Source organism: Myotis brandtii, unplaced genomic scaffold, assembly GCF_000412655.1.
Source record: "Myotis brandtii unplaced genomic scaffold, ASM41265v1 scaffold304, whole genome shotgun sequence".
NCBI classification, from domain to species: domain Eukaryota; kingdom Metazoa; phylum Chordata; class Mammalia; order Chiroptera; family Vespertilionidae; genus Myotis; species Myotis brandtii.
Window position 1 is genome coordinate 2985616 of NW_005361607.1, and position 62071 is coordinate 3047686.

Consider the following 62071-nt stretch of genomic DNA (forward strand, 5'->3'; position numbering starts at 1 on the left):
GCAATAATTAATAAATAACAATACGAGAATAAACTCTGTTTTGCATACTCACAACTGTAAACTTACTTTTGCCCACCCCATATATTTTCATCGCCAGCTTTTTTCTTTTTTTTTTTTTTAGCACTGTGTCAGGCACTGTACAGTGTTTTACCCATGTAAACTCAATGCTCGGAACAGGCCTGGTGGAGGAATAATTATTGTCTCCATGTTACACATGAGGAAACTGAGGCATGGAGAGGTTAGGTCAGGTCGGATGTCCAAGGTTACCCAACTTGAAAATGGCAGTGACACATTCTCCTCAGGCAGCCTCATTCCAGGCCACACTCAGACCTACTCTATATTGACAGCTGGGGGGCTGGGAGCCACAAGCACCTAGAAGCTGATGGGATGGGATGGGAAGCTGAAGGAGACACTCCAGGGCCACCAAGTGACCAGTCCCCCTTGGCTGTTCCCCTGTGCATGGGACAAACAGCCCCAATTTTCAAGCAAATAGTCCTTCTGGGTTCTCTCAAAGGCCCCTTCCTGCCCCTGTCATTTCATCCTCACTGCACTACCTGTGATCAGACCCTTATTACCAGGCACTGGCATTCCTCTGACAGCCTCCTCATCAGCCTGTCTCTCTGACCCCACAGTCGTCCCCACCAATCCAACCGCTAAGTTGTCCTACAGTGATCTTCTCGAGGCTCGGCCACTTCCTCTGCTGGCTCCTCTTTGGATAAAGTCCAACTTCAGAGCAAGTCATCTTAGAAACCCCGGCATTTTTATGCCAGCACATTCTCTCACAACGCCTCTCTTTGCTCCTCACTCTCCTACCTTCTGATTCGACCACACTAGAACCCCTTTCCCACCTCCATGCCTTTGCCTAAGCCGAGCCTACAGCCCAAAATGTGCTCTACTTTTCTGCCAGTTGAAATCCAAACAAAGCACTCACTTCTAAATATCACCCCTCAGTATTGAACACCTCTGTCTCTCCTACTGGGGTGAGAGCCCTGGGGGGTGAGGACAGTGTTGGCTGTGAGTGCCTGGCAAACAGTAAGAGGACTGTGGGTGTTTGTTGACTTGTACAGAACTGATGGGAGTCAGATGACATAAGGAACTTTTTTTTCTTCCTTTAGACCCAAGGCAAATATGAATTTGCGCTGACAGAATATGAATCTTACTCAGATTTTGAGCGTAATGTCACAAAGGCGGAAAGAAGCCAGTCTAGTTTCAGCATTGGTTTTACAATCCCTGGAATATTTGAACTTGGCATGAACATGGCAAATGATAATGGCCAACGTTTTGTCAGCCGAACCAAAAGATTCTCTCATACTGTAAGTACCCTCTTGGAGCTCTTCAGTTTCTCTCTATTCATTTGAATTTTCATGCCCACTGATGTGTCCATATTCCACATTACTTACTAATCCTAGCAACCAATTGTAATTCTATTATCTTGAAAATCTCTTCACACACACACACACACACACACACACACACACAAAATAGCATGGTCATATGTTGACTTACTTTTTAGAAGACCAGGCAGCAGTAGCCTTCTCAAATTATTTACCCTTATTTTCTAATAAGCTTTCCCCCTTGGTTTTCATTCATTGAAGATTGTAGCTTTGCCAACCAGATCAGCTCTGGAGGCTTTCCAACCCAGCAATCTAACTTCCATCTCAAACTTTCAGCTGACATTCTTCTCCAGAAAGTCACCCAAGACCTCCCCTTGGACTTCTTGGGGCATTGGGTGGAGCTGACCTCACAGCATGCACCTGTTTCTTCTGTATTCATCCTGCTCCTTATCCGTTCCCTTCCCAGGTTCTAATATCCCCACCTGGTCTTTATTTAATTCATGACACCTTCCCTTCTGAATCTACAGCCCACCTGGTGACCTCTTCTTTCATCTCCCTTCTTTACAAGGACAAGCCCTGAGCCTTCCTCCCACACAACTTTTTCTGTAAAGGGCCAGAGAGCAAATATTTTAGGCTTTGTGGGGCCCTACAGGCTCTGTTTCCACTACTCAACTCTGCCACTGTAGTGACAGCAGCTTTGGACATAAACACAGGGGCTTAGCTGTACTCCAATAACACTTCATTTCCAAAGCCAGGCCTCAGTTTGGTGTGCGGGCTGTGGCTGGTTGTCTCTGGCCACACACAGTGGCTAGTCTTCCTACAGCCCGGCTATTACTCTTTTCAGCAGAAGATCATGAAGAAGTTGCTTTCACGGGTCAGCAAACCCTGTGTCCCATCAGAGTTGCCGCTGTGCCCCTGCTGCCCCTGCTGCCTCTGCTGCCTCTGCTGTCCCTGCTGAGTCTGTTTCTGGTTGCCTCCCCTTCTCATTCCTCATTTGCTACTTTAAGGACCTGAGAGAAGAGCGAGCTATTCCACGCTGAAAAGGACATCGGAATATTTATGAGACTTGAGAGCTTGTCGGAGAGGCCGTCTCCCCTCAAGTGTCCTAAAGGAATCATAAGAGTGATGACCCCGGGCCGAGAACACCGGGTGGTATTTGTAAAGTTCATCTTCTCGTTCCAGATACCTAACTTTAAAGGTCTGGTTTTCCCATGTTGGTATTTCATTTAGAGAAGCAGATTTCTGCACGCACGCTCTGACCTTGAGGTGGCCCGCTATAAGCTGAAATCCCGAAGCCTCATGCTCCATTATGAATTCCTCCAGCGAGTCAGGCAGCTGCCCCTGGAGTATGCCTACGGCGAGTACAGAGACCTCTTCCGCGATTTCGGGACCCACTACATCACGGAGGCCGTGCTGGGGGGCATCTATGAATACACACTTGTTATGAACCAGGAGGCCATGGAGAAAGCAGGTACCCAGCCCAGGGGAGCATGACTTTCCTGACGGGCCACGTGTGAGCTATGTGTGTTGATGGGGAGAAGTGTCCATGAGTTGCTGGAAGAGGAGTTAGAAGAGTGCTCCTTGTTCTCCTCCTCCCTCCCTGGCTATCCTTTCACAGTTTCATTTGCAGATTCCTCATCCTTTTTTTTAACTTGTTAATGTTTGTCCTTCAGCCAGCCCTCTGTCTGGGCAGTCCTCTTTTCTACAACTATTCTCTCCAGACAATAGCATTGAATCTCAGGGCTTTAAATGCCTCCCACATGCAGATAACCCCCAGTTTGTATATCCATCCTGCACCTCTTCTCTGCAACCAAGAGCTTATGTCAAAATGCCTCCTTGATATCGCCATTCGAATGCCTAACGACCATCACGCCCCCAAAGAGAACACTTGCTTTTCTTTCCCAAATATGTTTCTTCCAGAATCATGGACATCTCATCCAACCCGTGGCTCCAACTGAAAACCTAGGAGTCAACCTTGGTTATTTTCCTTTCCTTTCCACCTATTAGCAAGTCCCTTTAGCTCCAGCCCCAATCACCTTTTCTCTCTATCTTTACCGTTTCCATCTTATGCTCACCCCAGCATCAGTCCTTCTCAAATGGTGAATGTGAATTATTTAAGAATCTTGTAAGAGGTACGTTCTGATTCAGTAAGTTTCAGGTGAGACCCAGGATTCTGCATTTCTAGCAAGCGTGGACGTGATGTCCATGCTGCTGATCCACAAACCACGCTTTAAATATCAAGGTGGGAGATCTTCACCACAGTCTCCAAACTAATATCCTACGCCCCTTCCTCCTCTGCGATTCGCTCTCCATACAGACAATACAGGTCTTTCCAAGTGTAATCTGCAAGTCTAAGGTGTGATTCCTGCTTCCCAATTGGTATTGTTTCAAACAGCGTGGAACTTGCCAGGTTAAGAGACCTGCCCCAGGTCACACAGTTTACAGTGTCAGAGCTGGGCTTTGGCTATCTGTCCAGTGTACTCGCTAGAAGCCACAGGGTACCAAATATAAATGTATGTCATGGTGGCCTTAGTCTTACCAAGATCAAGGGTTCCACACCAGTAATTTATAAAGTGCTTTTCATACTTCCTCAAACAGGCTCTGTGATCAAATAACTTGAGGAAACATAATTGATCCTACTTTAGGAGTTTCCCAAGCACACTGCCATGCCATGACTTCTCCACCTCATCTGATGCCACACCGGTCACACTTACTGGACCACAGAAGCCCTTTTGCTTATAAAACCTACCAGTACAAGAATTATAAGTGATAGTATTAAGAGATTAATGTTTCAAGGAACATGTGTGGGGCAATACTGATTACCAGACAACCCAAGTAGTCAAAATTTCTATTCTTTCACTGGCCTCAAAGTGCTACAGAAAGGTGCTACAAGGCACCCTGAGGTTTCAGCAAGCCAGGGGAGGAGGATGCCTTTTGGAGAATTAGAGCGGGGCAAGTGGGAAATGATCCAAAAATGAAGAAGAAATGAGGAAGGGGCCCCTTTGCCAGGTACTAGACCAGGCACTTCATATACATTGCCTCAATCAATTTATAAGCTCACTCTACTGCATCGAAGATTAGAGATGGGTGGTTTGGGGAGGGGAAGGGAGACATTGCAACAGCCTATATTCCCTGGACCAGTCCCTAGAAACTTCATAAGGAACCACGTTTTTGGAAAAGGACTCTGAGCACTTCCCCTCGTGGGTGGGTGGCAAATACCCTCAGAGACCATGGAGAGTCTGGGGGGGGGAAGGTGGTCCTGGTTTCTTATGCGGTCTTGGTCCCAGTGCAGGAGCTGCTTGTATTTTCTGTCATCAGTCTGGCTTCCCATTTGTCTGAACCCAAGTCCCTGCATGGCCATGACACCCAGCAAGGGCTGGGCCTCTGGGATCAACCACAGGGAGGGGACAGGCTGGATTACCTTTCAGTCATGAGTCTCTTTTCTTGCTTCTTTCAGATTATTCTCTTAAGGATATTCACGCCTGTGCCCAAGCAGGTTTTAGAATCGGTGCTGCCTTTGAAGCAGTCTACCTCAAGCTCGGTGTGTCCATGGCCCTGTGCATGGGTGTGCTGAAGGAAATCAAAGGTGAGTGGCAGGGGCACATGGCATCTTTCCCTTCTAGGACTCCAGGACTTGGTCTTTCTTTACGTTAAATACTGGATATTCCAAGGTATTTCAATTAAAATAGTGAGTCAGCCCTGGTCAGGCGGTTTAGCTGATTGGAGCATTCTCCACACACTAAAGGTTACAGATTTGATTCCTGGTCAGGGCACATACCTAGGTTATGGGTTTGAGCCCAATTGATATCTCTCTTTCTCTCTCTCTCTCTCTCTCTCTCTCTCTCTCTCTCTCTCTCTCTCTTTCCTCTTTAAATTAGTAAAACATATCCTTAGGTAAAGATTAAAAATAAAAAAAAAACATTCATTCAATAAAAATGTACCTACTCCTACTATGTGCTGGGCATACAAAAATGAATAAAATTGTATTTCTATCACACAAAGTAGACAAACAAGAACAAATGATAAGACAGTGACAGGCACCTAACCCAGTCAAGAGCATCAGGCAGGCTTCCCTAAGGGAGGGGTCATTTGATTTGTCGCTGGAGGAGTAAAGAATCAAGGTTGTGTTTTAGGCAGGAAAAAGATCTAACAATGGAAAATTAGTCAGGGGTCTGGGTGGGAGTTGGTCTGGCTAGAGATAGGATGCTAGAGCTGGAGGAGGCAGGTGAGGAGGCTAGTCCTTCCCTGAGACAAAGGGCTTTACAGAGATTAGAAGAGCAGGTGAAGCCACAAACCATACAGCAGAGCCCATGTGGCAGGAGAGACCAGATCGGAGTGTGGCTGGGTTGCAAGGTGCATAATGAAGCCAGGGTGTAAAGCCAGGCATCTTAGGAGCAGGAATCTTGAAGGCCTTATGGGGAAGCTTGGAATCAATACAGCCAGTGGAGTAGGAAAGAAAATCTGGTCAGCAGGGGCTGCAGTCCCCAACCCTCTGCACCTCCAGCAGCTCTCCTTTGTCTGCTCTGCTTACTAAGCTTATGCAAAGCAAGTTCCACAGCCAAAACAAAACAAGTATCAATTGCTGGTCTCCTGCACTGTGACTGATGTGTGGTTGACATTGTTGTTTGTTCATTTTGGTGCTGCTGGGTCGGAAGGTGCGTCCTACATGCGGAGGCACACATAAAACGCAGGCGCTCTTTAAAGATGACTTGTCAGCAGATGGAACATTGCTCAGCACCCCAGAAATCCTTGCCAACCATGGCTTCTCTCTTCCTTCTGGAGATAACACCATCCTGACTCCTCCTTTCTTAATAGTTCTACCTCCCATATGACCCACTGACAAGTATGGCTCAGTGTGGCTTGTTTTTGAACTATATATGAATGGAACATCATCTTTTCAGTTCTCTGGGTAGATTTTTTGTTTTTGTTTTTTTTATTCAACAGCATGATTTTGTGTATAACTATAGTTAGGTCATTTTCATCGCTGCATAGTATTTTGCTGTATGAATACAAGTTTGTCCATTCTGTTGAATTTGGGTCATTTGCTACGTCATGCACTTAGAATAAATGCTCCTATAAGTGTTCTTACACAGTCATCTGGTCCCTGTCTCTCCAGGGGCTACACCTAGGAGTGGAATTGTTGGGTTGTTGAGGATGTACTTTTTTTTAATCTGTCTTCTAAAATGGTTGTCCCAGTTTACCCTCCTACCAGCAGTATGCGAACCTGCCTTCATACAATGCATGGTGTTGCAGGCTCAGAGCTGAGTAGTCACTTAACACCAGTTCTTTTGGCCTCGAGCACATAGATAAATTAGAATGAAACGACTCACTGATATGATAGAGGGCTTTATGGGAAACTCTGTGGAAAATCAAATCACTTTATAGTAGACACTCTTTTGTAGGTATGTATCCCATGCAGAGCCCAGCCTTTACAAATTCTCCCAGCTTTAGTCATCCCACACAAAGAAGTGCTAGAGCTTAGAGCTTGGGCAGAGTTCATGTATACATGAATTCCTTCACACCCAGTGCCTAAAAATTCTCATCTGCAAAGTAAAGATTATATGTTTCTATGTCACAGTGAAGATTGAATGAATACATGTACAACATTTAGAAATTGACTGACACATAAATGATCAATAATCTATCTATCTACCAATCTACTTACCTATCTATAATCTATCAATCTACCCATATGAATGTATATATGTATGTATGTATGTATGTATTTATCAGCTATCTACTAATTATTTACATACTAGAGGCCCGGTGCACGAATTCATGCATGGGTGGGGTCCGGCCAGCCCACTCCTATGGGGGCCGATGTGGGGGGTGGGAAGGGTCATAGATGGTTGGCTGTCAAGCCCCGCCCCCAATTGGGGTGGGGGTGGGCCAATCTGGGGTGGGGCCAGGCGGGGGAGGGGCCACGGGCAGTTGGCTGGCTGTCCCCACCCCCGATTGGTCATTCTGTCATTCTGGTTGCTTGGCTTTTATATATATAGATCTATGATTTATTTATCTATCCATATCTATCTATCTATCTGATATCTACCTTCTATTGACTCACTTAGTGACTGGCATTTATGGATTCTCAAAATAAATGTCCCCTTGTTCTGCCTCCAACTTGCATCCTATATGATTGGGTGAACTGCATTTTTTCCATTGCAATGTGACTTCCTTCTGGCAGGGATGTGTCTATCCACTTCTCCTAGGAAAACTCAGTGAATATCATGGTACCTAGGTTATTAGTTGGGTTGCAGTAAATGCTAAGGTGCAAAAGTAGATTCCCTGACATCCTAGGTCTCTGTGTCCATATCAGACAGAAACAATAGAAAAAGCATGGTAGAGGACTTGGTGGTCCGTGTGCGAGGAGGAGCAAGTGAGTACGTCACCGCCCTGGCCTACAAGGACCTGCCGACAGCAGACCTGATGCAGGAGTGGGGAGATGCAGTGCAGTACAACCCTGACATCATCAAAATTAAGGTATTGCTGGGCAGCTGCTCTACCCATCCTCCCCTCTGCTCTGAGCCAGGGTATGGGATACAGAACTCAATAAGGCCTACCCTAATCTTGAGGTGCGTACATGAGAATGGAAAATATATCTGGAGTGAACCAATTACAGTGTAACTGCTCAGCACCAGCTGAGTGACCCCCAACTCCCTCTCACTGGGGCCCCCATGTTGCTAAAGAAAATTAACCACCAGCTTCTAACTAAAGCCTTCTTACATTAATATTGTTTCCATTCCATCAGAGAATTACTCATTCAATTATTTGCTCATTTAAATATTCATTCAGGCAACCAACAACTAGTTGCTTTGTTTCAGTAATGTGATAGGAACAAAGGCGCTGGAGGAAAATAGAGGGAGGTGCAAGGGTGAAAAATACAGTCTATGCTGCACAGTAAGACACACTCAGGCATAACAACCTCATGACAGGATAACACATCATGGGAATCATTAACGTCTTTGGGCACCTACTATTCCCATGACACTCGGCCAAGGGCTGTCACGGTATCATTACATTTAATCCCCACAAGTCTGCAAGTTAAAATGCTTATCTTTATTTTGTGGCTGATAAAAAAAAGTCAAGGTCACAGAGGTCGCACCCAATTGTGGCTGCTTGGGAGTCTCTATTGGGTCCAGACCTGAGACCTGCACCTTTCCCTTCCTCTCCAGACTTTCCTGTGGGTTTAGAGAATAAAAACTAATGATCCCAACCACCTGTCATTCAAACAAGAGCAGTTTTGCAAACTTAAACTAAAAGGACATTTGCCATAACAAGACTGTCACACACATCAGCAGTGGTAGGTGCTTGCCTGTGGGGCCTTCAGGATGGTGTCCATGTCATACTGTACACCGTCCTCCTCTTGCCATCATGTGTACAGTCATTGATGGTCCAGTGTCAGCCCCTGGAGGTTTGCTGTTGCAGTGAAGGAGTGAAAAGTGAGGAGCTGGAGCTCCAACATGAGACTCTGCAGTTCCGAGCCCTGGCAATTTCCTACAGGCTCTTTATTTGTATGTCAAACACATCATTTCTGCAGAACAAGAAGGCTGCCGTTCACATCCTCTAGTCAGTGGTGACACTTAGGCAAGCATCGAGAAGGATAAAGTTGCAGGCAGCTCCAGAGAAATCTGGGGTTGGCTAATGGCCTGGTGACATTGGGTGGCATCACATACGGGCATGGGAGAGAGAATAGGGAAAAATAGATTCCTAGTATTTACATTTTACTTATCTCTTACCTGAATTTTTTATTTGAAAATGGAAATTAATGAATTGCCCTGATTACCTACCTAAGTAGGTTGGATGTTCCACCCTGCACATTGGGAATGTCAAGTGCCAAGTACATGATGTGATATGGGATGTGGTGTGTGGGGGGAGGGGAGCATGCTAAGCATCTCAACCAGGCCTGCAGGTGTGAAGCACTTTACTGAAGCTCAGAGGCTTCTCTGCACATATGGGATGCCATTCACATGCTCTATTCAGTGGAGGGTTCTGGAGCCTATGTGGGCTGATGGAGGGAAAAATGTGAGAGAATCAGAGATGTTTTCAGGAGCAGGGGAGGCAGGTTTGTTGGAGGTGTTCCTAACCTGAGTTGGAAACATACATTCTGGGCAACCCACTCCCTCATGCAGTTTCTGGCAAGAGAAAACTGCAGATGGCTTCCCAAGGTCTCTGAGGAGTTCTTCTCTGCAGATTCACTGACCAGGTAGCTGGAGCAGTGACTGCTTTCAGGACAGCAGGGCCCTCTACGTAAGCAATTCCTAGACACAGGTGGTGGCCAAGGCTTATACATAGACCTGTGTTGAAGATGACGATCATGATACATAGGAGCAAGGTGGGCAGGGCAGAAAACCACAGAGGAACCCGTACACATTGTCTGCTGGCAAACCTGAGATACAGAGGCTCTCTGTTCAAAGGAGAGTTACAAAGCGATAGACAAATGAAGAGCATTCTGAACACAGCAGATTGACATGACATTCAAGATGCAGGAGGCAAGGGTATGTCTGAAATATAAAAAAACAGAAATAAATTTGGAAAGTATTTGCTTTGTGATTATAACAAACATCAAGAAAACAAGGAATTGATGAACTAAAAAATAGAAGCTGAGATGTTTAGACACTAAGCAGATGAAAAGGAAGTAGCTGAATACAGGGAACCAGGAGCACAGTAGCAGAATTAAAACCCACATTGGAAACTATAAAGAACAGAATTGACACTGCAGGAAATTGAGTCGATGATGTGGAAGGGGCTATAAAAATGTTCTTAGAATATAGGAGCGAAAGACAACGAGATTAAAACAATGACATGTAAGAAATATGACAGAGAGAGAGCACAGAGTGGAAATCGAAATCTCATGGACTTCTTCCTGAGAAAGAGACAAGAGTAAATGTGAAGATGCGTTCATCAAACACATAATGAGGGGAATTTCCCTGAGCTGACAGTGCCTCATTGAAAAGTAGGCAAAAGTACCGGGGGGGGAAAAAACTATAGTGAAACACATCCTGGTGATGTTTTTTTGTTTTGTTTTATTTGTTTTGTGTTTTTAATTACTTTTAGAACAAATATAGCCTATAACTATAAAAGTCACACTGGTCTTAGAATTCTTTGTAACACTAAATACTAGAAGATAATGGAGTGACAACCACGGTCCGGAAGGAAAAAGCTTGTGGCCCATTGAAATGATCCTTAATGGATAAGAAATCCCAAAGATATGTTGAGATGTTAAAGGAAGTATGTACAGATTTTGCCGGATTTAGCAAGTGAAAATTCAGGATGTCAAATTAAATTTGAATTTCAGACAGATAAGGAATACTCTTTGAGTCTTAGCATCTCCTCAGTATTTCATGGAATATATTTATACTAAAAAGTTATTTGATGTTTCTCTAAAATTCCATTTTACCTGGGAATTCTTATTTAACGGGCAACCCTAGTCACCATGCCTATGATCCATGTACATTTCTCTAGTGGTCAGGGTAGCTAGGTTGTGGTCTGAGACCCACGCTGAAAGAAGACACTGTATGGAGCTTGGGCATTGCCCAAGGTAGAAAGAAAAAGTATAGCAGCAAATGGTGCTCACAAAGATGTCAGGACAACCTAGGTTACACTGCAGTAAAAACAACCCCCAAATCTCAGTGACATGTTCCAAAGTGTACTGGCCAGGGGCTTTCCTCAATGGCACTCAGGGAGCCAGGCGATGGAGGTTTTATCTTGGCATCTGCTCCCAAGATCACGACAGCAGTGGTGAGGGAACAGGAAAAGTCAGCTTACTTTGCTCCCAAGGTGTCACCAGGGAAGGGACACTCCCTCTGCACACCTTTCACTGCTCGAAACAAGTCACGTTGCAAACCTGTCCTTAAGGATGGCAGAGATTGCAGCCCTGCCGCCTGCTCAGAAAGCAAAGAAGCTGACATATTTGCTCAACAGTGATAACCAGCACACCTTTCTAAAGCAGCTTCGTCAAAGATGCTCGCAAAGCACATCACTCTGACCAAGGGAAGGTTTACAATACAGATAGCGCGGTAGCATTGCCGGGTAAGATAATGTTGGACTTAGACTGCTGGATAGCACCCTTAGCAATAAATTCTGAATTTCAAATGAGGAAACCATGAATATCTTTAAATGGCAGGTTACACACCAACCAAATAATTTTGCCACAAAGGAAATTCTAAATGTGTCTGCAATTTATAAGACACATCTCAAAGAAATAGGCAACACTTAGAACTCAGATGATGAATAAAGATGCAAAATTTTCAACTTCTCTAGGAACTAAAAGTTAAAGTAACAAAGCAATATTTTTAACCTATCAAATTGATAGTTATTAAAATCTATAACACTTAATGTCCATTGAGAGTGATGAAATTGGCACTTTTATAAAATGAGATGGGACTGTAAATAGGTACAACCCTTTAGGAAAATAATTTAATTGTATATATCCAAACTTTTAAAATGCTTATAGCTTTTGATTCAATAACCCTAAATGCAGAATCAGCTAAATTAATAATTTTAAAAGTTGGTAATGATGCATATATAAAAACATGCCTTGATCTATGTTGTTTGTAATAGCAAAGGAGAAAAGAAAAAAGGAAACAACCTAAATATTTAATAACAGGGCAAGTGTTGTATATATTCTAGTTCAAGCATGTCAAACTCTAGGCCCGTGGGCCACATGCCTCATTTATTTGGCCTGTGTTAGCCTTTGAGTTTGACATGCTTGTTCTAGTTCATCCATACCACAGGATTCTATGCAGCCATAAAAAAATATTCTTTTATGCTCATAATATGATGTGAAGTGAAAAAAGTGGAACATAAAACTACACTTTCCTTAAGCCACCTATTTGAGGTAAATATTTTTCCACCTACCTATCCAAAAATATACACTTGTAAGAAACAGACCACAATGGTAATAGTTCAAATCTTTTCCCACTACTGTGTGGCTCTGGTTAATCTATCTAACTTTTCTGTGACTTAGCCTTTTCATCTGTAAAATTCCATATAATAAAGAGGTAATATGCAAATTTACCCTCACTCTGTCACGCCATCACAAGATGGCTGCACCCACAGTGGAGGCGGGGTTCCCGTAACAAGCCCTAATGAGCAATCAGCAGGGACCTGAGGCTGCGTGGTGCCGGGCCAGGGTGGGGGACCTGAGGCTGTGCCCCCTGCCCAGTGGGGCTTGACAGGGGACCTCAGGCCGCACCCCCTGCCCGATAGGGTTTGAAGGTGGACCTCAGGCCATGCCCCCCACTCAGCAGGGCTTGACGGGGGACCTGAGGCAGGGCTTGATGGGAGTGGGGCCGGCCGGATCTGGGTCTCGTGTGATATCAAGGTGCACGTGGGTGGACGGGAACTTGACTCTGGGTCCTGCAGTGTGCCCCAGACTCTGACAGGAGGAACATTTTCATATACATTTTACTAATTTTCTTTCATCTTTGACACTTCTATTATAGAGAAAGGGCAAATAGCAATATTAAAATATTTCCTCTAATTAATTCCCTTTTAATGTGCACAAATTTCACCCACCGGGCCACTAGTAGGAATATAGAAGACCACCTACCTGACTCATAAGATTGTTGTAAAGATTCAGATAGATTATGTTTGTCGAGTATTTAGTTCAGCGCCTAATAAATGCTGGCTATGGCAATAATTATTATCATTGAAAATGTCAATCACCAGGGTCCATTGTAGAGAAGTGCATGGCACTGAACAGATAGCACCCATCATCTCTTTGCAGCAATATGATAAATTAAAATTTTTATAAGGGCAGGGATGCTATGGACCCAATAATCAAGGTGAGAAATTAGGACTGTGTATTTTGGGGAAGAGATGGGAAGAAAAAAAGGGAGGAAAGCAGGGAGAGAGGCAGGAAAGAAGAAGAGCAAAGAGGACCAGCAAACCAAAGAACAGGCAGCTGTGTCATATAAACTTGATTTAAAGAGGGAGCTGTGAAGATCTGAGAGTTTCTGCTCAGAACTCCACCAAAGTCTGCAAAATGTGGAGACCACTGGGATAAGGTTAGAAATGGAAATAGTCAATAATAATAATAATAGTCACTTTTATTAATAGTCCTCATGAACTAGTAGGAAAAACAAAGGCTTTGGGTTAGAACCCTGGCAGCTCTTTTATGAGTTATTTGACTTTGTTCAGTTACTCAACCTCCCCTGAAAACAGGACTAATAACTGCTGCCTTATGAGAATGAAGTGGGATCATATTTGTAAACCACCAGCACAGCTTCTAGCACAAAGTATACCTGGAAGATTTATTCCAGTTCTGCCCCTGACTTTCTCCCTCTCCTGGAGCAAATCTCAGTGCTGGGTTCTCCCTGAAAGGGAAAGCTGCCAGTTGGAGCCCATGGTTGGTGTACAGCAAACCCTCCCCCATGCACGGGCCAGCAGGCTGGAAGGTTCTGCAAACAGCCTCTGGATCAATTCATTGACCACAAAACGGTGAGACAATGGGACCACCAAGGGGCCTTGCTCTGCCCACTGGGGCGAAGGTCAGCATCAGACGCATTAAGAAATGGAAGCAATTTTCTTCTCACTGGAGGCTTCTATTAGGCATGATTGCCTGCATTTAGACAGACCCTAAACTCTCTAGGGCTGGATTAGGGCAGGATCACAACCAAAATCTGGAGAGGAACCTGGCCCTGGAGCTGAAACTAGAGCTAAGAGACTGAATAGTTTTAACTACCTTTTGGGATGTGGCCTCTGGCTTTTCCTGACCTACAAACACCACCACTTCCATCTGTGGCTTCCAAGTCTCAGACACTGCTGAGCTCTCTGGGCGACCAGCATCCCTCTTTGTGCTTCTACAGTTCTGCTATGCACACCCTCTCCTCCATGCCTGCTGCTACTGGCCTGATGGTGAGGTCTTCAATCCCCCTGGAATTGATCCACTTTATCAGCGGTTTTCACTAAGCTCAGGGCTGGATCCTAGAGGCAGAACTGAGGAGTTTGTAGCCCTGATCTTCAATTTATAATCTAACTAGAAGAGAGACAGAGATTTCAAAACATAAAAAATCTAATGACAAGTGAGCAAAAAGAATTTGTATTGAATGAGTAGTAGAGTATTCTGAGCATTTCATGGTGGGAAGGTGTTCTGTGAGCTCTGGAGCTTGGGAAAGGCTTCCCAATAGTGGCTCTGGCATGGTGTGAATGCTTCTGATAGATTTTGATGAGGGAGTGATGTTAGAACCAGGTTCCCGTAATACTTTCAAAGAGCTGCTTGAAAATCACCTCCTCTCCCCACCAAAGACAGATGAACCACCTGCTCCTCTCTATCCATTAATTTTCCCCTGTTACCTGTGCTGTAAGTATCCGTTAGTATGCTTGTCTCTACCTTTGGATTCTGAATTTCTTGTGAGTGGGTATTTTATCTTTTCCTTACTTGTGCTGACTTCCTGGCACTTATTCAGTAAGTATTGGTTGGCCTGAACTTGAATGAGCTTATTTGTGGATAGTAGGTGGAGTGGGACAGAGAGACGATGGGGCATCCAACTACACGCTGGGGTATTTATCCAATGCCATAGGGATCTACTTTGGGTCTCTGTGCACTGACCCCTTGCCCATTCCTGGGGAGCCCTGCTTTATGCTTCTATTTGATGAATGTTTTCCTCTGACATAAAAGGCTTTGCTCGCTTCCCAGGCATCGCCGCTGTATGAGCTGGTGACCTCCACAGACTTCGCCTACTCCAGCACAGTGAAGCAGAACATGAAGCAGGCCCTGGAGGAGTTCCAGAAAGAAGTCAGCTCCTGCCTCTGTGCCCCCTGCAAAGGGAATGGGGTCCCTGTCCTGAAAGGTACCATTTCCGGGGCAGCTGGTGTCCCTGGTGGGAGCCGTCATGTGGAGAGCTGGTTCTGGGGCCAGAACATGTTATCAAAACCTCATACCCTCTAGAGTAGTTCAAGGAGAGTTTCTAGGTCAATCCCTAGCCTCTTCCTCGAGCCCCAGGGTCTGTCATGAAGCTCTTTTCATTATCTCAATGGGAAAAAGGGGGCCCCCTAAACATTGGAGGCCCTTAAACCTGAGCTTCTTCAACCTAACTCGACATTAGGACTATGGGCATGCCTCGGAGACAGTGCAGCCCCGGTTACAAAGTGGGTATCTCAATAAAGTGAGTCTTAATCTTTTTGCTGGTGGGGAGTCTTGCCTTCCCTCTGTAAAAAAAAATGCAACACCTGTGAAGGGCAATAAAACAAGGTATGCCTGCACTTGAGACCTTCAGAACTACTGATGCTTGGGCCCAACCTGGATCTTGATATGAGTATCTCTGGAGAAGGGCCCTTCATCAGGATGGTGATACCCTCCCCACCAGCCTGGGTGTGACCCACAATTGCTGAAGTCCCCACCTCTTCTGGATGCACCTAGGAGACCCCTGCCCTCAGGTGCAGCTGATGGCAAAGCTCACGCCATTCCTCTGAGGCAGCAAATCCCAGCCCAGGCGGCAGGTGAGAATCGCCCAGAGAGCTTTTCACAAACACAAAGCTGTTGGTCCTGCCCAAAGTAATTAAAGTGAATCCTTGGGATTGGCCTTTAAAAAAGCCTCCCAGATGATTCCACTGCAGAGTCAGTGCTGAGAAGCTGTTCTGTAGCTGAATTCAGTGGTAGACAGGATCGAGGATTTCAATGAGCTGATAGACTAGTGGGTGTTACATTGAACTGCACCAAGTGCTAGTAGAAGTGTCTGTTAGTCTAGCTCCAAGGAGTCAGAATGTAGGCAACTAGGACATGCTGCTCTGGCTGTCAGGATATCTGGGTTCCAGCCACAGGGACACAGTAGGTGACAGTCGCATTAAACTGAAGACAGGAGCAGGCTGAGGCTGTGTGGTCTGTAACAGAAGTGGGGATGGACCCAGGGAATCTCTTCTGGCCAAAAAAAGAAGCCCTGGGATGAGCAGAGGAAACGTTTTGTTCATCTCCTGACCAAGACATGGTGAGAAGATTGGAGGACTGGGGAGGGGTAGCAAGGATGGGCCACTAGGACTTGATTCCTAACTTTGAGGATCACACTGGGGTCCTTGCAGTGGGCAAAACAAACTTGGAAGAGGCTGGAGCCTGGCTTCTTATGCTTCTCTTGTGATGGGCTAGCAAAACTCTGAGGAAGCATCCAGTCCAGCCTGCTGCCAAAACAGGGCACCTAGAGCAGCTGGTTCCAGTAGATTCCAGGCCAGGGAGCCCATTGGAGTTGGCAGAACAAGCCAAGTGGATGGAGCAAGCTCAGCAGAGGGGACCCAGAGAAGACCTGTTCTCATGGAGAAAGATCCCAGCTACCCAGCAGAGATTGAGGAGTGTGTGTCTACCTTGTTGGACAAGATGGATATGAGCACAGCAGACATAAGTGAGAGCCTAAGGCTGGGAAGTTCTACCATTAGGACAAGGACACTGAGTGAGGGCCAGTTCAGCAGGAAGAAAGTCAGCCACCAGCTCAAGGTTTTGATCTAGGGTTGCTGAAATCCCCATTGCCTTGTGTGAAATTTGGACCTGGGAACTGGGACCCACCTGAGGTTCTACGCTGGAGGTGAGGGAGAACATGAAGACAGGGCTGGAATGCTCGCAGGGCCTGCTTTATGAAGGACAGTCCTGTGAAGAGATTCAGTGTGACCCAGATGAGAAGACTCCAGGGTGACATGTTACAGATAACACAAGGAATAACTTACAGGGTATTAGACCTGGCCCAAAATAGGATAAGACATCAAAGTGAGTTCCCCATCACTAGAGGTGTAGAAGCAGAGGTTAGATAATTAACTTGGGGTGAAAATGACCAGTGGCCTCGCTGACCACAAATGTGGCTTTTGACTCTGAGCAACAAGACTAGGTCAAATATCTACTAACTAGAGGCCCGGTGCACAAAATTCATGCACGGGGAGGCGGGGGGGGGGGTCCCTCAGCCTGGCCTGCAATGACACAAGTGTTCCAGACTGGCCAGAGGCCCTCTGCAGCCAGGCATGGAACACTTGCCTCATTGCTGTGGTGACGAAGCAAGCATTCTGCCAGGCCACTCACACCCCCCACCCTGGGACTGGGGGACTCTGGCGGGGCTGAGAGGACTGGGTGCCACCATCTTGTGGCTATGGGTACCAACATCTTTGTGATGGAGTGATGGTTAATTTGCATATTACCCTTTTATTAGATAGGATGAGTAGTATTCCTCAGGAACCCCATATAATTCAACTCCATATGATGGCAATAAATACGTTCTTTATGAGCAAAGGATCCTCAAGAAAGGAGTAGGTATTCTTGGCACTGAACCTTCTTATTTCAGATGATTCAACTAAATGTCTCTAACTGGATGGGAAAGCAGTGATGTAGAGAACTGAACTCCAAGGTTCTTTCATCACGTGGTTATAGTTCACGTTCTCTCTGCATTGTCTTTTCAGAATCGCACTGTGACTGCATCTGTCCCAGTGGATTCGAAGGCCAAGGCTGTGAGATCACCTCACGGAAAAGTAAGGAGCCTTTGAGAGTTGGTGGGGAAAGGGAACACTAGAGGAAATCCAGAGAGTAATTTGAAAGAGAAGAGCAAGGTGGGAGTTTCTGGTAGGGAGCTGGATGCTATGAAACTTGAGATCCATCCTGGCTATAGATTATAGATTTCATTACTGTCACAACTGAGAGTGCTTCATGTTATAGGACTGCTAATGGCATTTGCAAGTCTTCTCTTTAGATCATTCTGGAATGCTTACCTTTTTTTTTTAATTTAGTCAACTCCTATTCAGTCCTCAAATTCCAGTGCAGATGCCCCTTTGTTCTGTAAAAAGTGCCCTAACTCCCTTCTCTCCCCAAGTAGAATTAGTTAATTCTTCCTTTGGATTCCTGTAGGACTTCGAACATATATTTACTATAGCTCTTAGCACATTGTACTTAGGGTTCTGTGTGTCTATTTCCCCTGTATATTTGAGTAAGGATGACATGTTTAATTTATCTGTGTCCCCATGTCCCAAGACAGTTGGGGCTCAGTGGTATGTGTTGAAGGAACAAATGAAAGTCTAAACTATCACTAAGATCCCTTCCAGCTCTCAAATTCTTTGGCTGGTTTATTATCTAAGAGTTCTCAACCCCTTACTCCTCCTTCCCTTTATTTTCCTTGCTGCAGCTTTTTGGTGATACCACTATAAAAGGAAATGGCACATTAAGTAGAAACAATAAACATAAATAAACATTTATTAGGCACTTTACTGTGTAGCAGGCACCTTGCTGAGTGCTTGGACTCAGCTGGGTTCAAATTCCATCTCTATCATTTAATAACTGTAGCCTTGACCACCTTACTTCACCTCTTTGTACTTCAGTCTCCCCATCTGTAAAATGGAGATGATGATATTAACTTTCCAATAGAGTTAGTTGTCTCGAGTTTCTCATCAGACATATAAAGCACTTCTAATGATGCTGAATACATTGTAAGAGACAAATGAATATTGGCTAGTTTGTTTTAGAGCTAAGTAAATAGTGCTACCTGCATTAAATCCTTTTGATTTTTACATGTATTTTACATATTTTGTAGCTTACATAAATTAAATTTGTATTTTACACATAATAAATTTTTTTAATCCTCACAACAACCTCATAAAGTAGATACTACCAATATCCCCATTTTAAAGGTGAAGAAACAGATTTAATAGGCCATGAACTAATGGGCACACAGTTAGTATGTGTAGGAACCCAGATTCAGGTCCCTTGGGTCTGACTACAGTCTTTGACCTTGACTCCTGCCTGCACTATTCCTGTCCCCAGCAACACGTTCAGGATTGTCTTCACTCCCTCTCTTCCCACACCTCAACCAGGCCCCACCCAGGGACCTGCCAGGGAGTGTGCAATCAGACAGCCCCAGTATTTCTGCTGGTTGGCAGAGACCTTGGAAAACTGCTCCCCCAGTCTTCTCATTTTACAAATGGGAGGCCCAGAGATAGGAAGTAGTGTATTCAGAATTATACTGTGAGTGAGAGGCTCAGCCAGACACATGGTGTATCTTGGTGGATATAATTGATCATTTGCCAATCTCATCAATCAAAAAATCCCCAGAGCCAACACAAATGTCAGTGTTATTACCTCAGTTAACACACACAAGGCTCACAGTAGATGACATAGCTCCTATTTTACACATTGAGAAATAAAGTATTCAGCGTCCTATAGTTGAAAAGCATTCATTCAACAAATATTCACTAAGAGCCTCCTATATGCCAGCTCAAATGCTGGGATTCGGTGGTGAGAGAGCAAATAAATCAGATATAGTTCCTGTCATCATGGAGATTCCTCTTTAGAAAGAAAGGCCAACATTATTTAAATTGTCCCAGAGATATATTTAAAGTTTTAATTGTAACAAAATGCTACGAGAGCTTCAAATATGAAAAATTGATAGGGAGTTAGGGTCAGGAAAGGTTTCCCTGTAGGAATTAACACTTAAACTGATATCTGAAGGGGAATAAGATTGTCAGTGGTTCTCAACCTTCCTAATGCCGCGACCCTTTAATACAGTTCCTCATGTTGTGACCCAACCATAAAATTATTTTCATTGCTACTTCATAACTGTAATTTTGCTACTGTTATGAATCATAATGTAAATATCTGATATGCAGGATGTATTTTCATTGTTCGCGACCCATAGGTTGAGAACCACTGGACTAGATGAATAGAGGAAGGAAGAGTGTTCTTGGCAAGGGGAACAGCATGGGCAAAGGTCCTGTGTAGAAGGAAGCATGATGAGAACAATGGCCTGAAAGGACAGTTGACTGGAGGGGGAATACCAGAAATTCAGTCTCCCAAAGCCTTTTGGGTTATACATCCCACCCCACCCATAGGGCACTACAGTGTAACAAGGGCTAATTCATGTTCCTTGACCTTCTTTCTTATAGATGTCCCCACTGATGGACAGTGGAATTGCTGGTCAAACTGGTCTCCATGTTCTGGAGGGCATAAAACAAGACAAAGGCAGTGCAACAATCCACCTCCTCAAAATGGGGGCAGCCCCTGCTTGGGCCCTGCTTCAGAAACACTTAACTGTTAAGGAAGGGAAAGCTCCCCGCTGATAACACTGCTGTGGGCTGCACACAGCGAAAGTTCTGAGCACGAGGAACTCAGGCAGCCCACCCCACACTAACTGCTCCTCCTCACACTAGCTCCCACGGGGGCCAGCCCAGGGCTGAAGGATGATGCCATGCAGGATGCTTAAAATAAAGATCTGTAAAATGCACATGACTGGAACACACAGTGAGTTAAATAATTGTAGGTTCCTGAGGGGCTTAAGCACCTTGGTATTCCTCACTTCACTCACTTCTACAGGTTTCTTTCACTCACATTTACTGTGTTGGCAGTTAGTCACTTTGAAATCCTACTGTCTGGCAGTGACAGGCACAGAGTGGGTGTCCAATAACAAATCAATGAATAGATATTAAGTTGCTCCTCTCTTGAGTATACTGTCTCCTTCAGTGACAGTGGCAGTTCATATTTATTGAATGATTACTTTGTACCAACCACAGTGCTTAATTCATCAGCGTGTTAATTCATCCCACCCTCATGACAACCTAAAAGGTGGATGCTATAGATGAGCCCTATTAACAGGTGGGGGGACTGAGTCTTAGAAGAGTTAAGTGACTTGTCCAGGGCTACACAGTTAGCAAGTGGCAGAGTTGGGCTGCAAACCTGGGCACTTGGGTTCCAAGTAATTATGGTGCTCCCTTCCTCTCAGTAAATTCATGCATTTGATTAATGAATATTTTATGAAAACATGGGAGACAGTGCTGTGTGTGTGTGTGCACGTGCGCTATTTACAAATCTCCCAGGCATCCTAGAGGCATGGATTCTGGTTCCTCAGTGACCTTGGATGCTGAACACAGGAAGGGTGTGGTTGTGGATGTTGGAAGCACGAGTTCTGGAGCAGAGCTGAATTGTTGTGACATAAGTGGGTACTCAGAGAAGATCCTGAGTTAGAGCTAAGAGCCATGGAAACAGATTGCTGCATGAGAGACAGTTAAAAAAAAAAAGAATGGAAAAAATTAGAGGAGAGATTGTGTTGGCTGGAAGAAGAAACATGTCAAGGAGAAGTCCAAGTTGATGGTGTGGGGCAGTGTGCCACTAAACCTTCCCCACCTCTGTACATTCCACTTTGCTCACTCAAGCTTCTGTGCAAACCCCATTTGGGGGAAGGAGGTATTTGAAGAGAATAAGAATCAGTTGATCTTCAGGTTACTAAAAACCAAAATATTTTTACTATTTAGATTGAGGCAAGTGCTCATGTAATCTTTATTGCCCTCATTTGTTCTATGATATTAAAATATCCCATAATATTTTCTTTGCTCCTAGGAACTTTCTGACTGATTCTAGAACTTTACGTGAATTTTGAGATCAAATTGGTAGGAAAAAATAAGTTAGTAGGTGAATTGGTTCATCCTATTCCTTTTCAACCAGGTTTTGTTGGTTGGTTGGTTGGGTTGGTTTTTGCCACATCATCTGCTTTGAGCTTGCCATTGGGGCTCAGTGCTGGGGCCTAAGGACCTTCACATGTCCATGACACCAGCCAGCTCTGGAACTGAACAACCCCCAGAGGGAACCGATACTTTACTGCTCAGGGGTTGTTCCAGCAAATGAGGCGGTGGTCTGCCTTCCTGCATCCCCGTGCCCTCTGCAATTGAGCTGATGGCTCTGGGCCTTTTTTAGCTTAATATTATTTCTTTGCTGTCTGCTGTTATTTCAACAGGCTAATCCAATAAGGTTTTATCTCTTTCATTAGACCGAGGCCGTATAATTTTCTTGAGTTATAATCTATCTTCTTTTAAGATTCCCCAGGGAGAGGGGAGAGCAGTTCTGTGTTTGGTTGATGGGAGGCTCCCAGGAAGCCCACATCAGCACGTCGAAGCAGGTGCTGCCAAATTAAATCCTGCATCTCAATCACAGCCACCGCTTCTAATGGGAGATCTGAGTTGATTATGGAGATGACAGCCCAGGTTCGCATTGATTGCATTTAGCAGAAATTGTTTATCCTATTAAATATGGTCTTGAAGGAGAGACAATTGGATTGCGGAGCACCGGCGAATACCCGGGTGACGCCCAGGCGCTGCTAAACTGTGTAATGATTATATTCTTATTTGTGGGCTGAACTTCCCCTCGTGGCTCTTTCTGCAAACAAATGCATTTAGGAGGAGGCTCGAACATAATGTAAGAATTAAACAAAATAAATACAAACTGGGCTTGTGGAAAATCTTGGCAACAACTGTAGTTTGCACCAGTGTAACCGTGTCAGAGCTGCAAGTCCCCGTGGGGCACAGTGTAGGCAGTGGGTTGGCAGCAGGCCTGGGAGCTGAGCACAGCACAAGATACCTGGGCATAGGAGAGCTTTGCATCTGAAAGCATGAATTTCTTCAATGCTGTGAGCTCTGCCGTGTGCTCCATGGGGGTGAACAGGGAGGTGCTCTGAATCTATGCTTCCTTCCTGTGTGACCTTGGGCTAATCACATAACTGCCGTGGGAATAATAATTATTATAATTATTACGATAATAATAGCTGCCAATTATAGGGTGCTTTTCAGTTTATGGAGTCTTTTAGCCTACATTATCTCATTTAATCTTTCTCTGAATTTGATGGGGTAGATATCAATGCAATTATCAGGTGACAGGTAGAGAAAGTTTCAAAAGGAACCTGATCCTTACAATGAATGCACTAACGATGGAAATCAAGGTGGGGTAGTGGTGGGATGTGCGGGGAGGCTTGGAGAAAGAGCACCCGCCAGCAGAGAATCCAGAGGAAAATGCTATCTTTGTTGTGAAGGGGACTCTGGCCTCTCCCAGGGACTTATAAAAAATACAGGGTGAGTGTGCACCTGGAGCAGAAACCCCTTAGGGCCCCAGCCAGGTCTCCCTGGGATTTCCAGGATTAGCACCTTGGTGGGGAAATGTTTTATTTTGCAGATTGAAAATGTCTGCATGACAGCGTGAATACCTGTCAGTGTTTCCAGGCTTTGCAGACATTGTACTGTAATTTACTCATTTATCATCTCTCACTCCTCCTCAAATATAATGTCTTTGGAGGCAGGCATAGTGTCTGCCTGCTGCACTCATGTGTCCCCAGCACCCAGTACAATGCCTGGGACACTCAGGCAACAATGAGTAACTGCTGCATGAATGAATGAACTAATGGAAAAAGGGGTGAGTGGAGTCAAGGGCAGGTCCTTCCCAGGACAGTGAGAAACTTTAGTGCATTGGTGGCACGTGGTGGTGGCATCATGAAGTTTGGGGTATAGGTGCCTGATACAGGGGCAACCCACACAGCAGTGGCCAGGGGAGGTGCCTTCAGCCAGCGTCACAGGCAGCATTGCAAACAGAGTCAAGTAGGAGAGGCTGAAAGCTGATGTCAGGTAGGGGATGATCACACTTGTTCAGGGTGTCGGTGACCCCCACTGGGGACCACCAGGAAGCTTCCGGGAAACTTTACAGAGGAGAGCAGAAACATTGGCAATCATGGCACTGGAGTGACCCGGGAAGCACACTTACAGTCTGGTGCAGAAACCAAGGCTTAACAGGGTTAAGAGGCCTGCCCTGAGTGTGGCAAAGGCAGGAAATGAACAAAGACTCACTTAAGAAGACTGTTTTCCAATATTCTGCCTCTCATCGCAGTAAACCCAGAACACCCACCTAAAACCTAGCAGCTACACTTGGGAATGGAGCACTTGGATCTATGAGATTCCCTGTTTACTGAATGTGAAGTCAAAGTTGTCTTTCTCCCCGAGTTGTCTTTAAAATATATATATATATTGATTTCAGAGAGGAAGGGAAAGGGAGAGATAGAAACATCAATGATGAGAGAGAATCACTAATTGGCTGCCTCCTGTATGCTCCAAACTGGGGATGGAGCCTGCAACCTAGGCATGTGCCCTGACCGGGAATTGAACCATTCCCTCCTGGTTCATAGGTGGACACTCAACCACAGCCACGCCGGCCAGGTCCTGAGTTGTCGTTCTTTTTTAAAAAAATATATATTTTATTGATTCTTTACAGAGAGGAGGGGAGAGGGATAGAGAGTTAGAAACATCGATGAGAGAGAAACATCAATCAGCTGGCTCTTGCACTCCCCCCACTGGGGATGTGCCCACAACCAAGGTACATGCCCTTGATCGGAATCGAACCCAGGACCCTTGAGTCCGCAGGCCAATGCTCTATCCACTGAGCCAACCCAGCTAGGGCCTGAGTTGTCGTTCTTAAATGTTGGCCAGATTCCAACACTGAGGCACTTGGGAACTCAGAGGTGGGTTTACTGAGATGCCCAGGGCAGCGTAATTTCTCAGGCAGAACTGGACACATGGGGGCTGAGTAGAGAGAGAAGCACTTAGACATGTGTGCCCGGTAACAGACTCCGACTCCTGCATTTGCAACATGGCCTAGGATTCACTAGCGTTGTGCTCTTATGCAAATTAGGTAGCCATCTGTGCCTCTGTTTCCTCCCCCATAAGACAGGGATGGTGATGGTAGCAACCTCTGTGGTTCTATGAACTGCTGCCCTCAGGAGGGCCCCTGGAAAAAGCCAGCCTCCACAGTTAGCTGTGTCATTGACATCACTGTTTCTAGGGATTCGTAACACATCAACAAGAACTCCGGTTGGTTTGTCTTTTGAAAGTCATTGAAAACTTGCTTTAAAGACAGGGTTTCAGTGTGAACCACTACAATGCATGAGAACAAGAAAGACATAAAGTAGCTTAGCACTTAGGAGAGGTATTTATAAAAGACATAGAGAGCTTTTCTATCCCAAGCTCTGGGTTGTTAAAGGAAAATGGAACAGCATAATCACTGATATTTGCAGAGGGCATTACCAGTTATAGAGAATGTTCACATACCTAATCCAGCTTAATCCTCTCTGTGCTGAGCTGGCACGGCCTTGGGTGAACCTGAACTCAGGCCTCTGTTCCCCATACTCAGCCCCACGTTGGGTGCCATATGTGCCGCGCCAGTATAGTCGGGTTCAGTGAGCCTGAGAGGGGGGCAGTGAAGGATTGAGAAAAGACAGACAAGAGAAAAAAAGCTGGGTCTGGGTGGGTTACTGCCCTCCCTGATGGAGAGCTACCGATAGCACCACGGACTACAAGCAGAGTCTATTTTATAGCCAGTTTCCACGAGGCAAAGTAAGGGCATGGTCAAGATGTTTACAACATTCTCATGGGTTTCAAATCTACTCAATTATATGCACCTGGTCAAGCTTTGTTTACTCGCTGCATCTCAGGCAGCCTATATCACTCAGTCACGTGGGGCTACAGGTTCAGACCATAGGTCAAGCTTACAACCATAGCCTTTGGCTATAATTGTGCTGGGAGGGCTTTGCCTTCCAAGCTGGGACTTGCATGTGGCTTTGCCATGAGAGGACCATGTCCTTTCATTAGTCCGAGGCTTGAACCTGTCCAAACACTGTAGCCCAGTGGTTCTGAACCTTGGCTGCATATTAGAATCACCTGGGAATCTTCTTAAAATCCTGATTTCTGGGCCTCATCCTCCGGTTCCGGAGGATGAGGCCCAGAAATCAGGATTTTAAAAAGATTCCCAGGTGATTCTAATGTGCAGCCAAGGTTGAGAACCACTGCTGTAGCCGCTCTCCACACTCTCTGTGCCTGCAAGAAGAAGGATGTGTTATTTGCCTCTGACAGGTGATGAGAAGTAACCTCAGAGACACTAAGCAACCTGATCAAGACCACACAGCTTGAAAGAGGCAGGACTGCTGGAGTCCGAGGGCTACCACCACACAGCTGCCTGTCTTCCCACTACAGCAGAAGTGTATCCAGCTTCACTGTGCAGCAGGGGCCTGCCCACCAGCCCACTTGTCTGGTATGGCACTCGGTATTGGAGAAGCAGAGTCATTGGGAGGGCTTTGGGGCAGACAGACAAAGGCACAAGACCCAACGCCACTACTTCCTAGCTGAGCAACCTTGACAAGTCATTCATCTTCTTTGTGCCTCAGTGTCCTCATCAGAAAACATGACCGATACTCTCAATGGCACAAGTGTAAAGATTGAAAGACATAACATATGCTATCACCCCAAAGGGCCTGGCACATGGTGGGTACTCAGCTGCTTTCCTGTCCTAGGGTGCTGGGCAACCAGCCCTGCCTGATATCTGCCTTTTATTCTTTACCATCCCTACCTTCATAAGATTGCATTTTACAGAAAGAAAAGAAATGGGGACTGTATTTGCAGTGGGGAATTCTTGGAGCGTTGTCAAAGGCAGTCAAGTGGCTGGTCTGACATTCACCTCTGTGCAGGAGGCTGCTCCGGAGCTTGGGTGCTCCCATTATCAGTGGCTGTGTCCACCGGTTATCTCGCGTCTACACCTTGCAACCCCAGGTGTTCCTTCATCCATCATTGACCATTGTCTGGTATCCAGGCCTCCGTCCCCCACCACCTCTGCCACACGGGCCTCCTTGTTAATAAGCCAGTTTGTTCATATCCTGAAAACTATCTGATTCCGGCACCTTTTATCCCAAACACCATCCATCCATCAACTGCTTGCTCCACAGGCTTGGTTAGGAAAATGGGAATAGGGGAGGGAGACAAATAATAGATAAAACTTCTTAGCTGCTATCTCTAAAGAAATAGAATGGATAAATAGACCCGTCAGACATGTATCATGCCACTGGACAGCAAAGTCCATTTGTTAAAAATAGGTTAGGATGGTAGGATTTATCTCACATTTTAAGCTGTTAATATAGAAGGGAAACATATTTTCCTTTATCTTTCCCAGGGGTTGGGGGAAAACCCCAAGGCCATGAATGCAGAATTTTTAACTCGATTTGATGGACTCTCCTTGACTAAGGTGGAAAAGGCAGGCTCTTTCTTAAATGTGTGTAACCTGTAGGGATGGCATGGGCTCTCCTCTATGTACCCAGAAGGTTGCAGGACCCTGGGGTCCTGGGGAAAAATCTTCCGTGGGGTTCTCTCCCACAGATTTCTGCACACTACATGCAAAGCCTGTTTCGGAGCCTCTCCCTCTAGCACAACCATTTTCAACCGGTGTGCCCCAAGATTTTTTAAAACAGCACTACCTGACTATTTAGTCAGGGGCACTGATCTCTTTTCCAATTGTCAAAAAATGACAACAGTCAACAAAATAGCCATCCAGTGTGAATCAATCAAAATTATACCTTTTTTTAAATCAAATCAGTGAAAAGCATAATATATTGTTCGGTGTGGCGCAGAATTTTAGTTATTAGTTTATGTGTGCCATGAGATGAAAAAGGTTGATAATCACTGCTCTAGCACAGAAGGACCAGAGAGAGAACAGAATTTTACTGGGAAGCTCCAAATACTATGTATGCTAGATGCTGGGGCTCCAGAAGTAAATTTGGGTCCCCATCCACCCTGCAAGAAGCCATGGAGTGGGGGAGGATAAGAGAAGACAAGTAGGCTACAGTGATGGAGTATGTAAAATACTGTGATATAGAGCCATATGAGGGGCAGCACCTGATGCAGTGTGGGAGAATGGCAGGGGTCGGGGTTGGCATTCTGGGCGCATGGACACCTAAACTACACCCTGAAGACCCTCGGTGAAAAGACAAAAGGTAGGAGCTGGCAGGTGAGGATGCTGTCTGGGTAGCGTGTGCAAAGCCCAACCTATTAGGGAACTAAATTGGAAGTAGTTCATTCATTCAACAATATTTATTGAGCCCCTATTAAGGCCAAATACTATTGTAGCTACTGGAAATCTAGCCATGAAAAAACAAATTGCATATTAGTGGGGGAGATATACCAAGGTGGGGGAGGATAAACCCTTGGTATGTTTCCTCAGGTAGTAATAAGTACCATATAAGACATAAATGCAGGTAAAGTCTTTGGAGGGGTAATATTTGAGCAGAGACTTGACTGAAAAGAGGGAGTAAGTCTTGGGTGAGCTCATTTAGGGATGAGCTCATTTAGGGGATGAGTTTTCAGGCAGAGGGGACAGCAAGTGCAAAGGTCCTGAGGCATGAGAGAGCTGGGCATGTGGGAGGAACAGCAGAAAGACTTGAGCAGCTGGAGCAGCATGACTGAAAGAAGAGTAAATGGAAGAAAACAAAGAGAGAGAGCCAAGGGCTGGTCATTACGGGGCTTTGTGGATCATTCTAGGGACGATAGATTTTTAGTGCATTTGACTCACAGAGTCTGAAATGGGAGGTACAGATGGAGCAGTACATTGTGTCAGATCAGAGACAACCTTGTGAATCCAGTTCAGAATGCTCGGGCCTTATAACAATGGCTGTGGGGTGTTGAACCTCCAGGACACTTGGGGGGAATAGGGAAATGACTGACAAGTGTGTATCTATGGAAATCTCCTAGGACCAAGCACCAGCTACCCTCAGGAAAGACCCAGTGACCAAACTCAAGGTCCCAATGCAGCCTGAGAATGTCCAGGGCCCATGCCCAGTTGCTGAGCAGTAACTGTCCCCAACCTTCATGATTTCCCACCTCTGTGACTGCACAAGCTATTTCCTCATCTTCCTTTGCTTGTCTAACTCCTGCTTATTTCCTCGTCCTCTCTGGCCATCTACTCCTTCTCCAGGCTGTCTTTCCTGTACCCATAGTCCCTGGGTTTCCTGCTGGTACCCCTCCTGCCATTGTTCACAGGCCTCCCCCAGACCAAGCGTACTTCCAGAGCGGGACCATGTCTGATTCATTTCTGTACCTCCAGCACCCAGCACCCAGCACGGGGCCTGGCCAAGAGCTCACTCATTCCTGAGCAAAGGGGTAGCAGCCTCCCTCGATGGTCCTCATGGAGAACAAGGGCCCATTGCTCATCCTCATCACAGCCCTTTCCTCGCGCTGTTCCTGATGGCTTCATGCTGCCATCTCTCATTCCTGCAGTGTAGTTTTTGAAACCTACCCTTTCTCTCTGTCCATTTTCTTCACCCTAAAGGCATAGAGTTCAGAAGAGATTCATTGAGTGCTGATTGCTTTAGATCTTCCTCTATCTCAAACGGGGGAAAAGGAAAAAGCATCTCCTGATTGCTTTTCATTCTGCCATTAATTTACTTTTCAAAAGACACCTTGTCAAGCTGAAGATTAGATCTTTAAACCATGTTTTTACATCCGCTGCCTATAAAACCTAGACTGTAGATCTCCTGAAAGGACCCGAGGGAGAATCCATTGGACGAGCTTTCTGTCTTTCTCTCAGAGAGAGCCAGGCATTCTTGAAGAGGGGAAGGCGCAGGACCGGTGAGGGGCTGCAGCTGTTGAAAGTGCCACTGCTGCTGTGTTGTCATTTCTCAATCTGCTAGGAGGTGCAGCACCTTCAGAGGAGGGGCACAGGCACTGGCCTGGGTTCTCTGGCTCAGATGACAGGTAGATGGCATTGCTCAGCTCGTGGTCTTGGCTCACAGTTGATCCAGGCAATTGCTTAATCCCAACAGTCTCAGCTCCACCCACCTAGATGACCACACTTACCTCCTAAGGGGCTCCCTTGCCTCTGGTTTCTTCTCTCTCCCCTGTACCCCACACACCATCCTATACCCTCCACTGGTAGACAGCACAGAACATAGGTAGAGGAGCATATGCTTGATGTAACCTTACAAGCTCCTTGACAAGACGAGATAAAATAGAACAGACAAACCTTACCGTGGCTGCCCTTTTGTTTGGTCACATACCCCATTTCCCATGTAATGCCTCCTGGACTCTCCAAGGCCCTCAACCTTGGCAGCACTGGAACCACCTGGGGAGCTTTTAAAGCTACTGATGTCTGGCTCCCACCTCCAAAGGCTCGGATTTAATTAGTCTGGGGTGCAGCCTCCAGACAGCAGTGTTTTAACTCCTCAGGTGATTCTAATGTGCAACCAAGACTGAGTACCACAACTTTGGGATCAAGCTTAAATGTCCTCTGTAAATTGCTCTCTTGGCCTGGCCAGTCTGGCCTCCCATTCTAGCATGTAACCACCCCTCCCCAGGAAATAACAAATGGAAATTAGTTATTAGTGTAGACTTACTTAAAAAGTAAATTAACAGCAGGAATAGAAACAATAAAGGAGTATTCTTTTTTCTTATTTCAGATAGAACATCTAAAGAGTTCAGGAATAAACTTTTAAACTATAACTTTTAATTAATAATAGTAACAATAATAAGATTAAGAGTGATGCCAATAAAATTGTATGTGACAGGCACTGTTTTACGTATTTTATATAACTTATTTCTTTACATTCACCATCATCCTCTCTATAAAATTCACACAAAGAGACCAGTCTCTCCCCGACCTGGCCTCCCTTGGCACTTATTTTATATCCACATATTTGGGCATTAGCTAGACAATTAATTTCCTGTGTCCCTAAAACCCATTTAAATTGTATCATGTCTATATAAGTCTTATTATCACCCTATAAAGATTGAAGATTCTGGAAGGATAGAAGGACTCTGGAAACATGTTTCTTCTACCAACTGGGAATACAAATTCTACCTTTCAGGAGCTCACAATCTATAGGAGAAACTTATAGGTAAACAGAAAAGTCAGTGCAACACAACACGTCCCGACTGGAGTGCTGTGGGATACTGAGGCTGGCTGGTATGATTGGCTGCCACGCAGGTGTGGCAGGGAAGGTGGACCGATCATTATTGGTTGGCCCCTCCAATCTATGCTCCACTCTGGGTGCCTGACTAATATGGACCCCATTTTTGAACTGTTTCCTGAACTCAGTCCCTCACTTCATCCACAGGTACTTGTTAGGTCCCTCCCATGGAAGGCACAGCCCTGGCCTCTGGGGATACAGTGCGGAACCAAACAAAGCTAATCCCTGCCCTTAAGATGGGCAGATGGGTCCTAGTCACTGGAGACATGGGCACCAATATATAATCACTAATTGTAAAAAACCCAATGAAGGAAGAGAATAGTGTGACAAAATAATTGGGAGAAACATGATGTTGTGGTAAGAACTTAAGCAAACAAGACATTAATTGAAGGAATACAAGAAAATGTTGAGTCAAAATGAAGGAAAATAGAAGGAACTCAAGTCAATCTTTATTTTTTTTCCTCATTATTTCACTGTGTCTGCTTATCCTACCAGCTAATCATTCTATGAATGAACAAATATTACCAAAGAGCCAAGATAATTCTCATCATACTTTATTTTATTGGCCTTGATTGGTTCAAGAGCCTGTGTCTGCTTTGTACCCCTAACCTTGGGTTGAGATTTCTCCTTTTCTTTGGATGATAAAGTGCTGTCAGCAGGTCCAAGACTAGCTAACACTTAACACCTAGTTGTTGGATGACTGAATTTTGCTGGTTGTAGATGGCCCAGCCTGGTCCCAGACCTGGGAGCCAGCAGGGAAAAGTCCATGTTGATTGGTATTTACTCTCAGCTGCAAGAAGTCATTATCCAGTGGTCAGTGCAGGTGGTGACATCTGTTGCATGTGTCCCATCCTGTGCCCAGAGGCCCTCAGCAAGCTTGGGTCTGCACGTTCCGCCCTGGACACGAGCGGCCTCCATTCTTGGGGGGAGGATTATTGCACTCTCTCCTCCTTTCCTGAGTGCCTGCCGAGCAAGCAGACCAAGTGCTCCAGCAGCTCCAGCGACCCTCGGCCTTGGCTCCTGCACAGAACATTTCCCAGGGGAGAAGGAGGTTAGCATACAAGCAGCAGCTCAGACCCTATGGAGGGAGGATCACCGCTGCCCTAGAGTAGTCTGCGATCTCTCCTTGGGGAAATGCCTTGGTGGAGCCAACCAAGACCTATGCTCGCTGCCTCGCACTTAATTTCAAACTCTGGATGGAGAGAAGGCCCCTGGGAGCCCCTCTCATGAAATTGGAGTCCGTGGTTCCATGGAATATGGATAGCAGAGTAAGGCGGGGAGGCATGCCCTTCTGGAAGAAAGACAGCCATGGAGGGTGTGAGGAGCAGGGAGCAGAGCCCAGCTGGGGATTCACAGACACTGGTGTGGAGAGCATTGCTGGGCATTTGAATGAGGGCTTACAAATCAAAACCCCTCAGGCTCTGACAATGGGCCAGGGTGGGTGACAGGCTCTCTGCACAGAGCATCAGAACACAGGCTCTGACCAGGTGCCTCTGGAAATCCAGGAAAAAGTCCATGTTGATGGGCATTTACTCTCAGCTGCTAGAAGTCACTATCCAGTGGTCAATGCAGGTGGTGACATCCTGCAACCCCCCTAGCCTGGGGCTGCTGTCACCTCCTGGCTCTGTGCCTGTGGGCAAGCTCATCCCCCTTCTCAGCCTGAGTTTTCACCTCTGTCAAATGAGAAGGGTGGACTAATCTGGTGCAGTTTTTCCATCATTACTTTTTTCATTATTTATTTTTTTATTCCTAAAATGAAATCTTTTATGGGCCCTAACATGGAAGTCAGATGAGAGTGGAGCTGTTCTATTTGAAGCTGGGGTGTCTATTAGGTTTTCCCTGCTTCCCTGGGGCAGCCCCTAAGTCCCCAGTTCCCTCAGATCCCAGTGTGACTCTCATTGGATTAGATTATCTACAAGTTCCTTCTAGGTCTGTAATTATACTCCCTGGTGGGGCAGCCACAGCAGGGTTCTTCGTCTATATTTCTCCACCTCTGTGACTTGGTCCCCACAGGCAAAGGTTTGCTGGGAAAGTCTCAAGGGACCTGCTTCAATGAGTCTCCATGGAGGCTGACTCCCCAGCCTTAGATTTTTTAATGCTGATTGATCTCTGTCAGGTTGAAAGTTCAGTCTGATAGCCCCAAAGCCACCTGATGCCCCCACCCTGCTTGGTACAAAGTCAATGGAGCACCACGGGCTTCCTGCAGTTGACTGACTGTAATCGTGTGAGAGGAATGGTGCTGTGAGGAGAAGTACCCAGGCCTCCATGCCCTGCCATCACCCCATCATTGGCATCATGACACCCAACTCCAATGCACATTGTATGTACAGATGACTCAGCATGGACCAGTTCTAAGCCCAGCACTGGACCATGGAAAAGCATGTCTAGGTAGTTCCCACTCCCTGTTCTCTCTGTCTCTATGTTGTGTGGACAGGGATCCAATTAAGTCACTGGTTCTGAGGTCCTTTGACGTGCTATAATTATACTTACCCAGGCTTGGGCTCACATTTGTCTCTTTAAGCCAAGTCAGGCTGATAACTGAACTGGGACATACATACTTTCCTTCCCCGCCCCCACCTCCCCTGCCCCCCCAATGGTAGTCAGTGCAATGATCTCAGAATCTCTGCCCTCATTCTCTAGATTTCCTGGTTCTTGGGATGTAAATCAGTAGAATGCAGCAGTTAAGAGCTTGGATCCTAGCATCTGACTGCTTGGGTGTAAAGCCTGGCTCTGATACTGCTCATGAGTAGTTATCTCATCTTCCTCCTGCCCCAGTGTCCTCATTTTTAAAATGGGGCTATTAATAGTATTTCTCTCATAACATCCTTGGGGGAGAGTGCCTGGCACAGAATAAGGGTGAATTATTCTTCCTACTCATTGACCTTGGTCCCTCTGGGAAAGCTACCTGGCCAATGAGGGCTGAAATCCCATCCACACTCTGCTTGAAAAGTCAAGAAATCCTTGGGCTCTGTAGCTCTAAACCACTGAGCTTACAGCAGCCCTAGGAAATGAATGCATTCCTCCAAAATTGAACCCTATTGACCATACACACTTTGGTGAAAACCAGTTCTCATCCAAGAGAGGGTCTTGATGGCAGAGAGCAAGGATAAGAACCATTAACTGTGGGGTCAGCCATAAAACTCAGCATGAGCGTTCTTAGGGTAGGGGGCAAGAGGGCACAGGACAGAGAGGCTGGGGACCCCAAAGCCCTCCCACACTGGCCTCTCTGAGCTGGGCCGGGTTTGGACCTGAGTGAGGATGCACAAGCCTTACCTTGTTGCTCAATTTGCTCACAGGCAAGGCCCTTGCGACCCATAGGACACTGGCATTTGCAGCTGGTGCCCTCAAGGATGGGCACCCCGTTGTTGAAGCAGGGCCCGCAGCGGCAGGCATTGAATTCCATCAGGTACTGATCCAGGGCCCGCTTCAGGTTCTGGCGTTTGGCCTCCAGGGTTTCCAGGTTCACGTGCCGCAGCAGCTCATGAATAGGCTGTGTCTGGGCACAGAGGAACAGAGGCTCTCCCTGGGATCATCCAAGTTCCCAGAACCCAAGTGCTGGCCATCAAACTCCTGGAAGGCCTGCTCCATGGCAGGCACAGAGCCAGGCTCCACACCATCTCCCTGCACTGCATCCTTGCAGCCACTCTGTGGAACCCATAGATCACCGGTTCTCAACCTGTGGGTCGCGACCCCTTTGGCGGTCGAACGACCCTTTCACAGGGGTTGCCTAAGACCATCTTGAATGTCAGATATTTACATTATGATTCATAACAGTAGCAACATTACAGTTATGAAGTAGCAACGAAAATAATTTTATGGTTGGGTCACAACATGAGGAACCGTATTTAAAGGGCCAGAAGGTTGAGAACCACTGCCATAGATGCAGAAGTGGAGGCTCAGGAGTGAGTGACCAGCTCAGGATCACGCAATTACGTGCAAGAGTCACTCTGAACATAGACCTACCTAACTCTGAAATATCTGGTCCCCTGATCTTCGAGGAAGAGGGGAACTCAAAAGCCATTTCACCCTAGCCAGTTTGGCTCAGTGGATAGAATGTTGGCCTGCAGACTGAAGGGTCCAAGGTTCAGTTCTGGTCAAGGGCACATGCTCAGGTTGCGAGCTCAATCCCCAGTGGGGGATGTGCAGGAGGCAGCTGATCAATGATTCTCTCTCATCATTGGTGTTTCTCTCTCTCCCTCTCCCTTTCTCTCTGAAATCAATAAAAATATATATGTATATTTTAAAAAGCCATTTGTGCCAACTTATCTGCCCCCTCCAGCACTTTTAGGAGTCAGGAAGAGTGGAAAGGATTTGTGTGAGAGTGTGTGTGTGTGTGTGTGTGTGTGTGTGTGTGTGTGTTGATTGTTAACCTTCAATGTAGGAGTTAACCAAGTCCTTGATAGGTAGTTATTCTGTCATTGCTGATTACATGTTTGGGAAAAGGTGGGCATCATTTCCATTTGAGGCAACCCATTCCAGGCATGACTGGCATCCAGGGTTCCTCAGCCTCTGCCTACACTACTGATTTTCCAACTGGATAATTCTTCATGGCAATTCCTGTGCATTATAGGATGGTTAGCAGCATCTCTGGCCTTTACCCACTAGATGCCAACAGCATCTCCTGGTTGTGAAAACCAAAACTGTCTCCTGACATTGCCAAATGTCCCCAGGGACAAAGTCACTCCTCCTGGCTGGGCAGTACTGTGGCAGATGTGGAGAGCTGGAAGCTGGAGGAGGAAACCCAGCTGTGTGATCTCAGCCACATTACCCGTGGAGTCTCCCTTCCTCCTCTGTAAAGTTAGAACAAGAGTCCTTCCCTCCAGGTTTACTGTGAGGATGAAAGCTGATGGATGGGCATGGCCTGTCACATAGTAAAAGCTAAATAAACGCTGCTCACCTAATAGCTTTGTGGCTAGAACTCCTAATTGCTCCTTTCTCAGCCTGAGCCTCATTACCTACAAAATGGAAATAATAACCCATTTCCTAGAATCCTTATGAAAATCTAAAGAAGTAATGGATGTGAGATACCATTGCAAAAGGGAAGAACAATCCTATCTAATAAAGAGGGAATATGCTAATTGACTATCACACCCTCAAAGATGGCGGCGCCCACAGCCACAAGATGGCGGTGACCAGTCCCCTCAGTCCCCCAGCCAACCAGGGCTGGCCCAAGGCGCAAGCAAGCCTCAGCTGTCAGCTGCCCAGCCACCCAGTGCCAACTGAGGCTCAGGTAACCAGGGCCGGCCAAGGCTTGCGCTGCTGGCAGTGGCAGCAGCAGAGGTGTGATGGGACATCACCTTCCCCTGATCACTGGGTTGCCTCCCACCCCTGAGGGCTCCCGGACTGTGAGAGGGGGCAGGCCAGGCTGAGGGACCCCCCCTCCAGTGCATGAATTTTCATGCACTGGGCCTCTAGTATAAAATAAAGCACTAATTTTATTAGTTAGTTGTGACGATAGTAAAAAAAAAAAAAAAAAAAGCCTATCTTTTTCAATTTTTGTGTACATATGGTTACCTTCAGCATGCTTCATAAAGCTCTATATTTTATCACACAATCATAAAAGGAAAGCTCTTTTCCAGATCTCTCATTTTACAGGACAGTCACCTGAGGCCCTGAGAGGGGAATCGCTTGCTAAGATCACCGGGAAATTCCATGAGAGGACTGAGCCATGCTGGAGCAATCTCCCTTCTCTGGAACCAAAGTCAATGGAGGGAATGGCCATAGCCTTGAATGGGTTCCTGGAAATGTGTACAGAGAGACCTGTGGCAACAGACCTTGGCCTGTGCTCAGGGGCTGTGGCTGAGGTCATCAGGCTGGTCATGGCAGGACTGGCTGGGCCTCCAGCCAAGGGAAGGACACCACTTACTGGAAGTCCCAGGACCATGGCCCATTGTGAGGAAGTCAGTGCTGCCTGGGCCGCCCTAGGGCCTGGTTAAGGTGACTTAATTCCAGGGAAAGCCCAGGACCACCAGGCAACTTCCCTTTGACCTTCCAGCGAACTTTAGCACTCAGTCCCAGGTCTCTCACCTCTCCCTCCCAGAGCCTTCAGGGAGAGGAAAGGGAGCACTCCTTAATGCCGGGGGTACTTACAGGAGGGAAGAGGGGTGGAGAAAAAGAATCTCAGAATGCTGTTTCCATTTTACAGTTGAGAAAATAGATTCAGAGAAGGCAAGTGGTGTGATATGGCAACACAAAATAGCCTAACACATAACTCATAATAATACAAGGTGTCTCCCAAAAATCTATACACACTTTAACAGCTGATAACTCAATTTTGAAAATGTAATGTATTTTAATAAACACTGCCTTTCTAATTATTCAAAAGTGTGTATATACATTTTGAGGGGACATCCTATATATAACATACAGCATCACCATTTCACACAGCATGATTCCGACATTTACTCACTCTAAATATCTGCCATAAATAAGTACTGATGAGCTCTGGGATGCACAAGTGAGTAACTGTTTCCATGCTGATCATCAGGTTCCAAATAACCCCCTCACTGGGCCCCTTGCCCACAGTGTCTCTCTCCTTCCATTCATCCCTCACACTTCTGTAAGCATTCTCTATTTTTAAAGCACAGCTCAAGCTATGTCACTTCCTTGATCTGTAACCCACCAATAGGCTTAATGCATCGAATCCAAACTAGTTAGGTGGTAATATAGGTTGTGGTTGTGGGTGTTAGACTCAGTCAGACATGGCTCCAGTTGGGCTCAGTCATTTACCAGACATGAGCCTTGGCCAGCGCACTTAACCTCCATGAACCTGTTTCCTCAACTGACATCTCCTAAGCGCTCACTTTTCTCTCCCCAACCTTGGGACAGAATGTGTCATTATCCCCATGTTATAGAGCAGGAAAATAGGGCTCAGAAAACAGTTGTTTGTCAAAGGTTATACATCAAAAAGTTGCTGAGCCATGAGCCAAAATCTACTTTCTCACCCCAAACCCAGGCTGTCTTTCCCAGAAGATAGCATTCAGTCTTCTCCAAATCATTTGGTCCTCCCCTTGGATGTTTTGCTCAAGGCAAATGCAAAATTCACCTCTTGCCCATGAAAGTTTGTATATTACTCCTGCTATCAATTTTACAGTTTTTCCCCAAATCACTAATAGCTTAATGATAGCAATTTTCAGACCCTATGTGAATTACAGGTGTATGAAAATGGTCTCCGACTTATTGAAGAAGAAATAAAATCAGGGTTCATTCCTCTCACCTCTTTCTTCATAGAGAGCAGGGTTGTAATAGACTTTTAGATTTAACTGTTGGTATATATATTTTAAGAAGAGGGATGTATCCATTACCTGAAGTTTTAATTATGTGTAGAAAATTGGCCAGGGTCAGGAGAAAGTGTACAGGAAAACAATCATATTTTATTTTAAATCCCCCAATATAACTCTTTTTTAATGGATTACCCTTGCAAGGAAATAGAATTAGTTTGACAACTGGTAAAAGCATGACCTATTTTAAGTTTGAGTACAATTTTACTCCCTTTGCAAGGTTAGGAATTAGGGCAGAGTTTCTCCATATTGGCACTATTGCCATTGAGGGCTAGATATTTCTTTGTGATGCGGGCTGTCCTTTGTTGTTGTGGGATGTTTAGCAGCATCCCTGACCTCTCTCTCTAGATGCCAGTAGTACCCTCCTGGTTGTGACAGTGAAACATGTCTTCAGACACTACCAAATTTCCCCCATGGGAGCAAAATTGTCCCCAGTAATTGATAATCATGACTTTAAGGAAGGAAATAGGATAGAGGGAAAATGAGAACCAGATGTGAAATCCAAAGGTCTGAGATCAAGGTACCACTACATATGAGCTCTGAGACTTTAAACAAATCACTTAAGTCCTTGGAGCCTCAGTTTCCTAATCTTTTCAATGGGGAGAATCAAGGCCTTGCCCGGGGTTCATTGTGGTGAAGGGATGAGATCATTTAGAGCAAACTACAGTTACAGCTCAGGACAACTCACCCCACATATGGCCTTTGAGCTATGAATGGGATTTATATTTTTAGAAGGTTGTAAAAAAAACAAGAAGAAATAAAACTTGTATGACAGAAACTAGATGTGGCCCACAAAACTTAAGATATTTACTATCTGCTCCTTTATGGAAAAGTGTGCCTACCCCAATTTAGCAGATGTGTTTTTAAGTCTTATATGTATAAATGCAAATTTTTTAATGTCACCCAATCCTGAAGAAATTCTGGGATGACTGGTGTAAAACTGGGCACTAACCAGATATAACGCATCTGGCCCCGCTCTCCTGTGGCCTGGGTCTAGTCACACACTCCCTAGAGTCAGGCGTGGGGAGGCCACCGGTTCAGTGTACCGTTAACATTTAATCTTACTCTTTGATGGGCTCATCATAAGAAATATGAAATGATCTGGTCTGTTTCACTTTCATTCCTCACGGACGTAGAGTTTCTTCAACTGCGAAAAGACTTACCTCAAAATCAATAACAGCAGGATTATACTTTAACGACCGCCCCCAGGAACGGTACGAAATGAAGCTCGTGTTGTGTGCCAAGCCAGTACCCCAGCCAGTATTGCCACCTCGCACCTGAGCAATGATGTCTTGCACAAGCCTGTTATCTTCGTCAGTATCTATCAAGAGGATAACGGCGTTAGCTCATTTCCCAAAAAGCCAAAGGATGGGTTCACAAGAGCCACTAATGATATTTGGGACAAAGTTTATGTGCTGTCCTTAGAGCTGTTGTCCATTCTGTTTTGCTCGGTTAACTAACAGGACAAAGCAGAAGAGAAGGACCAAGACTTAGCAATAGAGCCTTCCTCTGAGGTAGAGCTGGCAATGGGAGGACAGCCCAGCCCAACACAGAGGAGGGAGAGGGTGGGAAATGGATGATCATTCATTCATTTATTCATTCACCTGTCAAATGCTTACTCAGTGCCTGCTATATGCCAAGTATGTTCAATTAAACAGTGAAGGTCTCTGTGGGGCTGAGTAGGGGTGCAGGGAAAGACATGGTCAGGATGGGGAGGGACTGAACAAGAAGAAATTGAGTTTTCTAGAAAAGTGAATGAATCTTTGTAGGGAAATGGAGAGAGGATGGAAGGGCATCAGAAAGAAGAGCAGTTTGACCTAAGGCTCTGAGGCATGAGTAGCCTAATGCCAGGGGAGTAACTTGAACCTGTCTCATGTCTACCTCCTCCACTGCACTGTAAATTGTTTCATCATCCCTGCATTGTCTGTTGTCTCCCACCTGAAAAAAAATGCTCAATGCATGTTTGATAGATGAATGAATGAATACATGAACACTCATATTGACTTTTTCAGGAAATGCCACAAATATTCCTGTACAATCTTCCCTTAATCATTATTCTTTGAGCTTGGACTTAGTAACCAAATGCTCCTCTCTCAGGGACTTCTTTTTCCCCTTTGGACTGTATCTCTATGGGCATTTATTTCAACAGTTGTTTTCCAGGTTCTGTCTATACATTTCTTTCATCCTGGGTCTCACTTAGTTCTTGATCTAGTGCCTGAAATTTAGGAGCATGTGCCATACAAAGTCAAGTATTTCTAAGGTAATCTCAACCTATGGTGGATTCAAAAATAGAGCCAGTCCAGTCATTGACTTGGGGTATTTAGAAGTTATGCAGTTTGATCATTGACTGGAATGAAACCACTTGGGGGTTGGGGGACATGTGCCTTGATTGTGTGTCCAAAGAAAAGTCTGGCTTTGCTTCTTGGGAGACTCTTTACTAAATACTTACCAGCGTGGCCACCTCCCATTTTTCTACAATCTTCCCCTGATAAACCTCCTCCAATCTCTAAGCTCTCCGAAAAGGTATAAGATAAGCCCAAAGACCCTCCAAAGCACTTCTTGATGTCTTCATAGGTAACACCTGCAGCAGGGAGACAGAAACGAAGAGCACTGTGATGCTGAATGACTGCTACTATGGTACAACCTCTCACAGTCGTAAAAGCTGCCATTGGTTTTGGAGTCTAAGTAATCTGGGTTGAAATCCAATTCCATTATCCAGTTTCCATGTCCTCTTCCATGTGGTTTCAGCCCAAATAATTCTTGAAATGAGAAAGAATATGTATTGCACAGACTAGTTGCTCAAAAATGCTAGTTCCCTTTCCTTTGCACATTCTCCCCTGCGCCTCCATGGGGCAGTGATTCTCATCATTTCCATATACCTCTGTGCCCAGCACAGTGCCTGGCCCATTTTCACTCTGTAATTTTGCACATGTTGCCCCTTTCTCTCTCCCTTTCAACATCTTTCCAAAGCCCCAATTCAAACATCATTTACTCCAGGAAGCATTTTTGGATCAGAATACTTGTACCTTTCTTCAGATCTACCAGTGTGCTTTGTTTGCACCTGGACGATCATAGTTGTCATGATTCTTTTTGCCCAGGTTCTCTTTGCACCTCAGAGAGGCCAGAGTGCTGTTAGAAGACAGCGATGTCTCCAAGGGGAGTGTGCCTGCCTTCTGACCCCAGGAGAACTGTGAGTCCCATATTAGCAATCTCTGTATTTGTCTACATCTCTGTTATTTGTCCCGCTAAGGAACCTGCACTTTGCAGATGCGGAACATATTTCTCAATACAGTAAGGTCATGTTGCCCTGATCTCACACCCTGTAAATGGACAGAGCTGGGTTGCCATCCTTTGGTTGGCCTGGCAAGATGGGGCTAGAAAAGCAGATCAGAGCAAGACATGGACCGTTGCTGCAGAGCTCAACTCTTTCTGCAGCAAAATCTTCTTATGGTTGTGAATTGGAGTTTGTAGTTTTGGAATGTCATTACTTTTAATTAATTGCAACTGTATAATAATTATTACCAGTTATTATGTTATCCTGACAACCACAAAGGAAAAATCATTTAGGGCTATGATTCAATTGAGCTGAGGATTAGATTGAATATTTTCTTTAAGGGAGTGTTCAGCAACCAGTTTTACCTGCCAGCATCCCCATTACACTGCAAACTCTATGAATTCAAGAAATTTTATCTTATTCACCACTCTCTCTTGTCAGCATAGCAGTGCAATGTCTGCCATGGAGGAGGAGTTCAGAAACTATTTTCAGAATAATGATTGAGGAATAAAAAAAAATGAGTGAGTAAATGAATGCTATGAATCAATCCTTTGGTAAGGGCTTCTGATGGAAAGCATCTTGGAAGTCAGAAATCCTGAATTCAAATCTGTCACTCAGATTAATGGATCTTTAAATATATATATATATATTAGTATATTCCAGGCTCTGCTTCTAACAAGGTGTCCCCCCAAAAAATGTATACATACTTTAACTGCTGATAGCTCAATTTTGAAAATGAAATGTATTTTAATAAACACTGTCTTTATAATTATTCAGAGTGTGTATATACATTTTAGGGCGGCACCCTATATATTGAAGCAGAGCATAGGACAGGGGGCACCAGGAGGTGGAGATGAGCAATGCTGGTCCAAGGGAACAAGGTTGCAGCTATGTGGACTGAGAAAGCACAGAGACCCAATGCACAGCCTGAGGACCACAGTAATAATATTGTATTCAATACTGGAAATTTGCAAAGGAATAGTCTTCAGGTGCTTCCTCATACACACAGTAAAGGTGAATGTGTGAGAAAATATGTAAATTAGCTTGACTATAGTAATCATTTCCCTTTTATATCAAACTAGAGGCCCAGTGCACAAAATGCATGTATGGGTGCAGTCCCTAGGCCTGGCCAGTGATCAAAGTGCAAGTGTCTGGTTTGGAAGGGCATGTCCCAGCCTACCTCTGGGCCCTGGGAAGCATCTGGGCCCCCAACCCTCAGCACCTGGGAGCTGGGCGGCAGCCCCCCCGCAACCACTGCCATTGGTCACTGTCTGTGGGGTGATCGGTGGGGCAATTGGGCCCCGCTCACATGTGCCTTGGCCTGACACTGCCTGCTCACCTGCTCCACCATCCCACCACAGTCCTGCTCTCGTTGGGGCCTGTCAGGGCTGGCAGCACCTCCACTTCCGCCTGCTGCCAGCGCCGCATCACCGACACCCACCATGTTCCACACTGCCCCCTGGTGGTCAGTGCACATCATAGCCAGCGGTCGAACTCTGGGTCAAGGGGACAATTTGCATACTAGGCTTTTATTATATAGTATATGTATATCAAATCATCATGTTTTATACCTTAAATATATACAAATTTTATTTTTTTTTAAATCCAAAACAAAATCCCTGTCACTGACATCCTGTATGAGCTTAGAAAGGGCCCATGATCTCACTAGGCCTCAGTTCCCCATTTATGGAGAGAGTCCAGTGGACTGGCCCCTTTCACCGCAGCCCTCTGTGACTGGGCACAGCAGTTTCTGAATAACCCCAAGCCCTGCTTGCCTGGGAGAAGCGATGCTCTAAGCACCAGTACTCAAAACCAGGCAAAGGGCTTCTTCTACCAGCTCTGTTCAAGCACCTTTCGTGTTTAATGCATTACTAATTGGGGAAGATTTAGCATATTTAATTGTTTTGATTAAAAAAATGCTTCAACAGTAGTAAACAAAAGTGGATGAAAGGAATTCACAGGCAGAAGCCAGATTAATTACTTAGGTGAGTGGTGGAGTGCTGCCGAGTTAAAGTGACGGGACTGGCTGATTAGTGGGGGCTGGAGGACGCGTGTGGAGTGCTTATGCTCAGGAGGGTCTGCAACAGCCTGCCACGTGCGGCTGGGAGAAGAGAATTCCAGCAGCTTGATTTGAAAAGCATGACTTGACTGCTAAGAATTACTTTCTGAGGACCCTGAAGCCGGGTACCACTGAGGAAGGGCAGGTATGTGAGTTCATCATACAATGTGAGAGCTGGTGCCCTCGGGCTCCCAGCCCACACTTCTCATTTTTAGTTGTGATGCCCTACGTTCATGAGGGTTAATTATTTTGTGTAAGGTGGTACAGCTGAAAAATGCTGGGGCTGACATTCAAACTTAAGTCTGTCTTGTTCAGAAGCCTGTGGTATGTTCACTAATTCCAGTGATTGCATCAGACTGAAGAATTCTGCTGTCAGCCAGAACAATTCAGTAAGCACCTACTATGTACCAACCCAAGCACATTGTGTGTTGGGAAATGTAGACACGGTGGGAACAAAACTAATAGGAATATGATGCGAATCTGAATAAATAAGGGCCTTGAGCAGCCAGCAGGTGAGGACAATCTATTAAATGAAGACTAATTTCTATCATTTGTGTCAGTGTAGTACCAGGGCTAGAAGAGGAATCTTCCAGGAGCCCTGGGGAGGCCAACCCAGAGCTGTCTACAGTGCGCCCATGGTAAGCTGGGGTGGGGGCAGAGGAGCTCAAATGTGGTTCCAAAATCCAAGACACAGAACCAGAGGGAAGGAAGCTGAGAGCAGGGGAGGCAGCGGGGAAAGGAGCAGAGAAAGGCGTAGAGGAACTGTACAGCACTTGCCCAGATGGGTTTGTGACATGGGTGGATTATGTTTATAGAACCAGGCAGTGCTGTCATGGCTCTGCCCCTGTCTCATCAGGCTGGACACCTGAGATGTCAGCTTTGGACTAGATCACACTGGCGCTGGTTTTGGCTTTTGAAGGCAGTGAACTCTGGAGTTGATGGTTCCCAAGCCTGGCTACACAATGAAATCATCTGAGTGCTAATTAAAAATACAGATTCCTTGGCCCCACCTCTATCAATGGTGATTCTGTATTTCTGAGTCATCAGCGATCTGTATTTTAAAGATGATTTGGCATATTTAAAGATGATTCCTATGCAGTGCATCTTGGACCAGATTTTGAGTCCCACAGTCCTACAGAGAAGCTTTGATGGCCTGCTGGCCTCTGCCCTGCCTCAGCCAAAGCCTTCGTCAATGCCTTGGATATGGGCTCAACAGCCAGGCTTAGTGTATCACACCCAGAAGAAAAAACTAGGAAAAGCCAAAGATAACTCAGATAAAGAATCAGGATCCCCAAAACCCTCAGAAGAATGGGTTGATAGGCAGACCAAACATAGCCAAATGAGATTCAGGTGGGAAAACTAGCATCCTACCCTAGGGACAAAATACAAGTACAGAAGCTCAGTAAGGAATGGGCACAGCTTAGCAGGAGAACAAGAGAAAAGGCCATAGCTTTAGATGACTTCCAATTCAGTAGGGTAATGAAGCAAGGTGAAAATTATAATTAATGAAGTAAAGGAGGAGATAATCTCACTCTTTATGTAGGTTAGAGAAACTCAGAGCTTGGTGAACAGTTCTGGGAGCCACACTTTTAAAAGGAAATTAGAAAAAGGACACTTGTTGGACATTATTCAGCCTTAAAAAAAGAAGGAAATGCTGCCATGTGTAACAACACATGGCTAAACTTTGAGGACATTACATTAAGCGAAATAAGTCAGTCACAGGACAAATACTGCACGATTCCACTTAGAAGAGCTATGTAAAATATTCAAACTCATGGAATCAGAGAGTAGAATGGTCGTTGCCACAGGGGTTGCGGGGAGGTAGAATGAGGGGTTGCTAATCAATAGGCATAAAGTTTAAATTATGAAAGATTAGTAAACACTAGAGATGTGTGCAACGTTGTCCCTGTAATTAACAATAATGTAGTGGGAGTTTAAGTTTTTGTTAATAAATAGAAGTGGAGAATGATTGGAGAAGAATGAGCATAAGGATGATGAGAGTGAAGAAATTCAAAGTCATTTCCTTTTGGTAATGTTTGAGGGGATGGGAGGTGTTAACCTGAACAAGGGAAGGAAAGACCTCCCTTTAAGAGAGATCCATAGACCTGACCCAACTCTCCAGAGAGCTGTCTTGAAGACAATGAATTAGGCTTGTTTGTGTGGTCACAAGGGGAAGAAGGACCAAATTGCAGAAGTTGTGGAGAGATGGGTTTAGCCTCAACACAAGGTAAATTGTCATGATGGTCAGAGGCCAAGGAGACATGGTTTGAAGAATTGACCAGTGGTTTTTTAAGGTCTCCTCTAACGCCATGATTCTGCAACTTAAAGAACACCCCAGAACACCTGAAGAACATTTGAGACCACTTTGCTAAGAACTTAATGATTTCTTTCTGTGTGTCAGGCATCTGGAAAATAGAGGACTAAGGGGAGTGCTTGTTCTCAGTGAGCTCACAGCCAAGTGTGGAGCAGGAGACAAGTAAACAGGCATTTTATTGCTCTGTGTGATGAGGACTTTGAAAGGAAGCAGCAGAGTCAGGACGCCTTCCTTAGTGAAGGATACCAGAGGCAAGTCTGAAAGGATGGGTAGGGATTGGCCAGACAAATTGAGGTAGGAAAACCGTGAGAAGGCCTTGTGTCCCCAGCAGCAAGATTCTGCTCAGAGAGGCCAGTATGACCTAAACTCAAAAGTGAAAAGGAGATGCAGATCAGTCAAGGGAGTACTAGGAGGCCCTGGGTCACTTCCCACTCCCATTGGGTCCCACGAGGAGCTGTTGTTGTGCTGGCCTGGAAGGCAGGAGCCCAGAGGACTATTGCTGGCCACTGCGTCTACTGCTTATTTCCCACCTGATCTGGGCTGGGTTGTAGGTGTGGGGGTAGTCCTCATGCCTGCGTAGAGATGCTGCATTTGTGGGGCTCAGAGGCAGAACCAGGCAGCCTGACTTCTGAAGTAGAACACAGCAAGTTTCTGTGGTTCCTCAAATTGAAAGCATCAGGTTGGAAAACAGCAGGTGTAATGCATTATTTATTGCTTTGCAACAAACAAATGCTATTCTGGATGCTGTGATTTATCTGCTATGTTGCTTTGCTACATTGGTTGAGCCCAAAGACAGCCTCAGAATGGAAAAGAAGAATCATATGGTTTATTTCATGTCATAACACTGGGAAAGATGACTGTTTAGTCTGTGTTTGGATGGGCTGGGAAGTGTGAGCTAATTTACCTGCTCCCTCTGTGCTTCTGTTTATGCATGAAAAGGCACACTTCTTCCCAACCAACTAGAAGTAATAGGACAAGCACCTCTGTGCCTTTGCATGTACTGTTCCCTCTGACTACAGAGTTCCCATACCTCTCTCATTGAGTTGCTTCACTTAGCTCTAGAAAACCTTCCCTCACTCCTGAGGGCCCTATCTGTGCCCCCACAATATCCCTGTGTGTCCCCCATGGTATCTGAAGCTTCCCTCCAGCATAGTAGTCAGCATATCCTAGTCATTGTCAGTTTCTAGATCTGTTCCTCCAATTATACTGCAAATTTATAAAGTCATCTCTTGGGCTTACACGACTCAGCACAGAGCCTGGCATGTGACAAGCCTGCAGATGTGCTCAGGGATGGGCTCAGTCCCACCTGTCCCAACAACACCTCTCAGATGTTTGGGAGTCAGGGGTCTTCTTTTGGCTGACAATACAAATCACATCTTTGTAACATCTCATGCTTGATTAAGAGTTGGTATTTTATAAGAGTTGGTATTTCATTTGCATTGTCTCATTGGAGGCTCGCAACAATCTTATAGAGCTGGGAGGATTTACCCACTTTACAGGCTTATGTAAAAGGCAGTGGTTATGGGAGTTAAGAGTGGGAAATCTGGAGCCAGAGTTGGACTTGGGGTAAGTGACTAAAAGTCTTTAGGTCTCATTTTTTTCCATTTGTAAAATAAGAGTGATAACAGTTTCTACACATGAGGTTCTAAGAACAGTGTCTGGCACAGTGAAGTGTCAACAAATGTTAGCTATATTGTTAGATAACCTACCCAAGATTCCATGACTAAAAGTCTGAGAATTGGGGTTTGATGTCAGGTAGGCTGCACCCAAACTCGGTGCACTTTCCATTTCATCACATTAGTGTACTCTGCAGAGGAATACTCACCACATGGCATGAATAGTCATAGCCTTACCAAGCCCCTCATCCATGACCACCTCATTCTACAAAGCAGCTCAGACATAGGGATCATGCTCCCAGTGGACAGTGTTTAGACTGCAATCTCAGGTTTCCCTCCTGCCTGACCAGGGGCCATCTTCATGGACTCTGGCCCTCCTACATGCTTTTGGTCATGACAAGAGGCAATATAGCTGGGGGCCAGGCTCTCAGTTGGAGATGGCCTGAGCTGGAATTCGCCATGCTCACTTACTATCTGGGCAAAATGTTTAACTTCTGTGCCACAGTTTTCTCATCTGTAAGATGGGCATTTTAATAGTATCTACCTAATAGGGTTTTTGTGGGAGTTAAAAGAGTTAAGCTTCCCTGACCAGTGTTGCTACATGGTTAGAGTATCAGCCTCTGGACCAAAGGGTCATGGGTTCAATTCCCAGTCAAGGTCACATACCTGGGTTGCAGGTTCAATCCCCAGCCCTGGTCGGGGAGTGTGCAGGAGGCAACCAATCATGTGTCTCTCTCACATCAATGTTTCTCTCTCTTTCTCTCTCTCTCTCTTCCTCTTCCCTTCCCCGACTCTCCCTTCCACTCTCCCTAAAAATCAATGGAAAAAATATCCTCAGGTGAAGATTGACAAGAAATTATTAAATAAATAAAAGACTTAAGCCATGCTGGGGATAGTTCCTGGCTCAAAACTATTAATATGGTGAATTCTTACTATTATTTCTGTTGCTAGAAATGCTACAGCATGCATAGATTAGGCCCTTCATTCCTGACCCTGAATCTGGAAAATTAGAGAACAAGGGAGGCTGAGGAGTTTGTAAAAACTAATTTTCTTAACGTTTCTGCAGTATAAATTCTTAAGCCATGAGTGAGTGAAGATGGTTCAGGGAACACCCACATTTGATAAGTCTCATGTGCTAGGTAAAGCTTTTCTATGTGTTATTGGATTTAATAGGTACATGTCACTCCACAAACAGAGACACATTTTAGAGATGAGTAAATAGAGACTTAGATAGTTTAAGTGACTTGCCCAAATAATTATACAAGAAAATAGTAGAACTTGGATTGAACCAAAGTCTGTGTCCAAAGCCCATTTTCTCCATAACACATTGTATCACCTATGGGAGAGAGAGCTAATAGTAGCGCTGGAAGTAATTCTGATGTCATCTCACCTTCTCTCCTTTAAGGCTGAAGCTTTTTTCAGTGATCGAGGTGGGAATTCAAAATCAAGACAAAAGCAGAGGTATGGTACTGAGCGTCTCTCCATTCCATGTGTATGCAAATGACTTAAGGGGAGTGGGGACAGAGCCAAGACACCAGGAGCCTGTCAGTCAATCAATACCATCCATCACTGTGAAGCCTGGTTGTCATGGTAACTGGGGATAAAGCCTGGAGCCTGTTAGAATCTAGTGCCTGTCTGTTCAGGGTGGATGGTTGGTTAGCACAGCAAAAAGCCTTTCTGGGCCAGCTCAGACTGCTTAGCCATAAATATGAGACCCTTCACCATCAGTGCTCACCCCACTCTCCAGTCTAGATCAGACTCTTTAAGAATCCAGCCCTGACTTTGCAGGAAAGCTCCAGAGAATGCTCAGCATATAAGGGCTTGATTCTGAACCATCCCTGCTAGAAAGACACTGAGCCTTTACTGTGGGCAGCCTCAGCCTCTGGACAAAAACTCTGGGGACATACCATTCACAAGATGCGTGATGGAAACAGGCAGTTGCAATGGTGTGATACATAGAGCTGAATCCCAGTTCACTGTCTCCCAACTGGGGAGGCAGAAAGACTGCCTGGAAGAGTCCTATCTACGTAGAAACCAAGGATGCTCACTTGAGTGCTGGCCATCCTCCACAGGGGCAAGGACCCTCCTCTTCTTAATGTTCACCTTTGCACAGCTCTAGCAGCTGGCCATTCTGCAACTTGTCATCCTCTCTGTGGCTCTTTAGAGGCCATCACTGACTCCATTTCCAGGCTACTGATACCGTCCCTCTTCCTGCCATAACCTGGCCACAGGACTGCTCTCACTTATGCATTAGCCTCAGGTACCAGCCCTTCACAAGAGAGTCTGACCCTGGGCTGAACCTGGATACTTGTCTCCTGCTCCTTAACCTCACCCACTTGCTGCCTCAGCCACTTTATCATGAAACTCTGCTTAGAAAGCCCCAGCCCCCTTCTCTATCAGACAAGCTCGTGCTCCTACTGATTTTAGATCAGGTTTGGATGTCTTTGGAGTCTAGAAAATGGGAAAGGAAGCAAGGTGGTAAATCCCTCCTTTGTGCCTTTACTGTATTTACTTCTATTCAAGCATTTACCCCATTGTATTATTCTTAGCTCCTGATTCACTGCACTTTTCTCCAGGGCAGGGATCTGTATGATTTATCCCTAGGTCCCCAGAAAGCATAGGTTCTTAGTGGATATTTACTGGATGAGTGGATGGGTGCATGGGCCAAGAGGTGGGTGGATGGAAATTAGATTCTGAGAAGGGTTTTCCTCCTACTTTGGGTAACAAGGAAATCTTCCTGAAAGGGAATTGTAAGCCAGCAACAACAATTATATATGTATATAAATGTGGTAGAAAGTATGAGAAATTTGAAGGATTTAAATTATACATCTGCCCCACCCTGATTACTCTCTACACACAGCTTAATCATCTGGGCTGCTTTTGTCTCATTCTCATAAAGGAACAGGAAATACACAGACCAGAGGCTCCCACTCCTCCATCCCCTGCCTCTGTCAGACATCACTAATTGATCACAGCACTTTCTGGCTGAGTCCCTGTGTGGTGTCATAATCCTCAATTCAGCAGTCCCAGTAGCATTTGCCTGTTAAACCACCTGGTGTCCCTGGCTTAGACACATTTTCTGGCCTGCAAGTCTTTGAGGTTCACCTCCTGTAATTCCATGGGCGCCGGCACAACATGCTTTTTCCTGACTCTGTGACTATACCTAAGCTTCAGAACAGACTATCACAAGCTGGTCACTTTTACCTTTCACAAGTCTCCCCATTACAATTCCCAACCAATGGGTCAAACTGACCCAAAACTATATTTAGGGATGAGTCTTGAGTGTAACACCACCTTAATTATTTTTAAAACCTGATTTAACCATTTTCAAAGCTATCACACGCAGCTTAATGTTTTTTTAAGAGAAAATAAGTGAAATAAAACATCCAGATGTAGCACAAGAGGCATTGAACTGGAAATTAGAAATCCTTATTCCAAACCTCACCTGCTTCTAACCAGTGGTATCACCTTGGTCACGTTATTTCCTTCCTCAATGCCTAGTTTGCCTCATTGTGAAATGGGGACCACCATAAACACAGTTCCAAGCACTGCCAAGAGGCTCAAATGAGAGGATAGCTCTGTAGAGACTCAGTATCTACCTGCCACAGAGTCAGAACTCAGGGAACGCTTGCTCTTTCATTCCGTGTGCATAAACTGTTTCATTGCATGAGACTTTCTATTCCTGTCTTGGCAGTTATTACTTACATCTGCCTCTAGCTTTCCCCCTTGCCTACCTTCCTGTGGTGTGAACTTTATTTCTTTTATATTTTTTTATTCCTCACCCAAGAACATGCTTAGAGAAAGGAAGAGAGATACAGAGAGAAACATTGATGTGAGAGAGAAACGCTGATCGGTTGCTTTCCATACATGTCCTGATTAGGAATAAAACCTGAACCCATATATGTGCCCTGACCAGGAATTGAACTGCCAACCTTTTGGTGCACAGGATAGCACTCAACCAACTGAACCACTCCAGCCAGGCAGTAGTGGTTAATTTAATATATCAATTTTGCCTGGGCCATGAGTGTGTCCAGCTATTTGATCAGACATTATCCTAAGTGTCTCTGTGAGCGTGTTTTTGGATGAGATCAACATTTAAGTCAGTAGACTGAGTAAAGCAGATTGTTCTCCCTAGTATGGGCGGGCCTTATCCAATCAGGTGAAGTCCTAAATAAGAAAAAAAAAACTGACCCTTCCCTGAGTAAGAGAGGTCTTCCTGCCTGACTGCCTTCAAACTGGGACTATGACTTTCTCCTGCCTTGAAACAGGAACTGAAATGTGAGCTCTTCCTGGGTCTCAAGCCTGCTGACTGTAGATCTTGAGACTTGTCAGACTTCATAATTGTGTGAGCTGATTTCTTTTTTTTCAATTTTTTTTAATCTTTATTGTTGAACATATCGAATCTCAGAGGGAAGGCAGGAGTGCGTGAGTGGGTGGGAGGGAAGAGACCAACCAAAGATCTTCAATGTTTTTAACATGTTTTCTGTGCCAGGAACTGTGTCAGATGTTAGGGACATAATTATAGATTTAAAAAGAAGACATAGTCCCTGACCCCATGATGTTCACTACCTAGAAGTACTGACCTCTCACAATCCTTTAAGCTAGCCAATTTGGCCATTCCTCACCATGACTGATAGCTAAAAGGAAGATGCAGAAAGTGACATCTGTTGAATGTGAGCCAATTTCTTGTTGTAAATCTCTTTACATATATATGTAATAAAATCTATATACATCTCCTATTGGTTCTCTGAAACCAATTAGAACCCCAACTATTAATGCATTTCCTCATGCCTTCCTTATGGCTATCAATGATTTTCCTTTATTTATTTACTTATTTATTTATAAACATACATTTTTATTGATTTCAGAGAGGAAGGGAGAAGGAGAGAAAGAAATATCAATGATGAGAGAGATCGTTGATCGGCTGCCTCCTGCACGCCCTCTATTGGGGATTGAGCCCGCAACCTGGACATGTGCCCTTGACCCGAATAAAATCCGGGACCCTTCCGTCTGCAGGCTGACGCTCTGTTCACTGAGCCAAACCAGTTAGGGATTATTTTCCTTTTTTTTAAGTGATTGAATACATGTCTGTAATCAGCACAGTGGGTTGAGACAGAGTTTTTAGTACTTTTTTGACTACTCCCAAAAGTAAGTAACATATTTTACATCGTGATCAAGCCCACACACATCCAACTAAAATAAGTTTCAATACTTGACTATATCGGTGTGACACACTCATATTTTCCATCCTATTATATCCTATTTCATTTTGGTATATGCTGGCCATGACCCACTAAATTTCTTTTACAATCTACTAATGGACTGTGGCCTGTAGTTTGGAAAATCCTAGGCATATATCTCTGAGACATTATAGCATGTTGGTTAAGATCACAGGTTCTTGAGTTTGAACTCTGGCTCCACCAGTTAATAGCAATGTTTCTTAACATTGCTGAACTTCAGTCCTTCATTTTAAACTGGGGATCCTAGTATCTTCTTCACAGGTGTTTCCTGAGGATTAAATGAGATGGTGTATTTACAGTGCTTGATCCAGTATCTGCCACATAGTAAAATGCTCAGTAAATGTTGACTGTCTTGCCACCATTCCTAGAGCCTAAGCCTCTGGTATATCATATCAGAATGAATAATGCACTGTGTGGGAAAGTGTGTAAGCTGATAAATACTTGGACAATATACAAACTCTACATTGCAAGACCTGGGTTCAGTACTAACTTAATCATGTTGAGCCATTTACTTAGGCTCTTTGGCCCTCAGCTATCTCTCTATAAAAGTGGTGAAAATAATATAATTCCTCATAAACTATTATGAAGATCATCTTGAATAACAGATGTGAATGCATTGTACTTTACCAATATTATGAGTTACTATATGTAAATATATTTTATTAAAACCAAATATTTCTGTTAACTCTAAGTACAATCAATAAAAAATTTTTAATTCATTTTAGGTGGTAACCAGCTTTGTTGTCCATGTAATAAATCATCCCTGACTCTAATCTAGGTGTTTATGACAAAGAGAAACTCCCTTACTTTCTATAAACTCTCAATGAGAGGAAACATGTTGGTGTCTAGATAGTACTTACTTGTCATGTTGGGTGTGCTTAATAAGTGTTTCTTGCATGAAAAGCTAAATGAATGAATGAATAAAGGAAGGGAAGGAAGAGGAAGAGAATGTAGAGCTGTAATTAGCATAAACTTTAGAGCTGTTTTGTGTCCCTGTGGCCTTTTCTGCCCTGTGTGTGAGGTGGTAGACCAGCTGACTCAAGGACCCTAGCTGGAAGGTAACAGTTAATGACAGGCTGGATGCACTGTGCCCTCACTGGAAGGGTCATTCCCAGGGTCACTGTTATCTGGCAGCTATCAAGGGGAGGAATGATGGAATGCAGGCACAGATTTGGGCAGAGTTGTTAACACTTTGAAAGATAGTGATGAGAATTCAAAGTGACCTTGATAAATGGGAAGAGCAGTCCCTCCAAAACTGGATGAAGCTCTGGAGACAGAAATGAATGACCTGGATCACAAAAATGGGCAGGTGGGAAAGGAGGCATGATTGCTGAGGCTCCAAGTCCATAGCCAAAGCATTGACCACAGCAGGCTGGACATAACGATAATGATTTCCCTTCCACTTGAACAATGTCTGTGAGCTGACCAATTGCAGAGCCCTCTGAGATAGATCATCTTGTTATCCCCACTCTACAGATGAGAGGATGGTTAATATTATAGAGTTAACTGGAAAGCTGGCAATAATAAACATGTGGTAGTAATAACACCAACATAGCACAGCAATAATAGGTAACATTTTTTAACTCTTACTATATGTCAGGCACTGGGCCATATGCTCACATAGGCTGATTCATTTCATATTCACAATAATCATATGAAGTATGTATTGTCATCTTTCACTTAGAAGAACAGGAAACTGAGGCATGGAGAGGTTAACTAATATGCCTAAGGATCACATGGCTGATAAATGGTGGAGATGAGACTTGATCCAGGTAATTCTTCTCCAACAGTTGCATTTATTGAATACTTATTAGAGTGTGAGCACTGCCCTAAATATATTCTTCGCATAAGTTCACTTATTCCCCACAACCACTCTGCCAAGAAAATGTCATTAATATCTCCAGCTTAACAGGTGAGAAAATTGAGACTTAAAATGATTAAATAGCATGTCCCTGATCACAGTTAGTGACAGAACCCACATTTTTAACTGCTTTTGCCATACTGATATCCTTCACTAAAGGAAAAAATATCTGTTTAAACATTTATCATGCAAAATGTTCTTGGAATTATTCTCAAACAAACCCTTGTTATTATTCCATTTAGTTCTTAAAAAACGGAGGTTCAGAGAAATTAAGTACCCAGATCAAGGTCATGCTAGATGGTAGACTCAAGATCTCACCCAGATGTATCTGACTCCAAAGTCTGGATGCCCTGCTATGCCATCACCAGCACTTCTCTTCACTCCACAGACTCTGATCAGATGACATTAGTACCTACTGACCACACCTAAAACTGCAATCTACAAATAGTCACTGCTGTTTAAACAGAGTTTTACTTATCACAGGGCTTTGTAAAAATATCATCTTGGTTAATTCTCATCACAGCTGTTTGAAGTAGCGTATTATCCATACATTAGTTATGGGGAAAATGAGACCTGGAGATGTGAAGTATTAACATTTAAATGACAGAACCTACATGAAAAGTAAAGGTATCTCAGTCAAAGGAGTTCCCACTCCACATTGCCTGCTGGCTTTTATGGGGCCGCCGAAGGCTACTGGTTTTCTTCGCAAGAAAGGCATCAATAGAAGTCATTTCTGTAAGGTCTTGGCAGAGCTCCTTTAATATAGCCAAAACTACAGAATCATGAACTGTTGTATTCTTGAGGACTATTATTTAGTTTCTATTCCATGTGTGGTTTCCATTATAGCATTCCTGATAGGGGCATCCTATTAGACTTACTTTGATTCTTTAACTGATAGAAAAACTCTATTTTATGTTGCATTTTGAGAGAGTAAGGGCACAGAAGCTGAAACAAATGTGTCAGGACCTATCTACATTAGCAAAAAGATGAGTAGCTAAGAACAGACCACTACCATCTTTGTCCCAAAGGTATTTAGAGAAATTTCATCTAATCTCTAATACTTTTCTCACTGCACATGTCTGCTTGGCTGGAGGGGACCTGCCGAGAGAGAACATGGCACAACATGGCAAGCACTAGTCATGGGAATGCATGGGAAGGGACAGGTTGTAGATACTGAGGAGGTGACTAACCAGATATGTGAGAAGAGAGAGGAAAGATGTCAAAATTACTCCCAGGTTTGAGTCCTGACAAAAGCAGCTGAGATAAAAAGGAAAGAAGCCAAGACCATAATTCAGACCATCTCGTGTATTTTTCAGTTACTAGTGATAGGACTTTTCAGCCTTGGTTCCTCCATCTTTAGAAGTAAGGAAACCTATTAGCTCACACAAAATCATAGGAAGATTAAGTAAGAAGATGTAGCAGTAGCCAACACGTACATTAAAAGGTGTTCAACATCACGAAACATCAGGGAAAGAGAAATCAAAACCACAATGATATATCACTTCACATCTATTAGAATGTCTATTATCAAAAAGATAAGTGATCACAAATGTTGGCAAGGATGTAGAGAAAAGGGGACTCTTTTGCCCCCTGTTGGTGGGAATATAAACTGGTATAGACACTTGGGAAAAGAGTATGGAGGCTCCTCAAGAAATTAAAAATAGAGCTACCCTATGATCCAGCAATCCCACTTCTGGCTATATATCTGAAGGAAACAAAATCATTATCTCAAAAAGATATCTGCATTCTCATGTTCATAGCAGCATTATTCACAATAGTCAAGGTAAAGAAACAACCCAAGTTGGCAGATGAATGGGTAAAGAAAAGGCGGCACAGATATACAATGGGATATTAGCAGCCTTACAAAATAAGGAAATCCTGCCATTTGTGACAGCATGAAGGAAGAACCAAGATGACTTCTGGAGTTGGGGCTGTTTATTTCGTTTTCTGTACTAGATCATGAGCTTTGCAAGGACAGGGGCCATATTGATTTTGTTCACCTGGCACATAATACAAATTCAATAAACATGGTTGAAAGAGTGAATGTATAAGGAAACAAAATCATGGGAGAAGGGGCGGAGGGATGCCAGGGAAGGTTTCACAGACATGGAAATGCCCATACGGGTTCAGAAGGATGATGAATCTGTCAGGTTGGCCAGACAGGGAAGAGCATTGGATGCCGACAGCACAGCGTGTGCACAGGGAGGCAGGAAACACATATGACCAGAGCAATGTCACTGCAGTACTTGACCTGCCCAGGGTGAATGATCAGATCTGTGACTGGCCCAGATTCCAGGGAAGCCATGTCAATACATTATTCTCTTTGTCATCTAAAAACAAATAGTAAGATCTCCAAAGAGGGGATGAAGAAGAAGAAAAAAAATTGGAATTCAAACATTCAAGCCCAAAGCCATCCTGATTCCTGCAGAAGGTAGAACACTGTGAGCCACAGCCCTTGAGGAAAGTCTAGGGTCCCACTGAAGTCCAGCATCACCGCCCCAGCATCCAAGGCTTTACCTGGTTTTTGATGGCATGATTTCATGCTGTCTTTGGGGGAGAAGCATTTTATATAAGGAACACATTGGAGCAAACAGCTTGTGCATCCTTAGGATGAACCCAGGGAGGATCTGAGACAAACCCCAGGACAAAAGATCCCCCCAGAGCAAACCAGCCAGTGTTCACTTAAGTGCTCCCATGCCTTGCCCAGCTCTTTGGGGGCATGAATGTGTATACCACATAGGGAGTTTCTTAGAAATAAGCACTTAATAAAACATAAATATTATTAAATCCAGATAGATTAAATATACACAGTGACAAAGAGGAAAGACAGAGACACGGGGAGAGAGAGAGAGAGAGAGACCAAGAAAGAAAGGGAGTGAGAGAGAGGGAAGTTGAAAAAGACAAAGAGAAACCAGACAAACGTGGAACATGGAGAGAGGCTGTGCATGATTCCATTTGTCAAAGGGAAAGAAGGTAGATGTTTTTTTCTTTGTAGGTTAACATGTAAATGACATTCTGATTTATTAGCGGGCTCCAGCAGATGAGGTGATGATTAGCACATTTCCATATTTATAGAGAAGCAACACTAACTTTCCAGATTTATAGAAAATCAGCCCTTCACAAATAGCCAATTGTGCTATTATCGACATATGGTTTTCTATAAACAGAGCTGAGGTAATTATCCCTGGGACAATTTGTTGGTGGGCTCCTTTTGAATATTAACCACATAGGAAGCCCATTTCTGCCTCACAGATTTTAAAGAGGAGGGGCCATGCGATAACCCAGACAATTAATTAGTAATCCAACACCCAAGACGGAGCCCAAATGAAAGGCTTTCCCATGACCACATGGTGGAAAGACCATGGGTCCAGGGCTCTGAGGCCAACTTCCTGTAGCTCTGGGCAGAGTAATTAACGTCCCCGAGGAGCCTCAGCATTTCTGGGGCTGAAACTGTCATAACACCAGCCTCCACGTGTCCTCAAGAAAATTAAATGCGAATATTCACCATAGGACCTAGACCCTAATAGATACTCAACAAATGTTAGCTCTTTTCCTTCCTCATGTTTTAGAATGACTCCAAAAAGACCCACCTGAATTGAGTTTTTCAAACTCTTTTTTTTAAAAGAAATATATTTTATTGATTTTTTACAGAGAGGAAGGGAGAGGAATAGAGAGTTAGAAACATCGATGAGAGAGAAACATCGACCAGCTGCCTCCTGCACACTCCCACTGGGGATGTGCCCACAACCAAGGTACATGTCCTTGACCGGAATCAAACCTGGGACCCTTCAGTCCGCAGGCCGACACTCTATCCACTGAGCCAAACCGGTTAGGGCTCAAACTCTTTTTTTACATTGATCCATACTACATTATTTATTTTGTATCATGACTCTGTACGTGTCTGTATTTAACTGGAAAAAAAGGTTCTTGAGGCAATAATTTACCTGCACTGCCTACAACCCACTATGGTATTTTCTATTCTACCCTTTGTTGTTCAAAATGCCATTTGTGATCTATACATTGATTTCAGGACCTTCTACGGAGCTGCACCCTGCAGTTGGAAGACTACTGTGCTACAGAGGGTAGGAACCATATTTAGATTTGCTCACTGTTGTATCCCAGCACCAACACACCATAGATACTCAATAAACATGTGAATTATTAAAGAATAATGAATATGGGGATACATGGCTGAACCAATGAGTGTCCCTAGCCACGGATCTGAATGCATGCCCGTTTCAAACTCCACGTCTTGCTTTGCACACTCACTACATACTAAGCCCCATGCTGAGTGCTAAAGAGAAAGAAAAGCATCAGACATGATACTTGCTTTTAAAGATCTTGCCATCTACATGAGGAGAAAAATATTAACATTTGGAAAATTGTTTTTTTAAGACCAACCAGTGTGGAATTTATATGAATGTGCTGAAGAAAAGAAGTGGCCAGCCTGAGCTGGTGCAGTCAGGGAAACTTCCTAAAACTGGGAATTTGACCTTAGCTTTGAAATATGGACAGATCTCTCACCCTTCTACTCATTTATGGATCAGGTCAGTGGTTCTCAAACCAGTGAGCACCAGAATCACCCAGAGGGCTTGTCATAACACAGGCCACTGGGCCCACACCCAGTTTCTAATTTAGTGGGTTTGGGATGGGAGCCTGAGAATTTGCACTTCTAACAGCTTCCCTGGTAACGCTGATGCTGCCAGATGGAGTCCACATTTTGAGGACCACTATTCTAGCAGTTTGGAGTGAGACCATGTTGATGTCATGCTAAAAAGTTTAGATTTTGTTCTTGGCCATTCAGGATATTAGGCAAGAAAGTGACATCCTCAGATCTGTGATGCAGAAAGATCCTTCTGGTGGCAATAGTTGGGAATGGCTTGGAAGGGGTAGACCTTCCCCTAGAAACTATCTGGAGTCCATGCAGTAATGAGTGAAAGATGGAAGCCCACCTACCACTGTTGGAGTGGGTGTAGAGAAGGCAGATGAATGAGAGCTGTTCAGGGGAGAGAACTGAAGGGTCTTAGAGATCCCCAGGGGGAAGGAGGAGGAAGAGTCTGGAATGACACCAGTTTTCTGTCATCACTGACTGACTGGTATGGTGGTTCCATGAACCTAGAATCTCCATTGAAATAAATTTTAATGTTTTAAATAGCAAAATCCTAGATTATTACTAAAGAGGTTACCATGTTGAAATAAAAAACACATAGTTTTAAGGAGCCAGACAAGTATGAGCTAAAATCACATTTTTAGTGCTTAATTAGCAAGTCTGTTTCACCCTCTGGACCTCAATCCCCTGTAAATAACACCAAAGATACCATATAAAGTTGTCATGAGGACCAAATGAGATCATGCACCGATCCTAGTCAGTGCTCAGCAAACTGCAAACCATGTTCTGGTGTAGGCACTGGCCACTGTGTGCATAAAGCTTCTACTTACGCTTTTGTTCCATTTTTTCTTTGTTAAGCACCAGGAAATACTCATAAATGCCACCCATTGATCCAGACGTTATGTAATGGGTGCCGTAGTCGTTGATGAACTTGGCGTACGGGCCATAATTGTACTTCTCTGGAAGCTCCATCAGCGACTGCAGCATCCCTTCATCCAGCATAATATTGTCCCTCCTCATCTTAAATTGGGCAGTCTGCACTTTTGTGAAAATTCTCATGAAGCTGTATTTCTGCCAACAACAACCACCACCATGGGGAGAGGGAAAAGATCAAAGAGAGAATATATTTACCATCTGAGATCATGCAAAAGGTCAGCACTTACTAGCTGAGTAAATATATGTCTATGTACATATACTTATATGCTCATCTATAATAATAAAAGGGTAATATGCTAATTAGACCAGATATCATTCGGATGTCCTTCCGGACAAAGCTGGGGCCAGAGGGGAGCCTGGGTCCCGGGTGCCAGAAGGAGGTTGATTCTGGCAGCTGGGGAAAAGAAGGCCTACTCTTGCACAAATTTCGTCCATCAGGCCTCTAGTTTACATATAATTATATGAGCATAAAGATATGTCATGGAGGATTAGAATATTTTACAAGCACACATCAGGCACCAGGATGTTCCCAGCTTCTTTTCCCATGGCTGCATCTCTGTTCTCACTGTCCAGGTCAAGTTCTCATCAACGCTCCCCTAGGTTACTTCCTGCGTTGTGCTTCCCTGTGCTCCTCATCTCTATTCTGCCCATAGTCCATTCTCACCTCCACATTTCTCCCTGCTCCAGTTAAAGCATTGCATTATGCAACTGCCTACACAAGTATTAGGTATCCAGTAAAAATGATGCTTAGAAATATTTTCAATGACAAGGCAAAATGCCAGGATTAATTATTTAACTTACTGCACAAATATCTAAAAGTGCCCATACTCATGTGTACTCTGCTAGGTGCAGTGGACATGATCTTGACTGAGAGGTGCCCCTGCCTTAATGTAGCTCACATTTTAGTTAGTGATAATTATGTACTGTTTAGTAATAAAGAAAACCAGGATCCTGATGTAATAATAATAATTAAAAAGCCAATACCAGGTAATGCTGAATTGGTTTAAGAGTAAGAGGGTCATGTGTGGGCATTACTTCCAGATAATGAAAACCTTGATCCAAAGTGATAGTGAAAGTTTGACGAGGTCACCTGCTTTTAGAAAAAGTATGTATAGCCAGATCAGAGAACAATGCTTCCCCTTCATATCAGTAGCTCATTGGTGGCAAAGCTCCAGAATGTAATTGATATTTGATGCATAAGTTAATTTTTGTAACTATATTTTTATCATTTGAAATAATTTTTGTTCCCTGGCTGGTTTTGCTCAGTGGATAGAGCACCAGCCTGCAGACTGAAGGGTCCCCAGTTGGATTCCAGTCAAGGGCACATGCCCAGGTTTCAGGCTCAATCCCCAGTAAGGAGTGTGCAGGAGGCAGCCGATCAATGATTCTCTGTCATCATTGATGTTTTTATCTTTCTCTCCCTCTCCCTTCCTCTCTGAACATATTTTTTTAAATAAAGATAATAATAAAAATATATATTTTTTAAAAAAAGAAATCATTTTTGAGCCCCAACTAAGTCCACAGTTCTGGAATCAATGTTATTGAGGCATTTTGGTAAATTTCTAACCTACTCAATAAATATTCCTCTGGCTCCTCATTGCCTCTCTATCCTCATCACTCCCTAATTTTCCTTCCTTCTCTGGGCTTCAGCCAGCTGAAGCACTTTCCATCCCAAATCTGTGAGACATTCTCTCATCTCCAGGTCTCTGTATCTGCTGCTGCCCATGCCTAGAATACCCTTCGGTTAACTTCTGCCTCCTGTCAACTGAAGAACTTGAACTGGTCTTTATATTTCAGTTTAAGGAGATGTTCTTTCCACAGGGAAGCACTGCCTCATCCCTCAGGGCAATGGAGAGTAGTGAATGCTTGATGAATAAATGAAAAACTGATGCAGCCCTAGCTGGTTTGGCTCAGCGAATAAAGCATCGACCTGTGGACTGAAGGGTCCCAGGTTTGATTCCTGTCAAGGGCACATGCCCCCATTGCAGGTTTGATCCCCAGTAGGGGGCATGCAAGAGGCAGTGGATCAATGATTCTCTCTCATCATTGATGTTTCTATCTCTCT

At 44.6% G+C, this 62071-nt stretch overlaps 2 protein-coding genes across 2 annotated transcripts in view; one reads left to right on the forward strand and one right to left on the reverse strand.

Moving 5' to 3' along the window:
• Nucleotides 1-20523, forward strand: part of C8B (complement component 8, beta polypeptide) — a 39523-nt gene extending 19000 nt beyond the window's left edge. The window contains exons 6-12 of the mRNA XM_005869851.2: nt 1116-1313; nt 2565-2805; nt 4792-4920; nt 7651-7814; nt 14974-15127; nt 17706-17774; nt 20175-20523. Of these exons, the coding sequence (XP_005869913.1) occupies nt 1116-1313; nt 2565-2805; nt 4792-4920; nt 7651-7814; nt 14974-15127; nt 17706-17774; nt 20175-20326 (1107 nt within the window). The 3' untranslated portion in view covers nt 20327-20523. The remainder of the gene's footprint in view (nt 1-1115; nt 1314-2564; nt 2806-4791; nt 4921-7650; nt 7815-14973; nt 15128-17705; nt 17775-20174) is intronic.
• Nucleotides 20524-31528: 11005 nt separating this feature from the next.
• C8A (complement component 8, alpha polypeptide) lies at nt 31529-60154 on the reverse strand. Its single transcript, XM_014542568.1, has 5 exons — nt 59901-60154; nt 40547-40678; nt 39261-39418; nt 34091-34313; nt 31529-31837 (listed from the first exon to the last, which is right to left on the reverse strand). Exons 1-5 carry the CDS (start codon nt 60127-60129, stop codon nt 31686-31688), a joined length of 894 nt encoding a protein of 297 aa, XP_014398054.1. The 5' UTR covers nt 60130-60154; the 3' UTR covers nt 31529-31685.
• Nucleotides 60155-62071: the final 1917 nt, after the last annotated feature.

Coding starts and splice junctions, on each gene's coding strand:
- C8A (XM_014542568.1), bottom strand. CDS start 60,129: ATGAGAATTTTCACAAAAGTGCAGACTGCCCAATTTAAGATGAGGAGG. Junction 40,679..59,900: donor AGAAAAAATGGAACAAAAGC/GTAAGTAGAAGC, acceptor TCCCTGCTGCAG/GTGTTACCTATGAAGACATC. Junction 39,419..40,546: donor AATGGGAGGTGGCCACGCTG/GTAAGTATTTAG, acceptor TCCTCTTGATAG/ATACTGACGAAGATAACAGG.